Source organism: Eleutherodactylus coqui, chromosome 3 (assembly GCF_035609145.1).
Source record: "Eleutherodactylus coqui strain aEleCoq1 chromosome 3, aEleCoq1.hap1, whole genome shotgun sequence".
Classification (NCBI taxonomy): Eukaryota; Metazoa; Chordata; class Amphibia; order Anura; family Eleutherodactylidae; genus Eleutherodactylus; species Eleutherodactylus coqui.
The window spans coordinates 16,030,428-16,091,512 of NC_089839.1; the positions used below are offsets into that span (position 1 = coordinate 16,030,428).

General features: G+C 47.3%; 2 protein-coding genes and 1 long non-coding RNA gene across 4 annotated transcripts; 1 reads left to right on the forward strand and 2 right to left on the reverse strand.

The window, feature by feature from the left end:
• The first annotated feature begins 6,133 nt into the window (after positions 1 to 6,133).
• LOC136620419 (lamina-associated polypeptide 2, isoforms alpha/zeta-like) lies at positions 6,134 to 10,586 on the forward strand. Of its 2 annotated transcripts, none has more exons than XM_066595179.1 (2): positions 6,134 to 7,466; positions 10,096 to 10,586. In XM_066595179.1, the coding sequence occupies exons 1-2, from the start codon at positions 6,353 to 6,355 to the stop codon at positions 10,122 to 10,124; spliced, it is 1,143 nt and encodes a 380-aa protein (XP_066451276.1). In that variant the 5' UTR covers positions 6,134 to 6,352; the 3' UTR covers positions 10,125 to 10,586. The 2 variants fall into 2 exon arrangements, 1 of the variants encoding a protein (XP_066451276.1); XR_010791142.1 differs by lacking the exon at positions 6,134 to 7,466 and adding an exon at positions 8,836 to 9,399.
• An 11,164-nt stretch (positions 10,587 to 21,750) lies between these two features.
• Positions 21,751 to 26,467, reverse strand: LOC136619701 (uncharacterized). The gene is made up of 5 exons (XR_010790998.1): positions 26,428 to 26,467; positions 26,207 to 26,271; positions 23,455 to 23,523; positions 22,142 to 22,220; positions 21,751 to 21,812 (listed from the first exon to the last, which is right to left on the reverse strand). It is a non-coding gene; the product is annotated as an uncharacterized lncRNA (long non-coding RNA).
• Positions 26,468 to 38,963: 12,496 nt separating this feature from the next.
• On the reverse strand, positions 38,964 to 52,935 carry LOC136619702 (calpain-2 catalytic subunit-like). The gene is made up of 4 exons (XM_066594469.1): positions 52,819 to 52,935; positions 51,744 to 51,904; positions 46,863 to 46,960; positions 38,964 to 39,028 (listed from the first exon to the last, which is right to left on the reverse strand). The coding sequence occupies exons 2-4, from the start codon at positions 51,901 to 51,903 to the stop codon at positions 38,993 to 38,995; spliced, it is 294 nt and encodes a 97-aa protein (XP_066450566.1). The 5' UTR covers position 51,904; positions 52,819 to 52,935; the 3' UTR covers positions 38,964 to 38,992.
• Positions 52,936 to 61,085: the final 8,150 nt, after the last annotated feature.

The following is a 61,085-nucleotide window of genomic DNA, read 5'->3' on the forward strand; positions in this document are numbered from 1 at the left end:
CCGCTCATGGAGGAAAAATCGCAGCATGCTGCATTTTTGCACGGATTCCGTGCGGACGGCTTCCATTGAAGTCAATGGAAGCCATCCGATCTGCGGCCCTTCCGCAATTGACATTGCAGTAAGTTTGCGGATTCCATGTAATTGCCTAGGAGAAGCAGAAATTTAAAAAATAAATCTGTACTGCGCATGTCCGATGGCGAGCCGTGCGGACCATCTGCAGTACAGATTACAGAAACAGAAAGCAGGTATGCGCAGACGCCGCTGCTGCCAGGGTCGGATTCTCCATATGCGCAATCCGACCCACCTGTGTTCAGGCGGCCTTAAAAACATTCCCAGAAACGATGAAGGAAGTGGCAGCAGAAAAGGATCTCATAAAAAAAAATCTTTATTCTTCCATGATTGTTCTATGAAAGGGTTCGCTACTAGAGATGAGCGAGCGTACTCGGCCATGCCCCTTTTTCGCCCGAGTACCGCGATTTTCGAGTACTTCTGTACTCGGGCAAAAAGATTCGGGGGGTTCCGTGGGTGAGTGGGGGGTTGCAGCGGGAAGTGGGGGGCAGAGGGAGAGAGAGAGGGCTCCCCCCTGTTCCCCGCTGCTACCCCCCATGCCGCCATGCCTCCCCCGGCGCCCCCCGAATCTTTTCACCCGAGTACTGAAGTACTCGAAAATCGTGGTGCTCGATCGAGTAATTACTCGAAACGAGTACGTTCGCTCATCTCTATTCGCTACATTTCGGCCCACATGAGGCCTTAAAAACATTGGGGGAATGGGGGCGAGTTATTAACCCTTTTGCGACTGTCAATGGTAAATTTACGTAGCTGATGCCGGGGCTCTGTGCTGCAGCGATGTAAATCTGGGTTGGAATTTATTATATTCATTTTTATAACCTTACATTTTATGGAATCTGATTCTATATGTACAAGTATTATAATACTCATTGAATCCCTAGTTAAATCTATAACTAGTTCTACCACATACATTTACTTCTGGTGTTTTATATGGTCTATTATAATTTTTAAAAGTACATTATTTTAAAACATTTAATAATTTATTACCCATGCTATTATTATTACTATTGTTAATTATTTATGCATAGCTTTTTGTTAGTGCTACTTGAATTTATTTTACTGCATACTAGAATTTATTTTTAGTTTTTAACTTTTAATATAAATGTTTTTATTGATGATTAATCACTGTATGTGCCCTTTGAACTATGCGATGTGCACGCTATTAGGGATCATATATGTTCCCTGCAAACGGCCCTTACAAGCACACTGTCTCATTGACAGAGTGCAATAAAGTTTATTTTGAATATATAAAGCAACGTGCGTTCCATTGAACGAGCGTACACGTGACGGCCTCCACACTGGGATTCCCCTCCCTCTGTGACGTCAGAGGAGGACACACAGCGTCATCTAACAGCAAGAACACTGATTATGTAAGTGTATATATATTTGTGTCATGTACTTGTCATGTCATTCTGAGCTTGAAAAAGGCATATCTGCCGAAACGCGTTGCTCTATGTACTTTATTCAATAAACAAGATTGACGATACCGTACAATCTAATCGATTTTTTGAACAGATAGACAGTCCCATTTACACGAGTGTGGAGTGCTTTTTCTCCTTTGTATTAGCATCTATGTTAAAGCATCTGACCTTTAGGTTGCTTTGACTCCTGGCATCTCTCCAGTGACCTGGATAGTGGATAAAGGACTAACTCGTTACACTTACCAGGATAAGAGGTGCAGGCTGGTTCCCCTACCCAGGGCTATCCCACCGTGCACCAGGAGAGTTGACACTCATTTTAATAAGCTGTATCATTGTTGTTTTTTCTATTGATTCACTTGGCGCTCTCCTGACATCATTTTATCATCTGACGTATGTACCCATAATGGTACCAATAAAAACTACAACTCATCATGCAAAAAAAACCAAGCCCTCCCATAGCTCCATCCATGGAAAAATAAAAAAAGTTATGGGACTTTGAATGCAGCGATGCAAAAAAAATAATTTCCAAACAAAGGGTTTTCATTGTGTAAAAGTGGAAAAACCTAAAAATACGCAGTTATACCTCAACTTTCGGTGCCTTTTTCTTTCGCTGGTTTCCAGTTTTGCTGATTCTTCAACACAGGATTCCGCTTCTTCTTTTGTCACATGCTTCTAGTTTTACTGCCAGCCACTGTGCGCACGTAACCTCGCTGTCCAATCACATAAAAGGAAAGGCAGCGTTGTACAGCATTTAGTGCTCTGCTGAAAAAGCAGCACTAAATGCTGTACAAAAAAAATATGCGCTTTGGTGTGGGTTTTTTTTGGAATGTCTAGAACAAATTAATTGAATTTACATTGATTCCTATGGATATAATTGCCTCTAGCTTCATTGGTTTCAAGCGTAGCCGATTGCTTTCGGTCAGATTACCAACGAAACTAGAGGTTTAACTTTATAATTTTAGTATTATCATAATTGTACACTTCTGCAGGAAAAATGTATCATGTAATTTGTGCAGCATGATTAACGGTGTAAAAACAAAACACAATGGCAGAATTTATGTGTTTTTTTGTCACTGACCTCCAAAACATTTAATGTGAAAACTACAGCTTGCCGTGCAAGAAACAAGCCCTCATGTGGGCATATTGACAGAAAAATTAAAAAAAAGTTATGGCTTTTGAAAAATCATAACGCTTTTAGGACCAAATAGGTTGTCATTTTGGGCTTAAAGTGCATTCAGTCTAATTGTTTTTACACTTTGTAATAATTTTTGGATACATCCATAAGTTTGAATAGTTGTCGCACTGCTTCTGTGCTGAATCCATTGCACTTAATGTTTGGATCTGCACACAGAAATTATTTCATGATAATGCTTGAGTTTTACAATGAAATACCAACACAACAAACAGTCCTAGCATAAAAGTAAAAATATTACTATCATACCAAATTATATCACTAGTGACTGGTGTTAGATATACTGTAGGTGCTATATTAGATGTGGTTGGTACGAGCTCGGAGAGAACAACAAAGGCTACACATCATGACAAGGTGTTGCAAATTCTGACTCTGATCTATTGTATATTCATGCAGCTTTCTATATACCAGATAGGTAGGTCTGGAGTAGAAACAGAAAGGGGTATTACAAAGCCAAACACAGTTACGTCATTCATTTGGTTAAAACTGGTTTTCTTTTGAGGTGTAAAGAATGATCACTTTCTGTTGACTCATCTCTCTGCTGGCTCTATTGTTCTAATGGAAACCTCCTATAACTTGTCTTTTGGTAACTTTGTCTGTCCCAGGTGATGTAAACACTGATAAAATTTACATTAACGTTATGTAAAGGCCCATTTACGTGGGATAAATATCATTAGGAGTTGTTCAAAACCCTGTGTTCCCGCGGGAGCTTGAAGATAGTCGTCCCGTGTACATGCATGCAGACACTAAATGACTGAGTGAAAGCTGTTCAGTTTTTGCATGCTGAAAACTGAATGACTAACCGTACCATGTAAACAGCAGCCGTTTAGTTCTGAACGACTGTCTGCTTACAGTGAATGGAGGTGGGCGGGGGAGAGCACTCCCCTGGCTGCCCTGCCTCCATGCCGGCCGTGCTCTGAGCGATGCACAGGAGGGCACTTTACTGGTACGTGCCATTGGGCATCATTTGCCCGTCAGTTTGTCCCTTCTAAATGAGCCTTAAAGAATTTACTCAGCAGAACATTCTGCCTGCAAACATAGCTGAAATTATACTGAAATGCAAACTAAATCATACTGAGATATAATTTTCCTCACACTGGCAAAAAGTTATTTTACAGTTTTGTCTTTAAAGGGGTATTCAGGTCTTTTTTAACTATGACCCATCCCCTGGATAGTAAACATTAGTTGATAGACGGGAGTCTGCCACTTAGGACTGTTGTGGGAAGCCTTGAACTAAAGCCCTGATATTTCAATTTTGATGCCTTGGATCCTTCAAGTGGGCAAACTATAAATTACATGCATCATGTAGGTCCATAAAGTCATTCCTTTTTTATTACGTGCATCTTGTTTTATAGACATTTGGAGAAAAGGGTACATGATGCTTCCGACATACGAATTAATCATCTCTGGCATATGTAAAAATTTACATGCGGTTTCAAGTGCTAGCACATACAGAAAATAATACTGTTCATTGTGAAAACAACTTGGTTAAAATATGTTTTTGTTATGCCTCATAATGGGCCCTACCTACATGAGAAGGGTCCAGCCACTTCTTCATTCCTGCAAGACTTGCAGGGAAAGTTCCCATGTGTAGCCTTCAGATTCCTTCTCTATTACTTACTATACTGAACCTTGTCTGTAAATTGCAGACAAGGTTTTTGACATACATGACATCAATCCTATAATCTACTGTAATCAATATCAATTATGACTGATTGATTAATAAATGAATATTAAAATGATAGATATGAGATAGAAATAGCTTTTCGCAAGAAGGCGGGGCTTGCGTTCAGGAGCAGCACCTCCACCACCTTACCAATTCATAATATGGTGCTCATAGACTTCTACAGACCTCTACTGTGCCAATTTTATATGGAGGTTCTTTTGCCAATCTTTCATTATATGTTGTGGCACCCTGTGGCGGTACTTACAGTGCCTCCTCCGCCATAGTACTGACCTGTAGAGTGGGCAGCTGTACCGACTCTGTGCTCACAGATATTTTTTTCTTTTTTTTGTACCGCTCTTTTGTGAGATTTTAGTACATTTCTCTTCTTGATCCTTTTATAAAATTTTAGTTTCACTGCAGCGCCACCGCTGGGAAAGTCAAGCATTACACAGTGCCCATTGACTTCAATGAACTGTCCTTGTAATGCAAATGCAGTGACGCAGCTCTATTCCCTTTTATGGCCAAGGTAGATGCCGACCGAATCACAGAGGGTGGGGATTAGGAGGGACCTAGCCCCTTTAAACTTCCATACATTGGGGCTGAGTCTTTTTGGCAGTGGCATACTCGCCACATCACTACCCGCATCACTTATAGAAGCTTCAACAAAATGGTACCGTCCGACGCTCTGCATCTTTCCCCCTCCCCAACTGTGGCACGGGCCGGCAGAGGGGAACTTCTATAAAGCACTACAGCGTTGTCCAGACTGGTTCTAGCAAGCACCAGTCTCCTGGCCGGGTCCTGGACTGGAGGGGATGGGACTACAATACAGGGCTCGGGAGCCGCAGTCAGATCGGCCTAACTACTCCAATTCAGCAAGGGGGTGCAGAGCAACACTGATCCCCTATAGAAATGGCCAAGTCGATTCCTCCAGAGAGAGTGACACTCTTTGTTGTCATTCTTTACTCTAGCTCACAGGTGAAGGGACTGAATGGTTGACTCCAGACTATTGACTACAGAGTTTAAGATTTCATGGTTGCCTCATAGTGGTCATATCCTTAAAAAGGTGAGAAACCTTAGACATTTTTCCAGAGCGTCATCCCGACGGCCCCATTACATATGGAGGTTGCCCTCTGACCCAGGTAGGGACAGGAAGAGTTTAAAAGCACCTCCCTTTCCACCCGTGCTTCAGTGTCTTCCTGTCCCTACGGTGGGACAGAGGAGCAGCTCCAGAGCTGCAGGAGATAGGAAGCTGCGGAGGCAAGAAGACTTACCGCAAAGAAATACTTACCGCACGCTGTGCGGCCCCCCTGGAGGGGTAGAGGTCGGGGCCGCACACTCAAGAGTCCCTGCATCCCCGACCTGCGCCGCCGACGGAGCCGTCAGTCGCCTAGTAGCGCTGGTCTCCCTCGCGCGGATCGCATGTTCGGGCCGCCGCTGCTGTGATGGGATAGTTCCTCCTGGCAGGGGAATGGCAGCGGCGGCCTCCCTGGACCTCGGGCGCATAGCGGTGACGTCATCCGGCGTGGTGACGTCACGCGCACAACGTAGGGGGCGTGGCTACCGGCAAAAACCCGGAAATGGCGCCAAATTCGAAAATCCTCCCCATAAAAGCAGGCTAAACTCCATGGAGGTTCCTGCTGACTGCCAGACAAGTGTATGTGAGTATGTCTACCCGCGACAGCTCAGCACGTGAGGGAGAGATTGACACCCTACCAACTGTAGGAGGCTATACGCCAAAACATGCGCAAATGGTCACTTGTACAGCGGATGCATATATGTTCCCTTTCTTGTCTCCCCTCTCCCCCACTTTCATGGGTAGATGGATAAGGAGGGTCCAAAGAAAATGGACCCGAGGAAAAAATCGAAAAAATGCGTCCTCTGCAACAAAAGGCTCGAGGAGAGCTATAAAAAACCCCTATGCGAGGAGTGAGTGTATTACCGCAAGTAATGCTCCTGAATCCAACGCTTGCACTGCTATAACAGTGAATTGCTCTGCCTTCACAGATGCACGGGGAAAATTCTCGCAGAGGAGAAAGCAGCATTCAAATCCGATATCCGCTGCATGATAAGGGAAGAGCTGCAGGCTTCCATGGCACCCTTCCCCAGGCCCAGCCAGGTCCGTCACGGGTCCCTAAAAGACCTAGACAGACCGAGTCGGCGAGTTCGATCTCCGGTGAATCGCTGGAGCTCCTATCCGAAGGGGAATTAGAGGACCCACCGGTTCCCATAGAAGACGAGAAGAAATATTACTTCTCATCAAACGACATTGCGCACCTCATCAAGGCGGTGAGGGAAACAATGCAAATTGAGGAAGATAACCCGCCGAGAACAATCCAGGATGAGATGTTTGGCGGCCTCCGATCTAGAAGAAAGATCATGTTCCCAGTCAACCAGACGCTGCAGCAAGTGATCATAGATGAATGGCAGGAACCGGAAAAAAGGATCACTGTTCCAAAAGAGATCCGAAACCGGCTCGCATTCGCTACCGAGGACGTCCGCCTGTACAGGGAAACCCCCAAGGTGGACATCCAGATCGCAAAAGTGGCCAAGAAGACCCTCTTGCCCTTCGAGGACACCTCCCAGCTATCCGATCCGATGGATAAAAAAATCGACGGATTAATGAAGAAAGCCTGGGAGGCAACATCCCTCACCATCGAGGCTAACATAGCCTCAACCTCAGTGGCTAGATCCATGACGCTCTGGCTAAACAGGCTAGAAGCCTCCATAAAGGATCGGGCCCCCAGAGAGGAGTTGGCCAGCTGTCTCCCCCTCTTAAAAATGGCTACCGCCTTCCTGGCTGACGCATCAGCGGAGACGGTAAGATACGGGGCAAAAACCGGAGTCCTCAGCAACTCAGCGAGAAGGGCACTATGGCTGAAGACTTGGGCCGCAGACATTACATCCAAAAATAAGCTCTGCGCCATCCCCTTCCAAGGGGAATATATGTTTGGGCCCGTCCTGGACAAAATCCTGGAAAAAGTCGGCGACAAGAGTAAAACCCTGCCTGACAGACAACCTTTCAGGAAACCATCCTTCCCGAAGAGGACGCGCCAGCCTCCTCCCGAAGTTAAAGGGAAAGGGAAGACTGGAAGATGGTCGTACCCCAAGGGAGGTCGGGGTAAGGAAGTCCAACCCTCCCCTGAACAAACAGGGGGTAGATTAGCGGGCTATCTAAGCCAGTGGCAAGGGGTAACGTCTAACCCCTGGGTACTCCGAATAATCGAAGTAGGGTACCAAATTGAATTCCACTCGCTACCCCCTAGGAGATTCCTTATAACCTCCCCGGGGTCCCTACAGGAACAAGGGAACCTCATAAAAGGCGTTCAGGAACTTAAGGACCTAGGGGTCATTGCGCAAGTCCCCGATCACGAAAGGGGTGAGGGATTCTATTCCCCCCTATTTCTAATAAAAAAACCGAATGGTTCCATTAGGACTATATTTAATCTTAAAGCCCTAAATAAATTTATCTCGTACAAAAAATTCAAGATGGAAACAGTAAGATCCATCGTCCCACTAATAGATCGAGATAGTGTAATGTGCACCATAGATCTTAAAGATGCATATTACCATGTCCCAATAACGGCAGCCCATCACAAGTACCTGAGGTTTGCTCTGCGGGAGGGAGACAAGATCCAACATTACCAATTCACGGCCCTTCCATTCGGAATCTCCACCGCCCCTCGGGTATTCACGAAAATCGTAATAGAGATGGTAGCCTACTTCAGGCGGAATCAGATCCGCATATTTCCGTATCTGGATGACTTTTTGTTGGTGTCAAGGACGGAAAAGACCATGCGTATAGACCTATCCATGGTCTTATCCACCCTAAACAGTTTAGGGTGGATAGTTAACAAGCAGAAGTCCGACTTGAACCCTGGTACACAAAAGGTGTACCTGGGAGTATTACTAGACTCCCACATCCAGGAATCCCGGCTTCCATCATCTAGGAAGGAAGACCTCACCCAAAGAGTAAAATCCTTCTGTCAGGCTACGGCGGTTTCCATTAGAGAAACAATGAAGGTGCTGGGCATCCTGACGGCTTGCATTCAGATAGTCCCATGGGCACAAGCCCATACCCGGCAATTACAAGGATTTATCCTTGCCAACTGGGACAAACGGCAGACATCCCTGGATAAGAAGGTGAGCCTGTCCGTCCGAGTCAAAGAGTCCCTACGCTGGTGGACCTCACAGAGGAACCTAAGCAAAGGTACCTCTTGGTCACAAGAATCTACCGTACCCATCACAACAGATGCCAGCAAAACGGGATGGGGAGCCCAAGTAGCCGACCAAAATCTACAGGGGATTTGGGACCCCCAAGTAGCTAAACGCTCATCCAATTTCAGAGAACTAAGGGCAATCTGGGAAGCCCTTCAGGCGGCAGAACCCCTTATAAAAGGAAGGCATGTCAAAATCCTAACCGATAATATGACAGCTCTGTCATTTGTTCGTCACCAGGGGGGAACGCGACACCCGCACCTGCAACGACTGGCAACAGAGATACTCCGCTGGGCGGAATCCAACGTGCTGTCCCTCTCAGCGATCCACTTAAAAGGGTCCACAAACGTCGCTGCCGACTTCCTGAGCAGACAGAGCATCCATCCAGGAGAATGGGGACTGAATCAGCGAGTCTTCGACCAACTAATCTGCCAGTGGGGAGAACCGCAGATAGACCTGTTCGCCACGAAGAGAAATTCAAAGTGCCAGGACTTTTACTCGCTGAACCCCAGAGACAATCCACGCGGGGTAGACGCCCTGTCCCAAAGCTGGGACATGGACCTAGCCTACGCCTTTCCTCCCTTCCCACTGATCCCCCGCACCCTCAGGAAAATCCAAACCAGCCGGGCGTCAGTCATACTAGTTGTCCCTATGTGGGACAAAAGGCCCTGGTATCCCCTGCTAAAAGCCTTGGCGATCCGGGGTCCATTCCTACTACCAGCCGTAGAAGATCTTCTCCTCCAGGGCCCACTAACATACCCAGGGGTCGAGAAATTGAAGCTAGCAGCATGGATGCTGAAAGCATGATACTGCGTGGGAAGGGACTCTCCCATAATGTAATTACTACCCTAACAAAAAGCCGTAAACCTATCACGATAGCTATCTACGATAGGATATGGAAAAAATTCACAGAGTTCTGTAAAATAGAGCCAGGGAAAATCCCAGGAATTGACATTCCCGTAATCCTGGAATTTTTGCAGGCAGGCCTAGAAAAAGGCCTTAGTCCTAGAACCCTTAAAGTCCATACAGCAGCACTAGGGTCCTATCTAGATTTTCCCTTGGCAGAACACCGCTGGGTGCGTAGGTTTCTCAAAGGGGCAGAACGGCTTCGACCCTTTGTTAGAGAAACCTTTCCTACCTGGGACCTAAATATAGTCTTAACTAGCTTTTGCCAATCCCCCTTCGAACCCCTCTCACAACTCTCCTTGAGGCTGCTCACACTAAAAGTTACCCTTTTAGTTGCCATAACATCGGCTCGGAGAATAGGGGAATTGCAAGCATTACATTGTATTGAACCATACATGGTAATACAAGACGACAGGATTACCTTCAAACTAGACCCAGCCTTCCTTCCGAAGGTAGTGTCAAAATTTCATAGGGAGCAGACGATCACTCTGCCCTCCTTCTGTCAAAATCCCCGTAACGAGAAAGAGAGAGAATTTCATAACCTAGACGTTAGGAGAGCTGTTCTAGCGTACCTAGAGGCCACCCGCTCTTTCCGTAAAAATAATAACCTCTTCATTCAATTTCAGGGGCTGGCAAAAGGAAAGACGGCAACTAAGAGCACCATCGCGAGGTGGATCAAGACCGCCATCCAAGAGGCATATAAAGCCAGGGGTCTCGACCCTCCGGGAAAAATTAGAGCTCACTCCACTCGCTCTCTTTCCTCCTCTTGGGCAGAAAAAGGCCAGGCGTCTGCCGAGCAGATCTGCAAGGCGGCGACCTGGTCGAGTATACATACATTTACCCGACATTACAGGGTTAACGTCCAGTCGGACAAAGACCTGAGTTACGGACGTAAAGTCCTTCAGGCAGTGGTCCCACCCTAGGGCCACGTATAATTTGGTATACTCCATATGTAATGGGGCCGTCGGGATGACGCTCTGGAAAGACACGGATTACTTACCGGTAGTCCCTTTTCCAGGAGTCATCACGACGGCCCATAGTTCCCTCCCCTTTAAGAATAATTTATGTTCTTTAAATGTAAATATGACCGAATAAAGGTAAAATTTGGTTTAGTAAACATTGTCCACCGTAATGATTTATAAGTCACTGAAGCACGGGTGGAAAGGGAGGTGCTTTTAAACTCTTCCTGTCCCTACCTGGGTCAGAGGGCAACCTCCATATGTAATGGGGCCGTCGTGATGACTCCTGGAAAAGGGACTACCGGTAAGTAATCCGTGTCTTTCCCCAAAGCTTTCATAATCAGACATGTAATCCTATTGTCACCCATCTTTCTAGGTCGTCCAACCATTATGGAAGAAGAGTAGATGGAAATGAAGTTTGCTTCCCAGAATTAAAAAGGTTTGTCCCATAAGGATAACACCTGTCCATATTCCCAGTTAGGGTCTACAGAGAACATAGAGGAGGTTCCTTGTTCAGACCCTCCACTCTATTGGCCCAAGCAGAAGGCAGCTGTGAAGGACTCTAATGGATGCCATGTAATGCCACATTACTCCTGAAACTATTATCGCCAGGGGTTCCAGGCGATGGACCTGTAGTGATCAGCCAATTGTTGACAAGACCTTATAAAGAGAAGATGGTTTCCACACAAGACAACCCCTTTAAGAACATGACAAAGATGAAGAAACAACTCCATAAATACACACAGGACGGTAAATAAAACTACTCGCCTCGGCCACCATTGACGCTGTTTATTTGCTATATCCCATTGTATAGACAGGGGTAGATTTACTATCGAAAAGATGTCAGTTTGCCAGAAAAGTGTCTAACATGCTTTCTATCACATTTGATAGAGTGCAAAGTAGGCCAGTGAAAAACTGAGCATATCACCTGCGATCTCATGGAGTGTTCGTTTGATGTAAAAACACATGATTTACATCAGCTATACATCCGTTTTACACGTGCGCAACCCTTCCCCCCAAAAAACATGTAGTTGCAATAGTAAAATGCTTGAAAATGGCTTGGTATGTGATTGCGATGCATTTTCTTTCATGCATCCATAGAAAATAGGCGATTCTTGCAGCAGAATTACAGAAAAATAGGAGATACTGTTATTTTTTTTTTATTTAGGACTATTGGTCTGAGAGAACAGTCGCTCATGTGTATTAACCCATTGAAATTAATGGTTTCTTTTCCCATGCGGGCTCTGTTATTCTGACAATCAGCATCTGCATGGGAGAATCACGCTTTGTAAATTCACTCTTAGTCCAAGATTGGAAAATTGCAGCATGTCCTATTTTTCTGTAATTCTGCTGCAAGAATCGTTATTTTCTGTGTGAGAGTGAAAAAAAAATGCATTGCACTTGCTTGCCATGTGATTTGCATGTGAGTGTGATGCATTTTCAAGCATTTTACTATTGGAACATCATGACATTTTTCTTCATGAATGTCAAAACTGTGCATTATTAAACACAAGTGAAAAATGGATGACCGGTAGAGATGAGCGAACGTACTCGTCCGAGCTTGATGCTCGGGCGAATATTAGCGTGTTCGGGATGCTCGTTACTCGTAACGAGTACCACGCGATGTTCGGGTTACTTTCAGTTTCCTGTCTGAGACGTTAGCGCGCTTTTCTGGCCAATTGAAAGACAGGGAAGGCATTACAACTTCCCCCTGTGATGTTCCAGCCCTATACTACCCCCCTGCTGTGAGTGGCTGGGGGGATCAGATGTCACCCGAGTATAAAAGTTGTCCCCTCCCGCGGCTCGCCTCAGATGCCTTGTGAGATAGCTGAGGGACAGTGCTGCTGGTGCCGGAGCTGCTGTAGGGAGAGCGTTAGGAGTTAGTGTAGGCTTCAAGAACCCCAACGGTCCTTCTTAGGGCCACATCTAACAGTGTGCAGTACTGTGGAGGCTGCCTTTTGCAGTGGTGCACATTTTTTTTTCTTCTCCAAATCGGCCGTGCAGAGCATTGCGCCCTGCAGTAATACTACAGGGACAGAAGTGGTGGTTAGGCAGGGAGAGTGTTAGGAGTTAGTGTAGGCTTCAAGAACCCCAACGGTCCTTCTTAGGGCCACATCTAACAGTGTGCAGTAGTGTGGAGGCTGCAGTTAGCAGTGTTGCACTTTTTTTTTTTCCAAATCGGCCGTGCAGAGCATTGCGCCCTGCAGTAATACTACAGGGACAGAATTGTGTAGGCAGGGCCAGAAGACATATTTATTATTGATTGAATATACGCAGTGGGCCTTTCCTTGAAAAAAAAGGGAAAAAATTCTATTTGGCCTGCCTCTGACAGTCCTCAGCGTTCTGGGTACGTGTGTGGTGGGTGGAGAACGTAAACAAAAATCATACGCAGCCAGCTAAGTTTAACAGCAGGCTTGCGCCAATTTATTTCCTGCCTGGGAAATCACCGCTCTGCTGTAGTTAATAACTCTGCAACCCTGCAGTTCTGTGACACATTTGCAGGGCCAGAAGACATATTTATTATTGATTGAATATACGCAGTGGGCCTTTCCTTGAAAAAAAAGGGAAAAAATTCTATTTGGCCTGCCTCTGACAGTCCTCAGCGTTCTGGGTACGTGTGTGGTGGGTGGAGAACGTAAACAAAAATCATACGCAGCCAGCTAAGTTTAACAGCAGGCTTGCGCCAATTTATTTCCTGCCTGGGAAATCACCGCTCTGCTGTAGTTAATAACTCTGCAACCCTGCAGTTCTGTGACACATTTGCAGGGCCAGAAGACATATTTATTATTGATTGAATATACGCAGTGGGCCTTTCCTTGAAAAAAAAGGGAAAACATTCTATTTGGCCTGCAGGCTTGCGCCAATTTATTTCCTGCCTGGGAAATCACCGCTCTGCTGTAGTTAATAACTCTGCAACCCTGCAGTTCTGTGACACATTTGCAGGGCCAGAAGACATATTTATTATTGATTGAATATACGCAGTGGGCCTTTCCTTTAAAAAAAAGGAAAAACATTCTATTTGGCCTGCCTCTGACAGTCCTCAGCGTTCTGGGTACGTGTGTGGTGGGTGGAGAATGTAAACAAAAATCATACGCAGCCAGCTAAGTTTAACAGCAGGCTTGCACCAATTTATTTCCTGCCTGGGAAATCACCGCTCTGCTGTAGTTAATAACTCTGCAACCCTGCAGTTCTGTGACACATTTGCAGGGCCAGAAGACATATTTATTATTGATTGAATATACGCAGTGGGCCTTTCCTTGAAAAAAAAGGGAAAAAATTCTATTTGGCCTGCCTCTGACAGTCCTCAGCGTTCTGGGTATGTGTGTGGTGGGTGGAGAACGTAAACAAAAATCATACGCAGCCAGCTAAGTTTAACAGCAGGCTTGCGCCAATTTATTTCCTGCCTGGGAAATCACCGCTCTGCTGTAGTTAATAACTCTGCAACACTGCAGTTCTGTGACACATTTGCAGGGCCAGAAGACATATTTATTATTGATTGAATATACGAAGTGGGCCTTTCCTTGAAAAAAAAGGGAAAACATTCTATTTGGCCTGCAGGCTTGCGCCAATTTATTTCCTGCCTCGGAAATCACTGCTCTGCTGTAGTTAATAACTCTGCAACACTGCAGTTCTGTGACACATTTGCAGGGCCAGAAGACATATTTATTATTGATTGAATATACGCAGTGGGCCTTTCCTTGAAAAAAAAGGGAACACATTCTATTTGGCCTGCAGGCTTGTGCCAATTTATTTCCTGCCTGGGAAATCAAATCACTGGTAATACAGCATGCTGAGGGGTAGGGGTAGGCCTAGAGAACGTGGACGCGGCCGAGGACGGAGGGCCAAGTAAGGGTGTGGGCACAGGCCGAACTCCTGATCCAGGTGTATCGCAGCCGACAGCTGCGCGATTACGAGAGAGGCACGTTTCTGGCGTCCCCACATTCATCGCACAATTAATGGGTCCACGCGGGAAACCTTTATTAGAAAATGAGCAGTGTGAGCAGGTCCTGTCGTGGATGGCAGAAAGTGCTTCGAGCAACCTATCGTCCACCCACAGTTCTGCGCCGTCCACTGCTGCAAATCCGAATCCTCTGTCTGCTGCTCCTCCTTCCTCCCAGCCTCCTCACTCCACTACAATGACACATGCTCAGGAGCGGGAACACTCCCAGGAACTGTTCTCGGGCCCCTGCTCAGATTGGGCAGCAGTGGTTCCTCTCCCACCAGAGGAGTTTATCGTCACTGATGCCCAACCATTGGAAAGTTCCCGGGGTCCGGGGGATGAGGCTGGGGACTTCCGGCAACTGTCTCAAGACCTTTCAGTGGGTGAGGAGGACGATGACGATGAGACACAGTTGTCTATCACTGAGGTAGTAGTAAGGGCAGTAAGTGCGAGGGAGGAGCGCACAGAGGATTCTGAGGAAGAGCAGCAGGACGATGAGGTGACTGACCCCACCTGGTTTGCAACGCCTACTCAGGACAGGTCTTCAGAGGGGGAGGCAAGGGCAGCAGCAGGGCAGGTTGCAAGAGGCAGTGCCGTGGCCAGGGGTAGAGGCAGGGCCAGACCGAATAATCCACCAACTGTTTCCCAAAGCGCACCCTCGCGCCATGCCACCCTGCAGAGGCCAAGGTGCTCTAAGGTCTGGCAGTTTTTCACAGAGACGCCTGACGACCGACGAACAGTGGTGTGCAACCTTTGTCGCGCCAAGATCAGCCGGGGAGCCACCACCAACAGCCTCACCACCACCAGCATGCGCAGACATATGATGGCCAAGCACCCCACAAGGTGGGACGAAGGCCGTTCACCGCCTCCGGTTTGCACCGCTGCCTCTCCCCCTGTGCCCCAACCTGCCACTGAGATCCAACCCCGTTCTGAGGACACAGGCACTACCGTCTCCTGGCCTGCACCCACACCCTCACTTCCGCTGTCCTCGGCCCAATCCACCAATGTCTCGCACCGCACCGTCCAGCCGTCGCTAGCGCAAGTGTTTGAGCGCAAGCGCAAGTACGCCGCCACACACCCGCACGCTCAAGCGTTAACCGTCCACATAGCCAAATTTATCAGCCTTGAGATGCTGCCGTATGGGGTTGTGGAAACGGAGTCCTTCAAAAGTATGATGGCGGCGGCGGCCCCGCGCTACTCAGTTCCCAGTCGCCACTACTTTTCCCGATGTGCCGTCCCAGCCCTGCATGACCACGTCTCCCGCAACATTGTACGCGCCCTCACCAACGTGGTTACTGCCAAGGTCCACTTAACAACAGACACGTGGACAAGCACAGGCGGGCAGGGCCACTACATCTCCCTGATGGCACATTGGGTGAATTTAGTGGAGGCTGGGACAGAGTCAGAGCCTGGGACCGCTCACGTCCTACCCACCCCCAGAATTGCGGGCCCCAGCTCGGTGTTGGTATCTGCGGCGGTGTATGCTTCCTCCACTAAAGCACCCTCCTCCTCCTCCTCCTCCAACGCAACCTCTGTCTCGCAATCAAGATGTGTCAGCAGCAGCAGCACGTCGCCAGCAGTCGGTGTCGCGCGTCGTGGCAGCACAGCGGTGGGCAAGCGTCAGCAGGCCGTGCTGAAACTACTCAGCTTAGGAGATAAGAGGCACACGGCCCACGAACTGCTGCAGGGTCTGACAGAGCAGACCGACCGCTGGCTTGCGCCGCTGAGCCTCCAACCGGGCATGGTCGTGTGTGACAACGGCCGTAACCTGGTGGCGGCTCTGCAGCTCGGCAGCCTCACGCACGTGCCATGCCTGGCCCACGTCTTTAATTTGGTGGTTCAGCGCTTTCTGAAAAGCTACCCACGCTTGTCAGACCTGCTCGTAAAGGTGCGCCGGCTCTGCGCACATTTCCGCAAGTCCCACACGGACGCTGCCACCCTGCGCACCCTACAACATCGGTTTAATCTGCCAGTGCACCGACTGCTGTGCGACGTGCCCACACGGTGGAACTCTACGCTCCACATGTTGGCCAGGCTCTATGAGCAGCGTAGAGCTATAGTGGAATACCAACTCCAACATGGGCGGCGCAGTGGGAGTCAGCCTCCTCAATTATTTTCAGAAGAGTGGGCCTGGTTGGCAGACATCTGCCAGGTCCTTCGAAACTTTGAGCAGTCTACCCAGGTGGTGAGCGGCGATGCTGCAATCATTAGTGTCACCATTCCTCTGCTATGCATCTTGAGAAGTTCCCTGCAAAGCATAAAGGCAGACGCTTTGCGCTCGGAAACAGAGCCGGGGGAAGACAGTATGTCGCTGGATAGTCAGAGCACCCTCCTGTCTATATCTCAGCGCGTTCAGGAGGAGGAGGAGGAGCATGAGGAGGATGAGGAGGAGGGGGAAGAGACAGCTTGGCCCACTGCTGACGGTACCCATGCTGCTTGCCTGTCATCCTTTCAGCGTGTATGGCCTGAGGAGGAGGAGGAGGAGGAGGAGGAGGATCCTGAAAGTGATCTTCCTAGTGAAGACAGCCATGTGTTGCGTACAGGTACCCTGGCACACATGGCTGACTTCATGTTAGGATGCCTTTCTCGTGACCCTCGCGTTACACGCATTCTGGCCACTACGGATTACTGGGTGTACACACTGCTCGACCCACGGTATAAGGAGAACCTTTCCACTCTCATTCCCGAAGAGGAAAGGGGTTCGAGAGTGTTGCTATACCACAGGACCCTGGCGGACAAGCTGATGGTAAAATTCCCATCCGACAGCGCTAGTGGCAGAAGGCGCAGTTCCGAGGGCCAGGTAGCAGGGGAGGTGCGGAGATCGAGCAGCATGTACAGCACAGGCAGTGCAACAGTCTTTAAGGCCCTGGACAGCTTTATGGCTCCCCAGCAAGACTGTGTCACTGCTCCCCAGTCAAGGCTGAGTCGGCGGGAGCACTGTAAAAGGATGGTGAGGGAATACGTAGCCGATCGCACGACCGTCCTCCCTGACGCCTCTGCCACCTACAACTACTGGGTGTCGAAGCTGGACACGTGGCCTGAACTCGCGCTGTATGCCCTGGAGGTGCTTGCTTGTCCTGCGGCTAGCGTCTTGTCAGAGAGGGTGTTTAGTGCGGCTGGGGGAATCATCACAGATAAGCGTACCCGCCTGTCAACCGACAGTGCCGACAGGCTTACACTCATCAAGATGAACAAAGCCTGGATTTCCCCAGACTTCTCTTCTCCACCAGCGGACAGCAGCGATACCTAAGCAATACGTAGGCTGCACCCGCGGATGGAAGCATCGTTCTCTCTCACCATCCAAAACGGGGACATTTCTGCTTCATCAATCTGTGTATAATATTCCTCCTCCTCCTCCTGCTCCTCCTCCTGAAACCTCACGTAATCACGCCGAACGGGCAATTTTTCTTAGGGCCACAAGGCTCACTCATATAATTTTTCTAAACAATTTTTATACGTTTCAATGCTCTTAAAAGCGTTGAAACTTTAACTTGAACCAATTTTTCGTTAAACTGGGCTGCCTCCAGGCCTAGTTACCACTTAAGCCACATTAACCAAAGCGATTAATGGGTTTCACCTGCCATCTTGGTTGGGCATGGCCAATTTTTTCTGAGGTACATTACTACTGTTGGTACACCAATTTTTTTGGGCCCTCACCTACAGTGTAATCATAGTAATTTCTATGTTCTTCGCCTGCACTCATGGTACAGAAAGGTGTGTGGGGTTGGCCTACACTTTAGCTACATAAATGTAACTGGGGCCTTGTCTATACTGCAGCTACTGAAATGTGAAAGAGACTGTTATCTCCCTAAACTGCTGCAATGGGAATGTTACTGGGGCCTGTCTTGAGTGCTACTATTACTGAAATGGAACTAAGACTGCGCTCCCCCTATACTGCTGCTAGTGATATGTTAGTGGGGCCTGTCCCTAATGCTACCGCTGAAATGTTAATAATTGTGGGCTCTGCCTATACCGCTGCTAATGGTATGTCACTGGGGTGTGGAAACAGAGGCTTCACAAAGACATGATGGCGGCGAGGCCATTTCCCACCAACGCTGTTACTGTTAAGGTGCATATAACCACGGACACGTGTAGAGGACACATAGTGCCTCCAAAACATCCCCCTCCTCCTCCAACAATGAAAACATTCTTGGCAAATACCTTTGCATTTGTCCGTCTGGTGGCAGTCCAAGAATTTCACCTTTAACGACACAACAAGAGAGCACCACCACCATCCCCCCGCCACGGCCCACTTAATCCTGGCCACATTCCGAAAACCAACTACATAAAACCGCGCTACCAGGTCCGCAGTCACCACCACATTACCACCAACGAGGTTACTGTTAAGGTACATATTACCAGTCAGACTGGGGCATGCAGTGTGGGCCGAAGCCCACCTGTATTAAGCACGACATTACCTCAGCTGTGATGGGCAATGCAATGGGATATTTTTATGTACCGCCGGTGGCTTCCTGGCACCCACCCATGCTGTGGGTCCACAGGGAATTATAAATGCATCTGTTTCCACTTCTAAAGAACCCCAGTCTGACTGGGGCATGCAGTGTGGGCCGAAGCCCACCTGTATTAAGCACGACATTACTACCTCAGCTGTGTTGGGCAATGCAATGGGATATATTTATATACCGCCGGTGGGTTCCAGGGAGCCACCCATGCTGTCGGTCCACAGGGACTTCACAATAGGGAGTTGTACCTGCCTGTGTCTATGAATTAAAAACGGCGGTCTGACTGGGGCATGCAGACACCTTGACAGAATGAATAGTGTGTGGCACATAGGTTCCCCATTGCTATGCCCACGTGTGCAGCTCCTGATGGCGGTGGCACAGGATTATATTTCTCATTGCTTCTGTACAGCATTGTGGGCTATCGCCCCGCCCCTTTTAAAGAGGGTCGCTGCCTAGCCATGCCAACTCTCTGCAGTGTGTGCCTGCGGTTCCTCCTCATGGCAGACGCACTTATAAATAGACATGAGGGTGGCGTGGCATGAAGGCAGCTGAAGGCTGCGCAGGGACACTTTGGTGTGCGCTGTGGGGGGGGGTTGGGCAGCATGTAACCCAGGAGAAGTGGCAGCGGAGTGTCATGCAGGCAGTGATTGTGCTTTGTTGGAGGTAGTGTGGTGCTTAGCTGAGGTATGCATTGCTAATGAGGGCTTTTCAGAAGTAAAAGTTGTTGGGAGGGGGGGGGGGGCCCACTCTTGCCGGTATTGTGGCTTAATAGTGGGACCTGTGAACTTGAGATGCAGCCCAACATGTAGCCCCTCGCCTGCCCTATCCGTTGCTGTGTCGTTCCCATCACTTTCTTGAATTGCCCAGATTTTCACACATGAAAACCTTAGCGAGCATCGGCGAAATACAAAAATGCTCGGGTCGCCCATTGACTTCAATGGGGTTCGTTATTCGAAACGAATCCTCGAGCATCGCGAAAAGTTCGTCCCGAGTAACGAGCACCCGAGCATTTTGGTGCTCGCTCATCTCTAATGACCGGTGATTCTGGAAAGTCTTCACATTTTATTAAGTTGTGCAAATTAAAAGAAATTTCAACTTCCCCCATCATTCTGCACTCAATACCCCATAACAACAACGTGATAACAGAATTTTAGAAAATTCATAATCTATGCAAACATTAATAAAATCATCAAAGCCCTCCTAAGGGCTTGGCATCCATTTAGGACCCAGAACTGCAATCACAGCAAAAACATCAATACAACAACTTAAAGTATCTGGAACAACTCTGTGACGAGTCTTTGGAGTTGGCGACATCGTCTTCTAGGCCAGTGTAGCACACAGCCACTGAAAAGAATAAAACAATCCAAATCAGTACAAGATAAAGTCACAGTACAGGGAACCCAAATAGGTATATCTATCAAACTTTGTACTGGCATACAAAAGTTGCAGTTTAGATTCATGCATCAAAATTGCAACTTTTATTGGTTTGTGCCAGATCCTGATACTTATTTTTAAAAAGTGGGCATGGCATAGAATCAGGGGGCATAACCATGTGTGGCCCGTATGTGGCATACATTATAGCAGAAACATATGCCAGCTACTAGCTCGAGTAGGTTAAAGTCTGGAACTCAAAGGTGCCATCAGACTCGACAAATGTATTGAGGCTTACGTGTCTTCTTACATTTGTCAACACTGCCACCAGCTTACATTTCACTTAGACCAGTGTGTAAAATGCCAGTCTAAGTAAATCTGCCCCAATGTCTCTTAAAGAATTTTCCTACAAATAATATCTATATGTTAATTGCGATCACTGGAGACCCCACTGTTTGGCATCTTAATTCTTGTGATCAGTGGAAGTCCTGTTTGAGCGGTGGTTAGGCATGTTAATACTCTGTCTAAACTCTATCGTCTGACGGTAGCAGCCAAGTGCTCTACTCAACTGTCTTCGTCAGTCGCATAGACTTTAAATGGACAAGCATTTCACTGACGGGTGAGGTCGAAGTGGTTGGACCCCAAGTGATTATACATTTATCACCTGTTCTGTGAATGGTTGATACATGTTTTTTGTGAGAAAACCCCTTTAAAAAAAAAGGTTATTTCCACAGTTACCAAGGTCGGTAAAATGAGTACCCAGCTTGGGAGAAGGGGGGGAGTGGGGGTGTTGTTAATAAATAAATGACCTGAAAGTGCTGCAGAATAAGTTGGTCCCTTTCCCTTTTCAGAGCCACAATGGTTGAATTGAGAAAATAAATCATCGATGTACCTCTGTTACGTTGAGTGTGATCGTTCCACTGTTTTTCTTGTCCAAAAGAGTAAACATTTCTGTTACGAAAAGTAAAATGTCAGAATTTACAGTAGATTTATAGAGCTAACGGCCGCGATCAGAGTTATCACCATGACTGATGTAGACTGGTGTCAACTCTCAAAGATGGCCAACAGACACTCCTTACAGTGACACCTGATTGTTCATATATGGTGCACATCAGCAAGGGGTTAATTACAGGTGAAGATTTCCAAATTATCCTCATCATCCACCTTCAAGACAAGCAGATTTTTAGCCAGCTTAAACCATTAAATAGTTGTGCTAAGATGCATAACACCTCTGAGAATGTAGGGCTCGGGGTGATCAGCTGATTGCTCCAGGTCCTGCTATCAACACCCCTGAAAAATACCCTAAGTAGTAGACCCTAAATTATGATGTCATATGCCCACCTGCATCTTGGCACAACCCCTTTAAAGTGTGGCCTACTAGATGGGTGGAGTCTAAGGTGCAAGCCAATTTGTATCTATAGGCTCCTGAGATGTAAATTCGATACCAAGTCCTGAGGATTTCCATCGAGCACAAGCAGTAAAACTACACTTACTCATTAAGGTGTCCAGACGTATCAGGGAAGAAATGAAAGAGTCAAAATTGATCGTCAGGTCACTTTCAGAATAGCGCTGAGCAATAGTCTGCTGGACTTTGTTATTCAGACTGAAGCCTAGGAAGATAAGGATAAGGTGAAGAGCTCATCCCATAGACTGAATACTTATAATGAAGGGGTTGAGTTATCAGGGTCATCAACTATTTGCCAGGAGAAAATTCAGATGGCTGCTCATTTTTCCTATAGTGGCCACTACAGGAGAAAAGTAGTATTACATGCAGCCATTCAAATGACTGGGTCTGCCACAATTACTGCTTTTCATTGGTCATATAGGGGAGTTCTAAATAGCGTCATATAACTGAACATCTAAGGTCATGTAGCCGGTCATCTTCTGGGATGACCAGATTGACATAATTATTTTATTGTATAAGTAGAAAAACAATCACCTGCGTCCTTCAAGGCCAATCTCATTTCATGAGCATCCACACTTCCTGATTTATTCTTTTCGTTTTTGATGAAGATGTTCTATTTGATATATAAAGAAGGAAAACTGGTTAAAATTCATTTGCACAAGCTCCTCCTCTTTTAGATCTATTTTGCAGGAATGTTGAGAGGTTTTCTGACACCAAAGAGAACTTGTGGCTATTATGTAAATCAAAAGGGATATGTTATTATGACAACTCCATTACTATGTTGAAGCTAGCCCATAAATCAGCTTATTATCATAGGTCTGGCTTCAGACACCTCTGGTAATAACAGCCAGAAGCTCCGGAGACCCAAATATAGGGCTATTCAAATAAATGGAGGAAGATAAATATAGAGCATGGATGGGGGCAGGTTCATCAAAGTTACTCCTTTTTAGCCTCCCCCCACTCTTGCTTATAGTTAGAGTCTTAAAGAGGTTGTATGAGAAAAATCATTTTAATAGCAAGAGATGAAATATAAAAAGAGACCATACTCACCTGGTTTCGACCCTCTGGGATCCCCCTGACCGACTGTGCTACCCATACCCAGTCCTCTGCCTCAGACGGCCACCAGAAGTCAGGTGACCACTCTGGCCAGTCAGAGGCTGCAACACCCTACAAACTCCTGGCTTCAACACTCACATCCTGAGTGCCATGATGCCAGGAGTTCGCTGAGGCCTCTGATTGGCAGCATTGATCACCTGACTTCTCACAGCAGAGGATGGGGATGTAGCAGCAGGGACCGGTCAGTTGGGTTCTGGGAGCTGTGGGGGGTTCAAATACAGTTGAGCATGTGTTCTTTTTTTTTAATCATCTGCCCAATCATTAAAATTGTTTTTCTTTTTTTCACACATCCCCTTTAAGTGGTGGGATTCCCATCTATGATGTCCATGTGCCTTTAAAGGTTATAAGGATGGGTTTCTCTTCATGATATTCCATTTAAATTACGGTCCTTAACCTGGAACATATAGGCCAACTGCCTGTACATGTAGCATATGAGTCACATTTCTGCATCATCCAGTGACTCTAATGCTGGATGACTCATCAGCGCAGCAATATATTTTCCATTGGGCTGCTGGTGTGTGGGAAAGGCAAAAAGTTTCAAAAACACTCAAAGGAAAATGAATTCTTTTTGAACATGTGACAAGATTACATTCTGTAACCCTGGACAACCCCTTTAAGTGATGTTTATTACAGCTGTCCAGCTACTATGACACATCAAATGACTCCCCCCCCTTCCATCCCCCATTATATATAATGCACGGATGAGAGAAGCTTCTGAGGATTGGCCGTACTATGTATTTCTGCAGCTTCAGCCATAGGGTTTTGAATTCTGTAAGACTCAGAGTCTTGGTTCCATCCATCTGGTTTGGTTTTAGTTAAGAATAACATCCTTATATATAAACAGCAAGGTAAATTGGTCCTTTTTTTATTTTTTGGATTTTCCTCCCCAGCTTCAAAAGAATTATAACTTTTACTTTACCCATTGATGTAGCTGTCCGAGGGCTTGTTTTTTTGTAGGACGAGTTGTATTTTCCATTGGTACTATTTAATGTACCATATGAGGTACTGAAAAACTAAAAAAAAATTATAAAGTGCAGTGGAGAAAAAAATGCAATTCCACCATCTTTGGGGAGTTTTGTTTTAATGGCGTAGAAACTACAACAAAAATGACATGATAACCGTATTCTGTGGGTCAGTGTGATTACGCTGATACCAAATTCATATAGTGTTTTTTTATTGCTGTACTACTTTAAAAAAATTTTCTTGGGAAAAAATAAACTGCCATCTTCTGACAGCCATAACTATTTGATATTTCTGTCGATGTTGCTTGAGGGCTTGTTTTTTGCAGGATGTCATTTAGTTTACATTTTTTTTTTACTTCCAATCATTTGATCGTTCATAGAGTATAATGCAATACCAGAGAATTGCATTCTACTGCATTCTGGCAGGCAGCCTATCAAGAACGACAACTGAAAGGCACCTCACGATATCGTCATGGAGAGGCCAGTCCAGATCTCTGAGTACCAATCGGGGCATTTAAATGCCTCTGTCAGAATTAACAGTAGCATTTGAAGGGTTAACAGCCGCGATCATTGTCAAGGTTAACACTCACTGTGTATGGAATAAGATCAGCTTCCGATTCCACTCCACACAAACCGTTATCGCCCAGGATGTAACTGAACACCCTAGGGCGTAAAGGGATTAAAAGGCATGTGCACCCCCAAAAAGTATATTTGTCCTCTTGAAATGTATGTGCCCACCCAAAAAGGAAACCATAGGCAACACGCAAAAAGAGGTCCACATCTCGTGCTTTGGGAGGATCATCATCCTGCAAACACTTCTGCATTTTGGGGCTTATTTAATTAGATCAGCATTTCATATGCCGGTTAAAGTAAGCTAAGCGCCAGCGTAACTCTGTAAGCAGGTGTAGGCTCCAGCTATAATTTATGGTAGTTTCTGCGGTAAATTACAGTAAATCTCATGGGCTATGCGCATTCATATCACCTACTGGTAAGCCCGCCCACTTTTTAAAAAAGCAGTGGGGCCCAGCTTTAAGGAGTTTTCCAGTTAAATACTACCGATGACCTATCATCAGGATAGGTCATCAATAGTTGATCAGCCGGGGTCTGACGTGCCTGCAGTTACAAACACCGGCCACTACACAGAGGTCAGCGAGTAGGCTACCGCTCCAACCTCTGTGTTATTGCAGTGCTGACAGCATGCGCCTGCACAGCTGATGGGTCAGGATCCTGAGCAACGGACCCCGGCTGATCAACTATTGATGACTAGAGATGAGCAAGCATGCTCGGATAAGTCAGTCACTCGAGCGAGCCTCGCTCTTCTTGAGTAACTGCATTCTTGTCCGAGCGTGCTCGGGGGGGGGGGGGGGGGCGATGGGGGAGAGAGTGAGAGAGATCTCTCTCTCTCTTCCCCCACTAACCCCCGCCGCTCCCCGCTCACCCCCGGGGCCCACCTGAGCATGCTCGGACAAGAATGCAGTTACTCGAGAAGAGCGAGGCTCGCTCGAGTGACTGACTTATCCGAGCGTGCTCGCTCATCTCTATTGATGACCTATCCTTATTATATCATCAATAGTATTTAACTGGAAAACCCCTTTAAACCTTGCAAAACAAAATCCACAATTTTGGCATTTGTACGCCAGAATTCTGGCAAATAGACTTGATATATATGCCCCGTTGTATCTCTGTCTTTACATCTTAACCCTTTCCAATCCACTGTCTGACGTCTGAAGACATTCTGATTGAAGGCTGTACAGCTCTGATGTTAGAGGACATCTGGCAGGGTATTCTTTGTGTATATTACTGGCTGCTCTGTTGTTGGGGGTCTCTCAGGCATGTCACATACCGCAGTACTGGCTCTAGCCAGCAGATGGCACCATTGTATAATGGCAGAAAGAGAAAGCCCCCTAGGAAACCCTGAATCCAAAATTGGATTGCAACGGGTTAAGGGCCTGAACATCTTTGCAACCATTTTTATTGTTTAAATGCATTAAAAATATTTAAAGGGGTATTCCAGGACTGTTTTAAATTTTCTATGGATGACTGATGTGTTTGTTGGGAAGTTTTATTTTTTTCTTTCTAATAACTTTCTCTTGTAGTACTGTAATGCATTGTAATAAACTAAGTAAAATGCCTATTGCAAATATGTGCTTCCTTTCTACACTACTAACACAGCTGCCTGCTAACTACTTGCTCCCCCCTCCCACCATGTTACTCGTCCACGAATTCCAAGATGATGACATCAGCTCCTGGAGGAAGAGACCCATAAAAGGCAATAACCAATCAGCTACAGATTCGCACTTCATGATGTATTAACTATGCATACCGTCTATAAAACCTCATGCAGCTTAATTATAATAAAGGAAGGATCATTCAGCTGAACAGCACGTGCCACTGTGATTCGAGTGCATGCACAGGCCAAGTTTCTTTTAATTAGGAAGGGGGCAGATATTCATTGGGTACTCTTAGTACCAATCCATAACAGTCCCAGCATGCTCTGCATTAGCTGTCATTTAAAGGATACATCCATGAGGGAGACCATCTCTCTGCATGTATCCAGGGTAAGGCCATTGGATTTCAAGTCTGTATCTAAAAAACAAAAAATAAATAAATAAAATAGAAAACCATAGATATTTAAAAAAAAAAACAACTTCCAGAAAACACCCCCTTAATGCAAAATTATATAAACCCCACCCCTTCTGGCTTCTGGCTCTGATTATTTTTAGTGATGAAAGCGTTACTTACTCTTCGACAGAAGTTGGTTCAGGATAGTCTGAATACCCTTCGCTGTGACGTCACCTTTCTGCGAGAGAGAATTTGTGAATTTTTCATTAGACACTGTATTTAAGCCTTTACATAAGGGGCCTGTATGGTGGCACACAGAGAGCCAACAGCTCTGTATTAAAGTCCTATAGGCACTCTACATGCCCCTGTACAGCACCATATTGTTCACTAGAAGCTATGCAAATGCCTATTGGGTGGAGAGACTATTTAAAGGCAAAGTCTGACTAAAATCCCCTCATATATCCCCATATTGAAAAAATGGGAGGGGATCCCAATCAGAAACCCTGACACCTTGTTATTGATTTCAATGCATTGCTTACTGCTTATGTCTTGATAAACTATGACTAAACACCATATATTACCTCAATGGGATCAGCCTTCACCACGTTGCCAACTTCCCTAGTAGACAAAAGGAGTTACAAAAGTTTATCCAATACTGCGATGTACCAAGCACCAGTTCCTAAAGGGGCATTAGTCGAGGTACAACTACCTGAGTCCCCATCGATCCTCAAAATGAATGATGAAGGACCATCTGTCCCTCTGCTTTAGAGTTCATCGCGAGTCCCAGAGGTCTGAGCCCCACAGATCAGAAGGGCAGATCCTAGTCATAACATTATAACATAGCAATACCCCTTTAAATGGGTTTGTTGACCTTTAAACAAAATCTTGCTCTCAAGTAGGGAATGGCATTAAAATAAATAAATAAAATAAATCTTGTTATTTGTATAACTTATTCTGCAGCACTTTCAGGTAATTTATTTATTACCCCCCACAAAGCTGGGTGCTCATTTTACCAACCGCGGAAGGCTGAGTCAACCTTGAGCCGGCTACCTGAGCCAAGCAGGGATTGAACTTGCAACCTTCAGGTCATGAGCGAGAGCTTAGGACTGCATTTCTGCTGTCTTAGCATTTTGTGACCCACATATAAGACAGCATTACTCATTCTTCTACTGTGCCTCTGCTCCAGGGCCACCAACCTGGTTCTCTCTGCTCTGGTCTCTTCTAATACAGGAAGCAATGACATCACATTCATTGTTCATATGACTGTTGCAGCCAATCACTGGCATTAGCTGTAATACTTGCATGAATGTCACATGATGACTGAGGGCAGCAATTGGCTGCAGCAGTTAGGTGAGCAACGAATGTGACATCATTGCTTCCTGTTTCAGCAGGGTTGGCAGTGCTGGACCAGAGGCAGCGTGACAGATGACTATTGCATTTTTTTGTTTTTATCATTCCCTATCCTTGGGCAAGTTTTTGTAAAAGGTCAGAAAAACCGCTTTAAAAGAGATATACAGGATATGGCAAAAGTCTGGACACACCCGTTTAACTGATATGAGAAAATTTACTTGGTGTGTGAAAGTATTAATTAGCAGGCGGCTGCATTTGCTTGCCATTTTGAAATCCGCCATATTGAATTCAGCTCAGGTTTTTCAAATGGGAAGGGGTCATGCGATTTATACGTCTTGGCTAGAATTGCCTCAAACACACTGGAGGTGTTATTTTTGCTCAATCTTTACTGGTTTAGTACTTAAAGGGGTTGTCCCGCGCCGAAACGTTTTTTTTTTTTTTCAATAGCCCCCCCGTTCGGCGCGAGACAAACCCGATGCAGGGATAAAAAAAAACAACCGGGTAGTACTTACCCGAATCCCCGCGCTCCGGTGACTTCTTACTTACCTTGTGAAGATGGCCGCCGGGATCTTCACCCTCGGTGGACCGCAGGTCTTCTGTGCGTTCCATTGCCGATTCCAGCCTCCTGATTGGCTGGAATCGGCACACGTGACGGGGCGGAGCTACGAGGAGCAGCTCTCCAGCACGAGCGCCCCATTCAACACAGAGAAGACCGGACTGCGCAAGCGCGTCTATCGGGAGATTAGACGCTGAAAAGTAGACGGCACCATGGAGACGAGGACGCTAGCAACGGAACAGGTAAGTGAATAACTTCTGTATGGCTCATAATTAATGCACAATGTACATTACAAAGTGCATTAATATGGCCATACAGAAGTGTATACCCCCACTTGCTTTCGCGGGACAACCCCTTTAAATGAGGGCAAATTCCACAAATTGCTTTACATGACGTGTTCGATGTGCCCACTATTCTGCTGGTTGCAAACGGTTGAACATTCAGTACAGTCTTCGCAAACACACTGAAGAACTGCAGGTGATACTTCACAGCTCTGTGGGATTCACCATATCAGGTGAACTAAAGTCTGTATTGTTTCTGCATATACAAGGGAATTTAAATGGCCCCAGAGATGCACCTGAAATGGTGAATACTGCAGGGCTGTAAAGACTTCATGTAAAGCACTTTGTGCCATTTGCCCTCTCTTAACTCCTAAACAAGTAAAGCCCGGGCAAAACTGACACTTCCAGTGAGTTTCTGAGTGAATTCTAGCCAAGACTGATATATCACATGACCCCCTCCCCGTTTGATAAACTTGAATTCAATATGGCAGAGTTCAAAATGGACAATGAAGATGTCCCCCCCACCAAAAAAATGCTGCCTCTCTTCCAATTAATACTTTTACACATTGGAAGTAAATTTTCTCCTAATTATCCCAGTCAAATGGGTGTGTCCAGACTTTATCCTCGCCCTGCATTACATAATAGAAGCACTGAGTGGAGTTCATTTATCCAACTTCACCTTCAAGAGTCAAACCCGAAGGACCAGGGACTCTTTCCTTCACAGTTGCCAGAAGACATGGGTCTGTAACATCTTTTAGAATCCCTCTCCCTCCCTGGGAAGATGCCAGAAATTTTTGGCAGTACCTCTTCCTGTTACTTTAAATATGCACAGTTAGTCGATCCAAGAGGGCATCTTTATGGGTATGAAGAAAAAGATCTCTCTAATGCAAAAACATGGCTGCGTCTTTCCAGAAATAGCGCCATACCTATACACAGGTTGTGTGTGGCATTGCAGCTCAGCAATTAGGCCGAGTAGCAATACCAAACACAACCTATGGATAGATGTGGCGCTGTTTCTGGAAGAAAGCAGCTTTTTTTTAAACTCCCAGACAACCCCTATAAGAGCAGGGGGGTTGGACCCGATGACCCTGGAGGTCCCTTCCAACTCTACCATTCTAGGATTCTAATTATACAAACAATATTCATAAAGTGTGCAGAAACAAATAGAAGAACCAATAATAAGTTTTTTGTCAGGCCTTTTCCCTCATGCATGACGTCTGTGCGCAGTCCTCTTACGTACAGCGTCACCGCAGATTTCTCTGAGTAGATTCGCAGGAGGAAATCTCCGGGTTTAAGTGGCTCAAAGGTGGAGGGTACAATCAGATAATGTCCGACTGGTAACTTCATCCGTTGGGACACTTCCCGCATGTTGGTGAAGGCGTTGGAGCGAGCGACCGATATAGTGCTCTGGAAAAAGTCTTTGTCGAGATGGATGTCAGTTTTGTTCAGCATCTATACAGGGAAAGACAAAAAGCATTCATCTATGACTACAGAGGTCATTTTACCACAGGATGTGCCCACCTCAGGGACCCCACCTAACAGGAGACAGGGGGTCTTAGCAAGCTAAGGTGGCTACATAAGGAGACCAAATGGAGAGGCGGCCAACCTTATGCTATCTTCATTGACATCTATTGGAATTACAGCAGAACGGGCCCCCGGGCCCCCCACCTATAAGACATTTGTGGCATATCCTGTATATATGTGCTTCCATAAACCTCAATTCACCCAACGGAGGCCAATTTTCTCTCCGTTTTCCTTCAAGGTTTCCATTTTTTAAGAGTGTTATGGCACAGCAACCTATCATATACAGTGGCATGCAGTAAAAAAAAGTGTATTGTGTGGTTTTAGTGTTTCTACAATGGCAATTGTTGTACCTTCAACAAACTGATTAATTATAATAATTAGTGTTGAAAAATATGATTCAGTTCATTCACAGAACTTCGGCAAAAAGTACAGTTTGATCCGAATTTGTCCGAACTAAACTGCAACTTCAACACCCCTAAAACTGGTGTATAACACTGTTTAAGATCCAAAAACCTTCTCAACCTCTCCCATAAATGTGACTCAGTGGTTAGCACTGTTACCTTAAAGCGCTGGGGTCCAAGCCTCCCAGATTCCAATCTGACCAAGGATAGCAACTGCTTGGTCAGATTTTAACCTAGGACCCTAGAACTGCAGGGCAACTGTACTAACCACTGAGCCACCATGCCTTTTCCACTAGAGAGGGAGAGGTAACACAGGGAGATCATATAAACTCCATGCAGATGTTGTCCATGGTCAGATTTGAACCTAGACGGCAGCATTGAAAGGCAACAGTGCGAACACTGAGACACTGTGCTTCTTTCTGCCGCAGCCTCCTCCTTCCTCACAAGGAGAAAAAGGAGGAGAAGGAGAATATATTCTCCGCCTTTTTCTCCTCCTCCGAAGGAAGAAAGCAAAAGAAGCATGGTGACTCAGTGGTTAGGACTGTTGCATTGCAATGCTGCGGTTCTAGGTTCAAATCTGACCAAGCAGATGTTGAACCTAGGAGGCTTGGACTGCAGTGCTTCAAGGCAACAGTGCTAACCACCGAGCCACATAGAAGGAGTAGTTGTTTTAGTGGGTTTGGTCAAGACGAGCCGACTAAGGTTGGGGTTTGTGCCGAACTGAAATTTTAGCAAAGTTTGACCCGAAACAGGGTTCGACTTTTTCAGTTCGCTCAACACTACTAGTAATGTAATGACTAATTAAATGACAAAACCATACATCATATAGAAACTTTATCAGTATTTGAAGGTGTTTTATGAGATTGGAGTTTTTTTTCGTGCAGACATGGCATCGTTCTGGGCCAAAAGCAGTGTATGGTATGGCAGATTTGTATCAATTGAGTGAATGCAATACCAGACACCATCTATGGAGGAGAGAGGCGCTATTTGGGGGAAAAAAAATCATGTAATTAAATATGTTTTAATATAAGTTCAGTTCATCCTAACAGCCTTTATCGGAATGTATGAGCTATATTTTTTACTCCTTAAAATCAGATAGTGAAACATTTTCCATTTTCTGTTTTTATTTTCTGACTGTAGAATTTTTATGCTATTATCTGTACATGACTATGGGTTGGGCAACCATCTTGTTTCACCTGCAGTGAACGGCATTTACAGATATGCCATGGGCGCAAGAGATGGGAGCAGACCCATTGATTCTTGTGTGCATGCTCTGTGATATGTGCAGGGAGGAGGACACCTCTGATATCACCTATCAAGAAGGATAGAGCCTGTGTTATCTATATATGGGTGTCCCATTTCAGTGTAATCCTGCCTGTGATGATAATGCAATAACTGCTAAGAGATTTTCTTTACAGAACAGGAAGTGTCAGACTATTAGGCCTAGTGTTCGGTGAGACAACTGTAGGGCATCAAAAATCACCAAAAGTCCTTCAAAAAACCTGTTTAGCATAAACACTACATTTATGCAAGAGGTCGTTTTCTGATTACAAAATTCCCATTAATATAGTTAGTGTGTTCAAGAGAAAGTGCAATTTAGAAAACCCATTTGCATATCTCCTATTAGGAAATTGTAGGGTAATAGAGGGGATCTTCTGTTTAGGAGCCACAGTAGAGAGTGGTTACTAAGACCATCTCTCTCTCTTGAGGACCTTTCCTGTCCAGCATTAGACTGACATCCCATTGATGTGAATAGACACTGTGCAATGCTTCTTTTCTCCTGCGGTGGCACTGCAGGGAAATTGAACACTTATTGACAGGTTTCTCGAAAAAAATACAACTAATTACTAAGAGTCCCAGCAGGAAGACACTTTATGATCCACTCTTGGTCAAGGGACTCTTGACCAAGGGAAGAGGGAAGAGGGAACAAGTAGGGATTATCCAAAGCGAAGACCTCTTTTAATACCTCACATACCATATCCAACATTGCTCATCCATTAAAACAGTGATGCAGTGAAACAATAATTCTAGGACCAGTGAGTTTATCAGAAAATCAGTGTGAAGACTGAGTACTGAAAATCATTGTACCTCTTCGGGAACCTGTGAAACAGAAACAGAATTTTTAGAACATTCATATCACATTTATTAACATGTACAATATTTTTGTGAAATATGTAAAGCTTCCATGTCTGGAGTAAGAGGGACCAAAACACCCAGAATGGAATAAACTGCTACAGTGTTTCCCCAAAATAAGACTGCCTTATATTATTTTTTTTACCCCAAAAGAGGCACTAAGTCTTATTTTCAGGGGATTTCTTATTATACTTCCCTAGCAGCATCGGTCCACGTCCCTGAGCCACGGCATTGATTGGACAATTCATAAATCCTGCCTCCACAATGTGATGGCTGTGATTGGTTCATCCAGGGCTGCATTGATTGGTTCTTGACCGCTGCTGAGCCAATCAGAGCCATCGCTTCCTGGAGGTGGGATTTATGAATCCGTTAACTAGGAAGCGATTTTCTGTGGGCGGCCGAGGACTGCAGGAAGCATTCTGGAGCTCTGGAGAGCAGAGGGAGGGAAGTGTATTGCTTTTTTTTTTTTTTTAGCGTAATGCAGCTAGGGCTTATATCTCAAGCCTCCTTGAAAATCCAGAAAAATCAGAGTAGGGCTTATTTACAGGGTAGGCCTTATTTTGGGGGAAAACAGGTTAGGCGCTTACAGCTCCCACTATATAGTTCTTAAAACCATAGTCTGTGGGGAGTGTATACTGTGACTTGTATCCAGCTGAAAGGGACACTTCAGCTGTTGTCTGTGTGTCAAATCCTCTTAACCAATGACCATTGCCGAGTGCATATCAGGTGATGCTGATTGGCTAAAGAACTGGGCCAACAGATATAATGCTCCTCCCACAAGTCCTTTTCAGTTGAATATTAGGAACAGTATACAACCACTAAATAAGAGATCTTTGTACCCAGTAGTGAACCCATTTATAGATATTTGTGGATAAAGGTATTTTATGCGCCAGCATCTACCTACCCGGTACACGGCGTAGCCGATAGGAGATGACCTGTTAACTAATTTTTTCTGTTGCCTACGAAATTTATGCATTAGTCCCACAATAACCGTACAGCAAGGGTCATCTGTAGGTCCATCATGGTCATGATCAGGATCTGTCAGATTAATCCGGAACTGGGGATTTGTCCAAAATGTTGCTGCATGTAAAGAAAGTATGAATTGTAAGATAAGATTACTTTTGTCATGTACTTAAAATAAAAAATAGGTTTGCTGTTCAAATAATTGTAGAAATATATAAAATATGAAGCATTAAAGGTTATGTCCTGTTATATATAGAGTTATACCATATGCATTAACAACTGAGTCACTGCGTACATACATTACTTATCCTGTATTGATCCTCAGTTACAACCTGTATTATACTCCAGAGCTGCACTCACTATTCTGCTGGTGGAGTCACTGTGTACATACATTACTTATCCTGTACTGATCCGGAGTTACATGCTGTATTCTACTCCAGAGCTGCACTCACTATATCTATACCTCTGATATCACCTATCAAGAAGGATAGAGCTTGTGTTATCTATATATGGGTGTCCCATTTCAGTGTAATCCTACCTGTGATGATAATGCAATGACTGCTAAGAGATTTTCTTTACAGAACAGGAAGTGTCAGACTATTAGGCCTAGTGGTCGGTGAGACAACTGTAGGGCATCAAAAATCACCAAAAGTCCTTCAAAAAACCTGTTTAGCATAAACACTACATTTATGCAAGAGGTCGTTTTCTGATTACAAAATTCTCATTAATATAGTTAGTGTGTTCAAGAGAAAGTGCCAGCCCCATTAAAATCAATAGGAGAAGAGAGGGGCGGGGGGGGGGGGGGGGGGAGACGGGACTCTGACATATCTCCCCATATTTGGAGAGATAGGGGGCGGGGCTAGGGTGCTTTCCCAGGGCTTTTTCAAGAGCGGGGTGGGACTTAGGAGTGTGCAGGGCTAAAGGGGTTATCATAGTTATCCCACTCTAGCCAAGTGAAGGGGTGGGGCTGGAGAGGGATCAGTATGATAACTCCTCTAACCCCGCCCCTGGGGAAGCCCTGGTAATGCCCACTAGCCAAATATGGGGAGATATCTCAGAGACCCCCTGTAGTTCCGCCCCCTCTCTCTGCGGGATTCATAGCTTGCTTCGCGATCTTCTATTGACTTCAATGAAAACAATGGGCGATATCGCAGAATTTTCTAGTGCTGCAGGGTTTGAGTGAACACATCGTATGAAACTATTGAAAATCATTGGTTTCATTATCATGCATTTTCACTCACTCTCGCATTGCTGGAAAATCTATCGCCAGTGGGTAAGAGCCCTAAAGGTTATGTTCTGTTATATATACAGTTAATATACATTAACAATTGATTCACTGTGCTCATACATTACTTATCCTATGCCGATCCTTAGTTACATCTTGTATTATTCTCCAGAGCTGCGCTCACTATTTGACTAGTAGAATCATTGTGTACATATATTACTTATCCTGTAATGATCTTGAGTTATATCCTGTATTATACTTAGGAGCTGCACTCTTTCTGCTGGTGGAGTCACTGGCACACATCTATTACATTTTGTACACCCGTTTTTTGGCATAAAAAAGTTGTACTTTTTGCATACACGCCCAAATGGTGGCTCTTAGGACTTATCCTATGCTGATCCTGAGTTACATCCTGTATTCTACTCCAGAGCTGCACTCACTGTTCTGCTGGTGGAGTCACTGTGTACATACATTACTTATCCTGTACTGATCCTGAGTTACATCATGTATTATACTCCAGAGCTGCACTCACTATTCTGCTGGTGGAGGCACTGTGTACATACATTACCTATCCTATGCTGATCCTGAGTTACATCCTGTAGATCTTTTATTATAAAAGTATAAAACGTAACAAGAAAAGCAAGCTGTAACAATAGTAAATAATAATAATACAACCGTATACAGAGATAAGGCCCTTCACCCAGAGTCCATGGTCCACAAACAAAAGAAAACCCCATGTCTGGACTCCCCCCTGCCGTACACTCGCACACACACTCAACACATAACACACTATACCTAAAAGAAGAGCATCCAGCTATCAAGAAAATAAAACTAAAACTACAGGTCCAGCCGTACCGCACTGAAACCCCATCATAAACAAAATTAGGCAATAACATAACCATAACATAGATACCAATAATTAACTAAATATGAAAATAAAGACCAAGCCAACCGGCATACAAAAATAACTAAAGAATTTTTTTTTTTGGGGGGGGGGGGGGGGTCCCCAGTGCAGCTCGGGGGCCATGCCTGCTCCACCAGTCCGTGCCCACAGAGTTCTAAAGTTCAGGACGTGCCAAGCAACACTGGGTTTTTTATATATATATATATATATATATATATACTATACAACACTCTGCCTGCCGCAGCCTGGGGGCCATGCCCGCTCCACCAGTCCGTGCCCTGAGTTCAATGTTCGGGACGTACCAGGTTACGGCTCAAGGCGTGAAACCACTCCCCCCAACACCCCACCCAACCTAACTACCACCCAAAATGTGAATATATACATATAAACATACATTAACCATTATACATGACATACACGATATATATTAACATAACCCAAAAGCCTAAGGTCGTCTCACCTGCAGCCCTACTTCACTCCATCTTGCCCAAATCAAAGCAAAAAGCTTCATGGTGCACTCACACCCCCCCACCGGGATTGGAGGTGATAAGCCAGGCACAGACATCACAATATACTATCCCTTGCATTTTTGAAAAAAAAGGTCTCCCTATTCTTTCCCTAATTTGCCCTGGACTGTCCTTAGTCTGCCCCTCAGTCTGCCCCTTCATAGAAAACTGTCCCTGCCCTATCCCTCCTCTCTCCCTATCCTGTCCCTCCTCTCTCCCTACTCTGCCCCTAGAAGATTAAGAAAAAAAAGACTGTCCCTAACGAAATACAAGCCCTCTCCATAGGAGAGAAGCTTTAGATGTGCCCAGCCTCTCATACTCCACAGAACGTACCTTCACTAGGTCACCCAGGATGTTCCTACATACCGTATCCATGGGGAGGACTTTCAGCTCCGTCGAGATTAAACACCGTGCACTCCAGATGTGGAACCTGACCACTAGGCTAACTAGAAATAAAGTGCAGCGGTCCCTGCCACGAAGGCCTCGGAAGGCTCCATAAGCCCACTCCGCATAGGAGAGGTGTGCCAGCTGAGGCCAGCCTATGGAGACCCCTACCCGTTGGTATACCTCTGTATTAAAGGGGCACTGAAGCAGGAAATGCTCCATGCTTTCCAGCACATCGCTGCACTCCTGACGGGGGCAACCCCTGTCAATCAGAGGCCTGCTCTTCAAGTTACCCCTTACATACAGTCTCCCGTGAAAGCAGCGCCAAGCCAAGTCCCAAAACTTCAAGGGGACCTGGGTTGAATTCAGTAATCGTAACCCTCCCTCCAGTTCCCAACTTGGGCAGTCCTTGAGCGCCAAGGGCTTCTGGAAATGGGTCAACAGGACTCTTTTGTCGAGGAGCCTCCTCGTCAGAGTCCTGATCTCCCACATCCCCAGACCCCACCGGCGTATTACCTTCAGAACCAAGGTAGCGTAAGCTGGGAGATGTCCATGCTGCGTGCGAAGGTCCTTCACTCGCCCTCCTGTCTCCCATTCCTGGAAGAAAGGCTGAAGCCATCCCCGGCAGGAGTAGACCCACGGAGGAGCCCTCTCTTGCCAGAGGTTGCCTATGTTGATCTTAAAAAAGGTGTTTACAAGAAACACCACAGGGTTGACCATAGATAACCCCCCTAGTCTCCTCGTGCAGTATGCAACATCTCTCCTCATCAGGTTCAACCTGTTCCCCCACAACATTAGGAAGAACAGATTGTAGACCCGAGTCCAGAGAGGTTCTGGCAAAATGCATACGCTGCCCAGGTAAATGAATAACGGGAGCAGGTATGTTTTGATCAGGCTAATTCTTTGCCGAAGGGTCAAAGACCAACCCTTCCACTGATTAACCTTTTGAGTTGCACCATCCAGCCTTTCCACCCAATTTTGCATGGGGTAATCCCCTTGGCCAAATTTGATGCCAAGTACTTTTGCTGAAGTTTGGGGCACCGGAAGGGTGTCCGGGAGATCAAACGTAGGATCCCCCCTTCTTAACCAGAGACTTTCACACTTATCCCAGTTGACCATAGACCCGGAAGCTTCCGAGTAGCGGTCCACCTCCGACACCACAAACTCTGCCTCCTCTCTTGAGGACACGAAGAGCGTGACATCATCGGCATATGCCACTGCCCTCAGAGTAGCCTCCGGCATCGCCCGATCCATCCCAACCCCTGCTATAGGTCCACAATCAACCCTCCTAAGGGAGGGATCTATCGCAAACGCATACAACAGGGGACTTAGAGGACAGCCCTGACGGACGCCGGACCCCACCTCAAAAGGGCGGCCGGGCCAACCGTTCACCAGCGGGAAAGTCTCAGCCCCTGCATACAATGTTCGCAGCCAATCAACAAAACCCACTGGCAGGCCATATCTCGCAAGGACTGACCAGAGGTATTCGTGATTAACCCGATCAAATGCTTTGGCCTGATCCAAGGACAACAAGTACCCCTCCCAGTGACCAGCCCTACCCTGCTGCACTGCCTCCCGGACACCGAAAACAGCACTAAAGGTGCTATGGCCTGGAACAGAGCAATGCTGGGCCCCCGAGAGGAGCAGGGGTGCAAACTTGACCAGCCGATTAAACAGCACTTTTGCTAGAACCTTCCTGTCCGTATTGAGAAGTGCTATGTGACGCCAGTTCTCAATACGGCTCGAGTCTTTACCTTTTGACAGAATGATCAAGGCCGACCTCCTCATTGACTTTGGCAGAGTGCCCGAGGAAAAACACTCATTAAATACCTCCATCAAGAGGGGAGTCAAGAGGTCCTTGAAGGTCTTATAATACTTGGATGTTAATCCATCCGGACCTGGCGACTTTTTGAGCCGGAGCCCATCAATCGCCAGTCTAACTTCCTCCTCTCTGATCTCTTCTGTCAAAACGCCAAGAGAGGTGTCTCCCCCAGCTCAGGGACAGTTTCAGCCAGGAAAGCCGACATCTCTTCCGAATCTAGATCCCCCTTTCCCAAGAGTTGCGAGTAGTAGGATCTGACGACCTCCAGAATCCCTGATCTGGATCGATTCAGGGACCCCGTACTGTCAATCAGTCCAGTGACCACTTTACTATTCACTGACATCCTACAGTTTCTGTAAGGGTCAGGCGAGCGGTACTTCCCGAAATCCCTCTCAAAAACCAAGGATGAGTGTCTGTCATACTGGCACGTCTTGAGTAAAGATTTCACTCTGGAGATCTCCTCGTGGCTACCTCCAGTCGAAACGAGATGTTTGAGTTTCCTTCTCAGGCCGTTGTACAGGCGGTACCTGTCCAGGCATCTGAGGTTGGAGAGCTCACGGAAGAACCTCGCCGCCCTCCTCTTGAATATCTCCCACCACTCTGACTTACTGCTACAAAGATCCAGTAATGGTACCTGGCTCTGCAGAAAATCCTCAAAGGACTGTCTTATCTCTGCTTCCTCCAGGAGTGATGAATTCAGTCTCCACAAACCTCTTCCCATCCGGGGGGTCTCTGCAACATTCAGAGAAAACAAAATCAGACAGTGGTCGGAGAATTCCACCTCAACAACGGACACTGGTGAAGAGATGGCTTCCTCCTTCAAATAAAACCTGTCTATTCTAGACCTGCTCTGACCCCTATAAAAGGTGAATCCCTCGTGGCCTGGGGTGTGCCGGATGTGGACATCCACCAGGCGAGCCTCGCTAGCTACACTATTAAGTGCGACGCCATCAAAAGCCAACCACCTGTCTCCAGAGCCTCCCCTATCACGGGCTCTCGTGACTGTATTAAAGTCACCTCCAAAGACAACTTGGCGGCTGGTAAAAAGGTAGGGCTTGATCCTCATAAAGAGATTCTTCCTGTCCTTTTTTGACTGGGGACCATAGATGTTTACAAGTCTCAATTCTTGTCCCTTCATGAGGACATCTAAGATCAGGCACCTTACCATTTCTAATTCAATTACTCGTCGGCATTCAACCGCTGCGGTAAAAAGTACTGGCACTCCGCTAGACGGCTCGGCCGCAAGAGACCAGTAGGAAGGGCCTGACCTCCACTCCCTTTTTGCCTTATGTATGGCTGCCAAATCAGACAGCCTGGTCTCCTGCAAAAATAAAATGTCGGCTTCAACGCGGCCGAGAAAATCAAAGGCCGCAAATCTAGCCGTATCTGATTTAATGCTGGCAACGTTAATTGATGCCAGAGTCAGCGGAGTGGGTGCCGCCATCATAAGTGATTAAATTAGATGGCTTTCTTCTTCACACCTGCTTCTTCGGGGTCGGAGGAAAGCCCCTTGCTTCTTTTTTTGGACATAGATGTGTCCATAGCAGGAGATCCCCTGACCCCATCGTCCTTGTTTCCAGGCTCCAGAGTAGCCCCTCCCCGGAAGGAACTATGCCTCCACGAGGTGGAGACTCAGCGGCCCCCGTTGACCCTTTCTTTGCCCCAGGCACCTTGCCCTTCGCTTCCCCCTCAGAGGAGGAAGAGATGTCTTGAAGGGCCCGGTACCTATTGGAGAGTCCAGCTGGAGGCGAGCAGGTTTTTCCTTCCAGTACTTGGCCCGGGGTCGGAGATCTTGAATCCCCCCTTCGCTTTCTCCTAGTGGCACCTAGCTTACGCCGTTTCTCTAACCACCTCTTTCCTTCCTCATCCACACTCTCATAGTGGGAGGAATCTGAAGAGTTGGTCTTTCCCTCCTCCCTCTGGATCCTCCTGTCCTCTTTATCCACTTCGCTGTCCCTCAAGGCCTCAGCCGCAAAATCTGCTTCAGGAACAGGGGCCACCATTGACCCACCTGCTGTGGGCGCTCCTGTCAGCTCCCTGCTCCGTCTGTCCTGACGCCTCTGCTCAGCAGGCATCTTTTGCCGGTTCTTCCCTGGCTCCTGAGCTCCTACACCTCTGCTAGTTCCCTCACCCCCGGAGTCCGCACCATGGCCCCCATCTGTAGGAGCTGACACCGCATTGGCAAAGGAGCGTGGACAGCGACTGAATGGGTGACCGAGATCACCACCCAGGTTACACCTAATCTCCGCACAGGAGGCGGCTAGATGACCCAGACCCCCACACAGAGCGCACTTCAAGGTCTTACAAGCGGCGCTCAAGTGTGAGGGGTCACCGCACCTGTGGCAGAGCTTCGGCTGCCCCTGGTAAAAGGCCAGGATACGATCCCTGCCGAGGAAGGCTGTAGATGGTATGTGAGCCATTGAGTTACCTGAACGCTTCAGCTTGACCATAAACGTCCAGGCCCCGGACCAGATGCCGTGCTCGTCCCTGTTCTTTCTGGGCATGTCTGTCACCTCTCCGTATCGACCGAGCCACGTTATTATATCAAAACAAGAAAGCGACTCGTTACGAGTCAAAACGGTCACCTTCTTGACTTCGTTCTGGTGAGACACCACCTGGACGGCAAACTCTCGCCAGCCGGGCTCGCTTTTCATCAGCTCGTAATTCCCCCAGAAGAGTTCTAGACCCTCTGGGCGAACGAAACTGATGTCAAACTCAGACATGCTGAAGGGATGGATCAGGGCAAAGATGTCAACCGCCCTAAAGCCCATCTTCAGTAGAAGCTCCACTACCCTCGCCCTCGGGGGGCATGTTTCATTGCCCCTCCAACGAAGACGGACCACATTCCTACGACCTGCGTCCTACCCGGGTGTTGGTAGGGACCATACGGTCTCCCCACTTTGCTTTCGGAAGGCTCCTAAGCCGTGTCTCTCTGTCCAAAAAGATAGGTTCACCTCTCTTCCTCCAACTGTGATTGAACTCTCCCCCTTCCGTAGAGCCCCCTGGAGGCGCTGTTGCAATACGCCCTCTCTAGGGCCTGGAGACAAGGAGGATCCCTCCCCTCCAGAGGCGACACTGGCATAACTCCTACCAGCTGTGGTCGCCGCCGGAGGGGTGACTGGAACCTGTGATACGCCCTGACTATCCCCAGAACCTGTGCCTATATTTACAGTAGGTGCCCCTGTGCTGAGAACACTAGCTGCAGCCCGTGCCTCCGAGTGCGTCGGAGCATCAGACACACAGGCCGCACCAGACACATCCACACCTTTCATACCAAGACCCTCTGGACAAGACTTGGGGTTAGAAGCAGCTTTTTTATTTTGGGCCTTGGTAGACCTGGGGGGGGGGGGGGGGGGGTGGCACTGCTGCCCCATCTTGCGCAGCTGCAACCACCGTAATGACCCCCCCATGGTCAGCACTCTGTATTCTGGCACTATTAGTATTTTTATTTTTGCTTTTTCCTTTACTTTTGCCAGCAGCCTCCACATCACTGGGTGCCTGGGACCTAGACTGAGGGACCACTGCAGACCGTCCTGTCGCACGGGGGACCCCCGATCCCGACCCCGCGGCACCCTTTGCATCACTGGCCTTACTGGCGCTGGCAGTTCTGCCACTGCCAAACTCTTTTGCCACCTTGCCTTGTCCTGTCCTGGCCGCCCTGCTAGCTGTTTCTGTCACTACACTAACTGAAACAGGGACAGAGGACCCGGCCAGTTTAACTCTTTTATCCCTGTTCCCATGTTCAAAACCCACTGCAGAGTCAGAAACCGGGGTTCTCAGGGTGGGGGTGCCCTGATCCGACTTTGCAGCCAAACCAGCGCCCCCCGTCACATACACATATTTCTCCTGCACCAAATTCTTTTTTTTCCCCTTTTTCGCCTTGATTTTCACATCCTCCTCTGGTAAATCACCACCAAACTGGAGGCCGCTCATATTAGGGGGGGATTCCAACAGCCGTATCTGCTGCATTATCAAAGCGCCCCCATCGCTTTTATCTTCCTCCGGATCCGAATCCCCGGAGGTTGCAGGCAACGCAACCTGCTCCGGCCGGAGGCTGCTGGTGGTTGTAGTGCCACTCTGGGTCTGCTCTCCTGAGCAGACAGGCTGCTCCCTTAGACTATCCTGGTAGGTGTCCTCATCAGAACAGTCACCACTGCTGTCTCCATCGCTGGAGTGATCAGCCTCCTTGTGACCACTGTGTCCTGATGCCATTTTGGAAAATCTATCACTGTTAAGTAATTTTTCCTTAAAGGGACCACTTTGCTCCAGAATCCTGTCCCTCTCTTCCTTGCACCTTTGTATGCAGTCTTTACAGTCCTGTATAGACTTGCTGATTGCATCTCTTTTTCCTTTAGCGGCGGTCTGATCCTTCAGTGACCTGGCTGACTGCAGCTTCTCCTTCTGCAGAAAGATTTCTCTCCCCGCACGCTCATAATCTGCCATGTTCATGGCCAGACGGGAGGCCAGCTCTACCACAGATTCCCCTTTCCGATGATCACTCCACTGTGGCTTACCTCCTATGCCGAGCATTTGGTTGCGAGTTTGACTGCAGGTCATCATCTCGCTTCCGGCGCTGTCAGATGCAGCGGCACCAACCTGCTGGGCCATGTCACTGCGCCTGCGACCCGGACCGTCTCTCTTCGCAGCTTTACCAGCTGCTCCGGCTTTCCTGGTTGTTGCTGCTGAAACCACGTATGCCGCCAGCGCCGCTGATGGTGTTGACGCTGCCTTCACAGCACTTCCCCCCTCTGACCGAAGCCGGGGGGGGGGGGGGGGGGGGAGTTGCAGGACTCCATAGAAAAAGAAGCCCAGCTACATGCTCTGATCCTGGGATCCAAAACAAGCTTCCAGCTGGGACTGCAACCACACCCTGGTTCTCTGAGGAGCTCCAACAAACCACACCTTACTCCAGGGCTGCACTCACTATTCTACTAGTGGAATCACTGTGTTCACATACAATACTTATCCTGTACTGATCCTCAGTTACATCCACTCACTATTCTGCTGGTGGAGTCACTGTGTACATACATTACTTATCCTGTACTGATCCTGAGTTACATCCTGTAGATCTTTTATTAGAAAAGTATAAAACACAACCAAACATTAACAATAACACAACTGTATACAACAAGATGAGGCCCTTCCCCCGGTCCATGACCCATCAACAAAAGAAAAGTCACTTTATACCCATTCCCCCTCCCCCACTGTACACTCACACAGCCACTTATACTCAATATATAACAAAAATACTTAAAAGAGCGTAACACTACAGAAAAGTAGAACTACAGGTCCAGCCGAACCCCTGAAACCACACAAATGAAATGAATAGCGTTAAACAATAACATAACTAACCAAACCATCCTAACATAAAGACTGAGCCAACCGGCATATAACCAAACAAATTTTTCTTCTTTTTTTTTTTTTTTTTTTGGGTCCCCAGTGCAGCTTGGGGGCCATGCCTGCTCCACCAGTCCGTGCCCAGAGTTCAAAGTTTGTTTGGGACGTGCCAGGCTACGGCTCAAGGCGTGAACCCCACTCCCCCCCAACTCCCCACCCAACCTACCTACCACCCAAAATGTGAATATATACAATATATACAAAACCATAATAAACTATACACCGACATACACCAATATACATACTATACAATATTCATACAACCCGAAAGCCTAAGGTCGGCTCACCTGCAGCCCTACTTCTTTTCATTTTGCCCAAACCAAAACAAAAGGCTTCATGGTGCACTCACAGCCCCCCACCGGGATTGGAGATGATAAACCAGGCACAGACACGGCAATGCCCTTTCCCTTCTTTTTTTTTTTAAAAAGGTCTCCCTATTCTTCCCCTAATTTGCCCTAGACTGTCCTTAGTCTGCCCCTCAGTCTGACCCTTCATAGAAAACTGTCCCTGCCCTATCCCTCCTCTCTCCCTATCCTGTCCCTATTCTCTCCCTACTCTGCCCCTAGAAGATTAAGGAAAGACTGTCCCTAACGAAATACAAGCCCTCTCCATAGGAGAGAAGCCTTAGATGTGCCCAGCCTCTCATACTCCAAAGAACGCACCTTCACCAGGTCACCCAGGATGTTCCTACATACCGTATCCACGGGGAGGATTTCAGCTCCGTCGAGACTAGACACCGTGCACTCCAGATGTGGAACCTAACCACTAGGCTAACTAGAAATAAAGTGCAGCGGTCCCTGCCACCAAGACCTCTGAAGGCTCCATAAGCCCACTCCGCATAGGAGAGGTGTGCCAGCTGACGCCAGCCTATGGAGACCCCTACCCGTTGGTAAACCTCTGTATTAAAGGGGCACTGAAGCAGGAAATGCTCCATGCTTTCCAGCACGTTGCTGCACTCCTGACGGGGGCAACCCCTGTCAATCAGAGGCCTGCTCTTCAAGTTACCCCTTACATACAGTCTCCCGTGAAAGCAGCGCCAAGCCAAGTCCCAAAACTTCAAGGGGACCCAGGTTGAATTCAGTAAACGTAACCCTCCCTCCAGGTCCCGACTTGGGCAGTCCTTGAGCGCCAGGGGCTTCTGGAAATGGGTCAACAGGACTCTCTTATCGAGGAGCCTCCTCGTCAGAGTCCTGATCTCCCACATCCCCAGACCCCACCGGCGTATCACCTTCAGAACCAAGGTAGCGTAAGCCGGGAGATATCCGTGCTGCGTGCGAAGGTCCTTCACTCGCCCTCCTGTCTCCCATTCCTGGAAGAAAGGCCGAAACCATCCCCGGCAGGAGTAGACCCACAGAGGAGCCCTCTCTTGCCAGAGGTTGCCTATGTTGATCTTAAAAAAGGTGTCTACAAGAAACACCACGGGGTTGACCATAGATAACCCCCCTAGTCTCCTCGTGCGGTATGCAACATCTCTCCTCATCAGGTTCAACCTATTCCCCCACAACATTAGGAAGAACAGGTTGTAGACCCGGGTCCAGAGAGGCTCTGGCAAAATGCATACGCTGCCCAGGTAGATGAATAAAGGGAGCAGGTACGTTTTGATCAGGCTAACTCTTTCCCGAAGGGTTAAAGACCAACCCTTCCACTGATTAACCTTGTGAGTGGCACCGTCTAGCCTGTCTACCCAATTTTGCATGGGGTAATCCCCCTGGCCAAATTTGATGCCAAGAACTTTTGCTGAAGTCTGGGGCACCGGAAGAGTGTCCGGGAGATCAAACACAGGATCCCTCCTTCCTAACCAGAGACTTTCACACTTATCCCAGTTGACCCTGGACCCAGATGCCTCTGAGTAGCCATCCACCTCCGACACCACAAACTCCGCCTCCTCCCTTGAGGATACGAAGAGAGTGACATCATCGGCATATGCCACTGCCCTCAGAGTAGCCTCCGGCACCGCCCGGTCCATCCCGACCCCTGCTATAGGTCCACGATCAACCCTCCTAAGGAAGGGATCTATCGCAAACACATACAACAGGGGACTTAGAGGACAGCCCTGACGGACACCGGACCCCACCCCGAAAGGGCGGCCCAGCCAACCGTTCACCAGCGGGAAAGTCTCAGCCCCTGCATACAATGTTCGCAGCCAATCAACAAACCCCACTGGCAGGCCGTATCTCAGAAGGACTGACCAGAGGTACTCGTGATTAACCCGATCAAATGCTTTGGCCTGATCCAAGGACAGCAAGTACCCCTCCCAGTGACCAGCCCTACCCTGCTCCACTGCCTCTCGGACACCGAGAACAGCGCTAAAGGTGCTACGGCCTGGAACAGAGCAATGCTGGGCCCCCGAGAGGAGCAGGGGTGCAAACTTGACCAACCGATTAAACAGCACTTTTGCCAGAACCTTCCTGTCCGTATTGAGAAGCGCTATGGGACGCCAGTTCTCAATACGGCTCGAGTCTTTACCCTTTGACAGAAGGATCAAAGCTGACCTCCTCATTGACTTTGGCAGAGTGCCCGAGGAAAGACACTCATTTAATACCTCCGTCAAGAGGGGACTCAAGAGGTCCTTGAAGGTCTTATAATACTCGGAGGTTAGTCCATCTGGTCCTGGCGATTTTTTGAGCCGGAGCCCGTCAATCGCCAGTCTAACTTCCTCTTCTCTGATCTCTTCTGTCAAAACATCAAGAGAGGTGTCTACTCCCGGCTCAGGGACAGTTTCAGCCAGGAAAGCCGACATCACTTCCGAATCTAGATCCTTCTTTCCCAAGAATTGCGAGTAGTAGGATCTGACGACCTCCAGAATCCCTGATCTGGATCGATTCAGGGACCCCGTACTGTCAATCAGTCCAGTGACCATTTTACTATTCACTGACATCCTACAGTTTCTGTAAGGGTCAGGCGAGCGGTACTTCCCGAAATCCCTCTCAAAAACCAAGGAAGCTTGTCTATCGTACTGGCACTTCTTGAGCAAAGATTTCACTCTGGAGATCTCCTCGCGGCTACCTCCAGTCGAAACGAGATGTTCGAGTTTCCTCCTCAGGCCGTTGTACAGGCGGTACCTGTCCAGGCATCTGAGGTTGGAGAGCTCTCGGAAGAACCTTGCCGCCCTCCTCTTGAACATCTCCCACCACTCTGACTTACTGCTACAAAGATCCAGTAATGGTACCTGGCTCTGCAGAAAATCCTCAAAGGACTGTCTTATCTCTTCTTCCTCCAGGAGTGATGAATTCAGTCTCCAAAAACCTCTGCCCATCCGGGGGGTCTCTGCAACATTCAGAGAAAACAATATTAGACAGTGATCGGAGAATTCCACCTCAACAATGGACACTGGTGAAGAGATGGCTTCCTCCTTCAAATAAAACCTGTCTATTCTAGACCTGCTCTGACCTCTATAATAGGTGAACCCCTCGTGGCCTGGGGTGTGCCGGATGTGGACATCCACCAGGCGAGCCACGCTAGCTATACTATTAAGTGCGACGCTGTCAAAAGTCAACCGCCTGTCTCCAGAGCCTCCCCTATCGCGGGCTCTTGTGACTGCATTAAAGTCACCTCCAAAGACAACTTGGCGGCTGGTAAAAAGGTAGGGCTTGATCCTCATAAAGAGACTCTTCCTGTCCTTTTTTGACTGGGGACCGTAGATGTTGACAAGTCTTAATTCTTGTCCCTTCATAAGGACATCTAAGATCAGGCACCTTCCCATTTCTAATTCAATAACTCGTCGGCATTCAACCGCTGCGGTAAAAAGTACCGCCACTCCGCTATACGGCTCGGCCGCAAGAGACCAGTAGGAAGGGCCTGACCTCCACTCCCTTTTTGCCTTATGTATGGCTGCCAAATCGGACAGCCTGGTCTCCTGCAAAAATAAAATGTCAGCTTCAACTCGGCTGAGAAAATCAAAGGCCGCAAATCTAGCCGTATCTGACAATGCTGGCAACGTTAATTGATGCCAGAGTCAGCGGAGTGGGTGCCGCCATCATGAGTGATTAAATTAGACGGCTTTCTTCCTCACACCCCCTTCCTCGGGGTCAGAGGAAAGTCCCTTGCTTCTTTTTTTGGACATAGATGTGTCCATAGCAAGGGATCCCCCGACCCCATCGTCCTTGTTTCCAGGCTCTAGAGTCGCCTCCTCCCCTGTAGGAACTATGCCTCCACGAGGAGGAGACTCAGCGCCCCCTGTTGACCCTTTCTTTGCCCCAGGAACCTTGCCCTTTCCTTCCCCCTCAGAGGAGGAAGAGATGTCTTGAAGGGCTCGGAACCTATTGGAGTGTCCAACTGGAGGTGAGCAGGCTTCCCCTTCCAGTACTTGGCCCGGGGTGGGAGAAGATCTTGAATCCCCCCTTCGCTTCCTCCTCGTGGCACGTAGCTTACGCCTTCTTTCTAACCACCTCTTGCCTTCCTCATCCACACTTTCATAGTGGGAGGAATCTGCAGAGTTGGTCTCCTCCCTCTGGATCCTCCTGTCCTCTTCATCTAACTCGCTGTCCCTCAAAGCCTCAGCCGCGAGATTTGCTTCTGGAACAGGGGCCACCATCGACCCACCTGCTGTGGGCGCTCCTGTCAGCTCCCTGCTCCGTCTGCGCTTCTCCTGACGCCTCTGCTGAGCAGCCGTCTTTTGCCGGTTCTTCCCTGGCTCCTGAGCTCCCCCACCTCTGCTGGTCCCCTCACCCCCGGAGGCCACCTCATGACCCCCATCCGTAGGGGCAGAGACCGCATTGGCAAAGGAGCGTGGACAGCGGCTAAATGGGTGACCGAGATCACCACACAGGTTACACCTAATCTCTGTACAGGAGGCGGCAAGATGACCCAGACCCCCACACAGAGCGCACTTCAAGATCTTACAAGCAGCGCTCAAGTGTGAGGGGTCGCCGCACCTGTGGCAGAGCTTCGGCTGCCCCTGGTAAAAGGCCAAGATACGATCCCTGCCAAGGAAGGCCGCAGATGGTATGTGTGCCACTGAGTTTCCTGAACGCTTCAGCTTGACCATGAACGTCCAGGCCCCGGACCATATGCCGTGCTCATCCCGGTTCTTTCTGGGCATTTCCGTCACCTCTCCGTACCTACTGAGCCACGTCATGATGTCAAAGCAAGAAAGTGACTCGTTACGAGTCAAAACGGTCACTTTCTTGATATCGTTCTGGCGAGACACCACCTGGATGGCAAAGTCCCGCCAGCCGGGCTCGTTTTTCATCAGCTCGTAGTTCCCCCAGAAAAGTTCTAGACCCTCTGGGCGAACGAAGCTGATGTCAAACTCAGACGTGCCATAGGGATGGATCAGGGCAAAGATGTCAACCGCCCTAAAGCCCATCTTCAGTAGGAGCTCCACTACCTTCCCCCTTGGAGGACATGCATCATTGCCCCTCCAACGAAGACGGACCACATTCCTACGACCTGCGTCCTGCCCGGGTGTTGGTAGGGACCATACGGTCTCCCCCCTTTGCTCTCGGAAGGCACCCAAGCCATGTCTCTCTTTCCAGAGAGATAGGTCCACCTCTCTTCCTCCAACTGTAATTGAACTCTCCCCTTTCCGTAGAGCCGTTGCAAAACGCCCTCCCTAGAGCCTGGAGACAAGGAGGACCCACTCCCTCCAGCGGCGACACTGGCATAACTCCTACCAGGTGCTGTCGCCGCTGGAGGGGCGACTGGAACCTGTGACACTTCCTGACCCCCTGAACAAACTGTACCTGCTTGTGCAGCAGGTGCCCCTATATTAGGGGCGCCAAGAGCTCCCTGGGTCTCTGGGCTCTTAGTAGTATCAGAGACCTGGGCTGAACTGGGAATCTTCTTATTACCACTAGTACCTCTCTCGCACGCACCCTCACCATCCGGACCAGATTTTGGGTCAGGACCAGGGTCCAAGCGGGCCTTAGCAGACCTAGGGGGCAACATTGCTGGCCCAGCTTGTGCAGCTGCAACTACCGCAATGTTCCCCCCACGGCCAGCACTCTGTGTTATAGCAGAGATGTTTTTAGTTTTGCTTTTGCCTTTCTTTTTACCTTTGCCAGAAGCCTCCGCATCACTGGGTGCCTGGGACCGAGAGACCCCCGCAGACTGATCTGTCACACAGGAGACCTCAGATGCTGATCCCGCAGCTCCCTCCGCATCACTGGCCTTACTGGCACCATCACCGCCATAGCCTTCAGCCTTCTCATCTTTACCACAGGGTCCCAGGTCAGAGGTGCCTCTTTCTGGCTTTGCAGCCGGACCAGCGTCCCCCGTCACATAGACAAATTTTTCCTGGGTCTTCCTTTGTTTTCCTTTTTTATCCTTGATTTTTGTGTCCACTTTGGGAATGTCTTTGCCAAAATGAAGACCCCCCATATGAGGAGGGGATTCCAGCAGTTGCGACACCAAAGCCCCCACCTTATGACTTCCTTCCTCCAGATCAGACTCCTCAGAGGTTGTTGGTAGCCCAATTTGCTCTGGCTAGAGATTGCTGGTACTTGCAGTGCTGCCTTGGGTTAGGGCTTGTTCAGCCGAACACGCAGGCTGCTCCCCCAGACTCTCCTGTACATCCTCGTAGTCGTCCTCATCCGAGCTGTCGTCACGATCACTAGACTGATCGGTCTGCTGCAAGTTACTGCGTCCTGCAGCCATCTTCGCAAACCGATCATCGTTCATGATCTTTTCTTTAAAGGGACCGCTCTCCTCCAAGATCCGCTCTCTCACATCTTTCCACACTTTAATGCACTCTTTGCACTTCTGCATTACTTTAGAGACTTCCGCCTTTTTGCCTTTAGAGGTGGCCTGGTCTCTTTGCAGCCTGGCAGACCGCAGTTTTTCCCTCTGCAGAAACATCTGCTTCCCTGCAGTCTCATACTCGGCCATGCTTCTTGCCAGCCGGGAGGCCAGCTCTACCACAGACTCTCCCTCTGGCCAATCACTCCACTTTTCCGGCTTTGCCAGCTTCTGTGGCTTACCTGCCTTCCTCCGGGCCTGGCTACGCGTCACCATCTCGCTGCCTGCGCTGTCGGATGCAGCCGCACTGATGGACTGGCCCGCGTTACTGCGCCTGCGACTGGAGCCCGTGTCACCGCTGCCACGACTTAGAACCGTCCTTTTCTCTGGCTCACCTGCAGTCCTTGGCTTCTTATATTTTGCCGCTGCTGCTGCGGAACATCTTGGAGCTGCAGAAGCCACCGATGCCACTGCGGAGGTCGTTGCGGCCATCTCTGTCCTCCCTCCGACCGAGATCGGAGGGAGGAGGTGCGGGGCTGCATACCAAACAAAGCCCAGAAATGTGCACTGTTCCTGGGCTCTCAACAAGGTCTCCACCTGGGAAGCAGACCACACCCTGGATCCTGCAGAGCTCTTCAGAACACAACCTTACTCCAGAGTTGCACTCACTATTCTGCTGGTGGAGTCACTGTGTACATACATTACTTATCCTGTACTGATCCTGAGTTACATCCTGTATTATACTCAAGAGCTGCACTCATTATTCTGCTGGTAGAATCACTGGTTGCACATCTATTACATTTTTAACGCCAGTTTTCTGACATAAAAAAGTCGTAATTGTTGCATACACACCCAAATGGTGGTGCCTCTTGGGACTTTTACACTGGGCCTCGCCACTTTGTCAAAAAGTGGGCATGGACTAGATTTTGGTGGCATGTCTATACGTGGCCCATCACATTTACTATAATGTATGTCAGAAACTGGCATACATGGTAGCAGAATCCGACACCAGCTCAAAGCTGGCCTAGGTTTCACTCTGGCACATAGAGGTGCCAACTATGCGTAGTTTAATTAGACTGAAGTGCATATGCATTACTTATCGGGTACTATACTGCAGAGCTGCACTCACTATTCTGCCACTTGCATTTAAACTGTAAGCAAGCTTGTCATGAAACACCCCTGTAACAGCTTGAAGAGTGGCAGTAAGTTTTACCTATATTGGATGCACTGTATAAAGATGTCACTTCCTAGAATGCAAATTACCAGCAAAGGATTCTGGTAGATTTCAGCTCTGAAGCCTAGAGTTATAAATGCAGCTTTGAATGCATTTTTACATTGACAATGTGTACTGACACCGCAATAGGCATATCACCTGGGAAGTTCAGACACCCTCCTGCTGTAGACCCCCGGATCCAGTTGCCATTGAACATAGTTGTTCTCCACTTGTGCTGCTCGGTACTGGTCAGGCTGTCAGGGTGCAAATTACAGATGTCCAGCCAAGTGAATTCCTTTATCCAGTCTGAATACGCCATCCTGCAACCATGACATTACAGAATCATAGAGATGGATTGCAGTTAATGACAATAGTGAACTTCTTCCTCCACGTTTCCTGGACCTTACCCCTTGTGATTAGAGTCTACATACCACCCTTTCCGCCTAACATTATCTGCGATATCCCAGAAGCTATCAGCCAGTCGTGATCCACTACAACCTATACGGCAGGAACGTGACTCTAGGCTCCATGTGTCCACTGACATAGGGAGCTGCACTGACACCGTGGAGGGGGAGGGGAAAACATTTTTGATGTTGTGCAAGAAAACTTTTTTGAGTTTGTTTTGATTGATATCAAATTTACGTATCTGAGTGTCATTAAAGGGATTTTCCAGGCACAAATACAATCGATGACCTGTCCTCAGGATACGTCATCAATAGTTGATTGGCTGGTGTCTGCCAATCGAGAACTCAGCAGATCTGCTCATTGGGTGTCAGTTGGAGGGTGAGCCGTTGCTCTGATCACTGGTGGTGGCTAGCGCTTGTAAGTGCAGGCTGAGGTCTCATTGAAATAAGCAGGAGCTGCACCTACAATCACTACACAGGGGGTCGTAGCAGCAGCTTCCGCTTCGACTCCTGTGTATAGCAGCGCTGACAGTGGGTATCCGATCAACTGATCTGCTGAGTTTCCAAGTAGCGGACCCTGGCCGATCAACTATTGAGAACCTATCGTGAGGACAGGTCATGAATAGCACATGTGATTGGAAAGCCCCTTTAACCCCTTCCAGTCCAATTTCCCTGCCAACCGCATGCTCCGCAGTGCTTATTTTTTGGGGGTGGGAAAGCGTTTTGTGGATTCCTTGTAATTACTTAACAGAAACTATTCTGACTCAATAACATGGCTGCAAGCGTATCGTTTGAGGTAACTTCTCTAGTAGTTATGGACCAGTACTCACACCAGGTATTCTTTGCAATTCTTCTATGGAATCCTCTGTGTTTAATCTTTTCAAAGTGTTTTTGTACTCCTGGACTTTTATATTATAATGTTCATACGTTGCATGAAGCTGTTGCAGGGCTCCCTCTAGTGATGACACAAGGAGTGAAGACAGACTCTGCTGAATGTTGAAGACATGAGTTAGTAATGTTTCCCACAGTTTTTAAATGTCAGAGGAAAGTTCCTGCTTGAGACTTTCAAGGTTCTCTCTAACCTTCCAGGTTGGCTTATTAGAGCGCCTGTCTCTGTCACTAGACTGCAGGCTAGGGTCCATGCTAGCTTGTGCCTCAGAGTGTTCTTCAGCCATGATGCAGCACACAGGATGGAGGTAACACTGAGGAGAGTTATAACTTGGTGGGAGATTATGAGCTGCAGCTGTGGTTGTATGTGGAGCTGCTGGAGGAGTCTTTACAGCAGTGTTTGGCTATATTTATACATTCCTTTTACTATTCTGACTCAGTATCATGGCTGTAAGCGTATCGGTTGAGGTAACTTCTCTAGTAGTTATGGACCAGTACTCACACCAGGTATATGTTGTCAGACAGCATCCAACTGGACTGCAGAGGCATGTGAGAAGATTCCAGGGTTTATTCAGGTAGAAATCTTGTAGAATGCACATTCAGCAGTAGGTAAGAAGAATGATGATTAGCCAAGGCACAGAGTAGAGACTAACACGTGGGCTATAGACAGGAAACTCCCTAGCAGGAGGAAAGGGAGGGGTTATGCAACACAGGGGGTACAGAGAACCAGAAGGGACAAACTAAAGAAGGCAAACACTTGCAGATACAGTATAGGTTATACATGTCTATGAATAGAGTCAGGTAGATGAGACATGACACTCCCCGTCTGAAATCTTTAGATTTCTCTGAATACTGTTTTGACATAATGTCCTTCAAAGTCCAGAAATTCTTGTTCAACCTAAAAAACTAATAAACAAATGCAACAACAATAATAAATGAACAAATCTACTGTTGTGGCAAAAGTAATCCACAGGTGGATTTCTTCAGGTTCTCTCAGTTGCAGTCTGCAGTGATATGCTCCCCGCCATGAGCTGTGTAGGATAATCATAGCTTCCTTAGGTGACTTCCTTCCTTGGAAGAAGAAGTACTAGTTCACTGATTGGACGGAAGAAAACTCTTACAGTGCCTCCTTTTGTCACTTTGACTTCCACTTTTCAAATTTTCCCATCGTCGCTAGGGATGACCTTGGTGACGAGACCCATGGGCCATTCATTCTGATGAGCCTCCTTGTCTTTCAGAAGAACAAGATCACCAACCTGGAGATTGGGTTTTGGAGTCTGCCACTTCTGACGACTTTGGAGGGTGTGTAGATACTCCATCTTCCAACGGTGCCAGAACACATTGGAGAGATGTTGAACCTGTTTCCGATGACGTCTGTAAATGTCACTACAGTCAAAGTTGCCTGAAGGAATAGTAGTAGTCCCAATTTTGTGGGTGAGGAGCGTGGCTGGAGTAAGAATAAATGGAGAATCAGGGTCTGAAGATACCGGAACTAGTGGTCTTGCGTTGATGATAGCAGAAACCTCAGCAAAAAGGGTGACCAATGTTTCATGAGTGAGTATCGACAACTTGTGGTCCATTAACATTGAATCAAGTATTCTTCTTGTAATGCCAATCATGCGCTCCCAAGCTCCTCCCATATGGGATGAATGCGGAGGGTTAAACGCCCAGGTACATCCATTGTTGAGCAAGAAGTTGTCTAGTTATAGTTCCTTACAGGCTCCTACGAAGTTAGTCCCACAGTCGGACCTCAGCTGTTTGACTGATCCACGAATGGAAAAGAATCTTCTAAGAGCATTGATAAAACAGGAAGAATCCATAGACTCAATCACTTCAATATGTACTGCACGAATGCTAAGACAGGTGAACAGGACAGCCCATCTTTTGCTATTTGCGGCACCACCACGCGTCCTTCGTGTGACTACTGACCACGGACCAAAGACATCCACACCAACGTAAGTAAAAGGGGGGTCGGTACTTAACCGGTCTGCTGGTAGGTTCGCCATTTGCTGTTGTTGTTGTCTTCCACTTAGCTTGTGACACTTGACACATTTATGGAGTACAGAGGAAATGCTTCTCTTCATTCCTACGATCCATAAACCGGCTGACCTGATGGCACCTTCAGTGAACTGTCTGCCTTGGTGATGCACTCGATCATGGTGGTGTCGGATTAGCAAGGTATCGATATAATGTCCACCTGGTATGATGATGGGGTTCTGTCCTTTATTGCATAGATCGGATTTCTCTATCCGACCGCCCACTCTCAGCAATTTGTGGTGGTCAACCACTGGGTTGAGTTTATAGAGTGCGCTGCTCTTGAGCGGACTGATGCCCTTCGAGATATTGTCTATCTCTGAGTGATACACCTCTTGCTATGTACACTGGATGATGATTTGTTCAGCAAGTTTAAATTCTGTGATTGTAGGGTGTGCTTTACACATATGCCAACCACTACACTTTGATGATGCGTTCTTTGCAAAACACTGGGCAATGTGAATTAGTCTGCCAATGGCTTGCACAAGAGATCTCCATGTCGAGAAACGTTCAAAGCGATGTGACTTCAGCTTCACTATAGAAGTTACGGAAGTGTAAAGTGTAGAACTTAGGGCTTTGATTTCCTTGTCAGACGCAGGGTCCACCAGATCATAGATGACATTGGTAGGTAACAAACAAGGATCTTCGTATAGAAAACTTGGAGGTGAAGACCATATGTGGTCTAGCAGATTTGAAGTTGGTGTGGCTCTTGTTCCCCGGTCAGCTAGATTAAGTTCTGTCGGGATGTAATGCCACTGGTTAGGGGTGGAGAAAATTCTGATCCTTTCTACTCGGTGTCCTACATACACGTAGAATTGTTTTGTTTGTGTATATAACCGAGAACAACCTTACTGTCTGTGTAAAAGGTGAATGAATCAAATGCGACATCCATTTCATCCCTTATCACTTCGGCAATCTCAACTGCTAGCACGGCTGCACAGAGTTCAAGTCTTGGTATGGAATGCGCAGGTTTTGGAGTTAGTTTGGCCTTACCTAGTACGAATCCATAGTGTAGCTCATTGTTGGTTCCTGAGATCTTCAGATAGGCCACTGCGGCTATGGCTTCCATTGATGCATCAGAGAAGATGTGTATTTCCCTTTTGACAGCAGCTGAAAGAGAACTGGGAGCATAACAGTGCAGTACTTGGAGTTGTTCTAATACTTTCAAGGACCTTTTCCATTTTTCCCACCTTTGTTGTTTCTTGACAGGTAAGGGAGCGTCCCAATCCATATTCTCAGTAGTAAGCTGTCTCAGAAGTATCTTGCCCTGAATAGTGATGGGGGCTATGAACCCAAGAGGATCATAAAAACTGTTCACGACCGATAAAACTCCACGCTTGGTGAAAGGTTTGTTGCAAGCTAATACTTGAAATATAAATGTATCTTGTTCGATATTCCAGAGCAATCCTAGGCTGCGTTGTATAGGAAGAACCTCAGAGCTGAGGTTAAGGTCCCGCAAGTTGATTGCATGATCCTCAGATGGAAAGGCCTTCATTACTTCCTTGCTGTTGGAGGTAATCTTGTGAAGCCTAAGGTTCGCGACAGACAGCATTTCCCTCGTTCTGGTGAGGAGATCAATCGCCTCTGCACTTGTGGGTAAGGATTTAAGTCCATCGTCTACATAGAAGTTCTTCTCGACGAATGGACGAGCATCCGATCCGTACTCCTTCTCACCTTCTTGGGCTGTCCTTCTCAGTCCATAGATTGCTACAGCAGGTGATGGACTGTTGCCAAAGACATGTACCTTCATCCGGTAATCTATGACCTCTTTGCTGACATCATTGTCCTTGTGCCATAGGAACCTGAGATAGTTTCTGTCATCTTCCTTAACGATGAAGCAATGGAACATCTGCTGGATGTCGGCCATAACCGCAACGGGTTCTTGTCTGAAGCGAATTAGAACGCCCATGAGGCTGTTGTTTAGGTTAGGGCCTGTGAGGAGAAGGTTTTTGAGAGAGACACCTTCATGCTGAGCACTGGAATCGAACACAAAGGATGGAAGGTACCAGCATTCTTCTCCTTCCCTTACCGGTGGTGCAGGTTCTGCATGGTCTCTATCGAATACCTTCTGCATGAAGTCTACTAAATGTTTTTCCATTACTGGTTTTCTCACAAGAGTGCGTTTCAGAGAGGAGAATCTAGTGGTAGCTTGCTGCCTATTGTTAGGTAGCTTTACTCTTGGAGAACGGAAGGGTAAGGGAGCTACCCAGCTATTGGAGTCATCTTGGGTGAATTCCCTTTCCATGATCTTGAGAAATTCAGTGTCTTCTCTAGCAGGTGCCTACTTGTTATAGTCACTTGTTGTATTGAACACTGTTGATCCAAGACTGTCGTCCCAGAGGAAAGTGTTTGTACTGTCTTGTTGGTCATGATGCCACTTACTGTTGGCCAGTTTCTCCTTCACCTGATAATGGTGTGGGAATGGATGAAAATAAGTACTGCGACCATTTGGCAAGATGTGTGTTTTAAATGAGGAAATCTTGGTTGGCTTTTTCATCTTGTCTATACAGACATTGCCTATGATGACCCATCCTAAGTCAAGGCGCTGGGCAAATGGTGCATCATGAGGTCCATTAATTTGCTGGCGTATTTTGTGCACCCTAAGAATGTCTCTTCCCAGCAGAAGTAGGATCTCTGCGCTCTTAGCTATAGCCCTTAGGTGGGGATGATGGAAAGCGGCCTCTGGTGTAGGGATCTCTCCCCTATTGGATGGTATCGGATTACGTTCAACAAGTGTGGGCAAGGGTATCTCAAGATTACTCTTAAGAGAGGCTACTACAAGTCCACTGGCTCTTCTCCCTGAGACCTCTGTCACTCCACTACATGTACCCAAGGTATATGGGTAAACATCTCCCTTTATGTTAAACAAATCAAAGAGTTCTGACCTTGCAAGTGATCGGTTGCTCTGGTCATCGAGGATGGTGTACACCTTCATAGTCCTTTCTGGTTGATGCTGGGGGTACACATTGACTAGGCATATCCTCGCACAGGACTGGTCGCAAATGCCATCTCCACAGACTTCTGTGCATGAAGAAGATATAGTGGTAGGACTTGCTGCTTGATCTGTGTTCTCCTCGCCATACGTTGGTGGGGTAGGGAAACTTGTAGCTGGTGCAGTACTAGGTTGTACATGATCCTCACAACCACACTCAATGCATTTGATGGCCTTTTTACAGTCTTTAGCAATGTGTTCAGTAGAAGCGCAGCATCTGAAACATACCCCAAACTTCTTTAGAAGCTCCTTGCATTCTTGGAGTGGTTTCTTCCTGAAGCCGATGCACTTCTTGAGAGGATGAGGGTTCTTATGGAAGGGACACAGGCGATTAGGGTTTTCAACCTTTTCATCTTGATTGCTTTTGTAACTGACTCCCTGTGAAGCTGACAAAGTAGAGGGAAAAATATCAGTCTTTTTTACTGACATTGGACCTCTGCGGCCTTTGTAGTCGGCGCGTGAGTTGTCAGACTTGAATGGATGTGGACCGGGATTGGATTCCTCGTAGGAAAAGCTTGGGTCGTTCTTGGATTCTGCAATGTTTTTGATGAACTCACAGTAGTAGGAAAATGGAGGAAAAGAGACTTGATTTTCTCTCTTATATCTTGACCCCAGAGCGGTCCACTTCTCTTGAAGGTTGTATGGCAGCTTTGACTCGATTGGGTTTACTCCACGAGCAGTATCCAGGTAACTAAGGCCAGGTAGGTGAGTGTCTCCCTTGGCCAGCTGTAGCTCTAGCAGTAAGTCACAGAGCTCTTGGAATTTCTGATTGTCTTTACCAGATATCCTTGGAAAGGCTTGCAGATGTTTGAACAGAGCATTTTCTATTGCTTCAGGACTACCATAGGTTCTCTCCAGTCTCTCCCAAGCGGCTGCAAGGCCTGCTGCTGGATTTTCAATGTGGACAGATCTGAGTCTCTTTATTCGTTCTGTAGACTGTGGGCCAAGCCACCGGATTAGTAGATCTAGTTCTTCCGAAGCAGTAATGCCGAGATCGTGAGTTGCGGTTCTAAAGGCACATTTCCAGCCTCTGTAATTCTCAGGCTGGTTATCGAACCTTATCAGTCCTGTCCTAGTGAGCTCACGACGTATCATATATCTTGCAAACTCTGACATGTCGGTTTTCTCTGACTTCAGGAGTGAAATTGGTTGAGTGGTGCTGATCACATTGTTTGTGGTGTTTTGCGTGAGAGACGTAGGTACATGTGGGGCTGCCGGGGTGTTCAGCCTGGGAGCTGGTTTGAAGTCCATAGGTTTGGTGACATGTGGATATGGAACCATGTAATTGCTAGAGCTTTGGAGAACTGCTGGTATCTTGAATTGTCCATGAATACCCGAATATTAAGCTTGCTGGGGTGCAGAGCCTTGGTGTTCCATATAGGACGGGAGGTCGGTATGAGGAACGAGCAGAGTTCTGTGCTGACCTTGCATGCCTGGTGCTGTAGAAGAATGTGCGGCCTGTCGCTCTGGAGAGACATCTGTTTTTTCTGGAATGTTTGCGGCAGATGGGAAATTGAAGCATTGGCTTAGTACATAGTCTCTTGTATGCTCGAGAGGTTCCTCTGCATCCAGTCCACTGAAGTCAACACTGTCTCTTTCAGTCTGACTCGTGGCTTGTTCTAAAACTCTTAACCTTGCTACAGCTGTAGCATGTTCACATTGTTTCTTCAGAGCCTCCATTTCCGCTTTCCTATGTGCAGCTTCCACTTCTGCTTTCTTATGTGCAGCTTCCACTTCTGCTTTCTTATGTGCAGCTTCCACTTCTGCTTTCTTATGTGCAGCTTCCACTTCTGCTTTCTTCTGTGCAAAGACGGCCTGTACCTTAGTCGCTTCCGCTTCTGCGCGTGCTTTTAGAAGCTCCTCACTGAGGGTGGAATGCTTTGAAGATCGTGACCTAGATGTACGCTTGGAGTGCCTGGCAGAGTCAGAAATGTGAGATGACACCTTCTGAAGTTGCGCAATTCTCGCTTCTGTCTTAGACTTAATGTCGCGTACTAAGCCGTCTCTTCCTACACTGAGATGTTGGAAGCTTTGCAATTCTTCTATGGAATCCTCTATGTTTAATCTTTTCAAAGCGTTTTTGTACTCGTGGACTTTTATATTATAATGTTCATACGTTGCACGAAGCTGTTGCAGGGCTCCCTCTAGTGGTGACACAAGGAGTGTGAAGACAGACTCTGCTGAATGTTGAAGACATGACTTAGTAATGTTTCCCACAGTTTTTAAATGTCAGAGGAAAGTTCCTGCTTGAGACTTTCAAGGTTCTCTCTAACCTTCCAGGTTGGCTTATTAGAGCGCCTTTCTCTCTCACTAGACTGCAGGCTAGGGTCCATGCTAGCTTGTGCCTCAGTGTTCTTCAGCCATGATGCAGCACACAGGATGGAGGTAACACTGAGGAGAGTTATAACTTGGTGGGAGATTATGAGCTGCAGCTGTGGTTGTATGTGGAGCTGCTGGAGGAGTCTTTACAGCAGTGTCTGGCGATATTTATACATTCCTTTTACTATTCTGACTCAATATCATGGCTGTAAGCGTATCGGTTGAGGTAACTTCTCTAGTGGTTATGGACCAGTACTCACACCAGGTATATGTTGTCAGACAGCATCCAACTCGACCGCGGAGCCATGTTAGAAGATTCCAGGGTTTATTCAGGTAGAAATCTTGTAGAATGCACATTCAGCAGTAGGTAAAAAGAATGATGATTAGCCAAGGCACATAGTAGAGACTAACACGTGGGCTATAGACAGGAAACTCCCTAGCAGGAGGAAAGGGAGGGGTTATGCAACACAGGGGGTACAGAGAACCAGAAGGGACAAACTAAAGAAGGCAAACACTTGCAGATACAGTACAGATTATACATGTCTATGAATAGAGTCAGGTAGATGAGACATGACAGAAACACCTAAAATTGAACTGTCGTGGTGATTTTATTAGCAATTTTTTAAATTTAAATGTGAGTTAATACGTATAATATATATCTGTATAATATTCATATGTATATTACGTAGGACCTCTGTTCTGCATACTGTAATATACATATGCAGAAGAAACTACTAATGACGGACCTCTCTTCTGCATGGTGTTAGAAACTTGTGTCAGACCTCGCCCGACATGGAAGCTATGCAGGGAAATCTTAATGTGAGATGAGGTCCGACATTGGATTGGAAAGGGTTAAGCGTGAGT

Excerpts from the sequence above, each read along its gene's own strand:
- LOC136620419 (XM_066595179.1), top strand. The coding sequence starts at position 6,353 with ATGCACGGGGAAAATTCTCGCAGAGGAGAAAGCAGCATTCAAATCCGA. Across the intron at positions 7,467-10,095 it reads GTACCCCAAGGGAGGTCGGG|GGGCTGGCAAAAGGAAAGAC; the intron begins GTAAGGAAGTCC and ends ATTCAATTTCAG.
- LOC136619702 (XM_066594469.1), bottom strand. The coding sequence starts at position 51,903 with ATGGCGTATTCAGACTGGATAAAGGAATTCACTTGGCTGGACATCTGT. Across the intron at positions 46,961-51,743 it reads AGGGTGTCTGAACTTCCCAG|AGACCCCCCGGATGGGCAGA; the intron begins GTGATATGCCTA and ends TGAATGTTGCAG. Across the intron at positions 39,029-46,862 it reads AGGATTTTCTGCAGAGCCAG|AGACCCCCCGGATGGGAAGA; the intron begins GTACCATTACTG and ends TGAATGTTGCAG.